Source organism: Malus domestica, chromosome 06 (assembly GCF_042453785.1).
Source record: "Malus domestica chromosome 06, GDT2T_hap1".
NCBI lineage: Eukaryota > Viridiplantae > Streptophyta > Magnoliopsida > Rosales > Rosaceae > Malus > Malus domestica.
The window spans coordinates 9,622,133-9,683,080 of NC_091666.1; the positions used below are offsets into that span (position 1 = coordinate 9,622,133).

A 60,948-nucleotide genomic window follows, 5' to 3' on the forward strand; every position below is an offset into this window, starting at 1 on the left:
TAAAGATCACACCATCAAAAGTAGCCACATATACTGACACTCGCCAAGAATCCTCGTCAATATGATCGCTCAGCAGTTAAAGTTTGGAGGGGCGAAAAACAGAAAACATGAGTGGGCCAAAACAAAGCTTTTGAAAACACATTTCTATTTCAAACCATATTAACCCCTCACCGTAAAACCCGTATAATTTTCCCCGAAAATAGCAATGCCCACGTATATAGAAATCATGCTCGAGAGTCGAGAGTAGTGAAAAGCAAGTATATGCCATGTCGAGTATCTCAGTAATAAATATGTAAGCCAGGTGAAACAATTCAATGTAAAATGATATGTCAGCCGGAGTCACCCAATGTGACCTGTATAGCTGAACCAATAGCTCAGCACTCTAATCCTGCACACGAGTAGGAACCACCTAAGGTGGTCTATATGACAGGGCTGGGTGCAAATAAGTACGCTCAAATGCAACGATCACGTGAAGGTTGTGCGATCAATTGCAAGTCACCTACTAGTCGAAACCACCTATTGTGGTCTATACGATAGGGCTGTGCACCAAACTTGGATTCAAGGTGAGCGTGCAGTATGGGAGGTGAACATCACGTGAAGGACTGTGCCTTGGCCACGGGCGGGAGCACTAGCACCAGGGCACAGGATAATGAGCTCTAAGTGCATCTCATCACAATCATATACACTACAATCTCTATCATCAACATTTACTCACCTGGAACTTTCCTGAACATCTGCAACGTCAAATACTAACATACATAACTACTACTGCATATTCTAAAATAAAAAACAATTGACATGGCATTTAAAATGCAAAATCATTTAAATCAATTTTCTGGGAAAAACGTAAAGCATATATACATATATTGAAAACCAAAAGCCCACTCACCTAGATTCCACGCTACAACTCCCTAGTACACACATCAAGGCATCACGAACAATCAGCGCCTAGAACAATTATCAAATCATGTCTTAGAAATCTTATCAACAGAATATGTAACTTACATAAAACACATCGCTACGTAATTCGATCCGGAAGATCCGCATCATGGATTTCCGATCCCTTATCCCCAATGATCCACATTATGCTTATAGAACAACATCCTAAAGTTTCATTACAATCCAACGATTGGATCTCCGCCAATTACAAATTCAAGTGGGGGTTAACGTTTTATTTTATCAACTTACAAATCCAATTCAAGAAGATCCGTATGTTAGATTCCCAATCTATAAGTTTCTATGGTCCTCAAATATTACATACTATAACATATTAAAGTCTAGTGACGATCCAACGGTCGGATCATTGATTCATATTTTTACCAAATAACGTATCTTAATCAAACTAGGTTCACAATAATCAAATCACAACATACGGATATCAAATCTAAGATCAAGATATTGATTTAACATAAAATAGCATTGGTGGTGCACTGACCACGCGCCACCGCCAGTGGCGGTCGACAACCCCGACTTCCGGAAAATTCGACTATTTCTAAAAATTACCAAATTTTAAAGGGATGGAGATCTCAATTACTAAGGCCAATTTGGCTGGGAAAATCCCCAATTTAGCTCGAATCGTACAAAAACCTAAACTTGGGTGTGTTCGATTCGACCACCAAACTCACTCCAACACCTTAAACATTGCTTGGGCTTTGTTGCTGGGGTTGAGGGTAGTCTAGTGGTGGTGTAATTTGCTGGGTTAACTTCACAATCATCAGATTTTGCCATGAGTTTTGTTCAACTCGAATTCAAGCTCAAACCCAATAAAATTTGGTTGGAAATGGAAGAGGGGAAGATAAGGATTAGTTTTTAGATAGTGGTAAGGTTAGATCGTCGGAAAACTAACGAAAAAGTGTCAGGAAGGCAGCGGTGTGGATGGTGCCTGACGGGTTACACGGGCCAACCCGTGTCTCCCCCCCCTTTCTTCTCTCATTTCCCATCCTTTCTTCTGTTTCTGATTGGTCACCTCATTCCCTCATTGGCCTGTCCGTTCCCCTATCTCTCCTTTTCTCTCCTCAACTCTCTATCTTGGCCACCCACGTGGCAAGTTTCCTACTGCTCCAAAATTGCTGGAGCCTTCTATATGAGGGCCAATTTACAATAATACCCTAACTTTAAACGTTAAAAACTCTCTCGTTATAACTCCAAATCACGTTCTATTTGCGCCCACACGTTTGTACCGACAAGTACTACCCAAATACGTCAAGAAAATAGATCTTACATGACACGACAAGACGATTAATAAAAATCAACGTATTTACCTAAAAATGGCATTTTCCTAAATTCACTTAGTAAAGTTATAAAAATCAGAATTTTTAGGGACGGGCTGTTACAATCTACCCCCGTTTAAGAAAATTTCGTCCTTGAAATTTAAAATAACTGGCTAAATGTAAAATACTCGAAAATAGGGAGAAAATATGTATGCAAATACATACACAAGGAAGAAATCGAGTTAGAGCGGCTGCATAAAAGAGAATGCCATTCCGTCGCAATCAGATTCCAATTATTCCTTTTTCATGCCTCCAAGCTCATACTTTCTTCTTCCTTCAGTATAATACTTCAATATAAAATTCTTTACAAAAACTCAAGCCAAAAATAGATATGTAAAAACATAATGTCAATTTACGTATCTATAAATAATAACATGAAATTAAAGTAATTATACTGAAATCAAAAACCAAACATAGAAAAATTTCACCTATACTTTCGTAAACATACCTAGATACTCACTTGCTTAACAAACCCAACAATAAGTTATTGATATTATAGTTTGTAGCCTGCAATACCAATAACTCACTGTCGTCTCGACAAACAAGTAAGGAATTCCCGAGGGTGCAATATTACCATCTTGCCCCTTATTGGGAAATACACATACATCGCCTAAACAAAGCCTCAATTGTGCTCACGTACTACCTTCTCAAGCAACATCGCCAATATCATAAAAATTTTCATGTCACAATCTCGATCATTCAAATACCTATTCGCAATACTCTTCTGTAAATCACATACTGCGCATAAATATTTATACCATTTCTCAAATGAAGCTATGCTCATAACCAGGAATGTAACTGTAGTTACACATAACTCTAACAAGGGTAAGTGTCTACTAATTATGTAATGTGTATGAAATCTCTGTATATCAGCTCCAATGGCATCACATCTAAGCTAAAATTGTATACATAGTTACAAGCAACTAAAATAAAGATAACGGTATGTCGCAACCAAGCTAATGGCGGAACGAACAAAATGCAACTTGTCCATTAAGGTCTGACTAACTTGTTTCAGTCTAATCATTAGTCTAGGGGTGGAAATGTGATACTAAACAACATCTAATACTCATAACCTTCATAAAGACTTCCAAAGGCTTAGAAGTGAAACACGTAGCACAATGAGATATAAATACGCCAAGATGATAATCTTGTTAGTTTCTGTTTGCCTGAACTCATATAGAAGTCTAGAAGCAGCTCTCTCATAATGTTATCATCCTTCAAAAGCAAACAGAGAAGAAACTGTGGTTATCCAGGAAGTTTAGACTTTATTTCCTCAAACATCATTCCTACTCTAACCAAAGGCAAGGCACCCCTAGACTGAGAATTCTCTTCAAACACCTCAAGTCGAGCCTCAATTTTAATTTCTTTCCTATATACACATTTGATCATATCACGAACGAGGACTTTTAGATCACGTCATGCGGAGAAGTTAACAACATCCCACTTCTATCTTAGTTATCTTCACAATGTTGGAAATGTTGCCCTAAAACCAATCATATGATGATACTTTACGGACATTTCACATTTTAAACTAATATAGTTTAATTTAAAGGGCATAGATTATTGTTTGAAGCCGTCTCATATAAATGTTATACGCTTAAACGATAAGTCCAAGGAATATGTAATTGGGAGAATGCGATCTAAAGAAGTTAGATTTATGAGACCATTCTCTTTCGTATACATATCCTAAACATTCTTGATCATAGGATTGCCAATTGGGCATTGACAGTTCGTTAAGATCAGTATACATATCCTAAACGCTCTCCAAATTGTTTGATGTATATAACACAATTGAAACAGTTGGTTCTTCTACTTGAATGCTTGATTCCATATTACTAACTATGTTTTACAATCGTTGTAAAAGTGTGGCTAATAAGAAGTAGAAGATCAATGAGAGAAGAGAAAGTACTTCACATTCAGAACTTGAATCAAATGTAGATCTCTGCGAAAGCAGGTAGTACTTACTTCCTCATATGAACTACCAAAGAAAATGGAAAAACAAAGATTGTCTTTACATTCCAATTGAATAAAGGAACTTAATTCCGTATGAGAAATGGAAATTATGTTTTGTTTGACAAAACATTGTTCTTTATTAATGAATGATTAGATTATTGTAATCTAATTGATTATCTCTATAGTAGAGATGATATAGTAGTGTTAACTGTTTAGAATATAACGATGCTTAAAACCCAAAAGGTTGCAAGGTAGTGACTAATCCCAATTGAGGTGTGATACCTCTAAAACATAAATTACGAGTTAGTCATAGATGGATGCTTTGGATCGTTAGCTCCGGATCCAATGCCTTCTTGTTAAAATTGTATAGAGGCAAAATGTTTGAATCTTTATTCCTTCGGAAAGGAAGAAAGAATCACAAAGTTGTTGAGGTTAATTCACTTAGATATTAGTGGCACTTGTCCACAACATAATACTACTCATGTTGTATGACATTCACCGAAATTGCTCTCGGTTGGACTATCGTTTATTTTGAATAAACACAAGTCCGAATACTTTGCAAAAGGTTTCAAAGAATTCAAGAATGTAAGTTGATGAGTAAGACGTCTAAAGTATTTACCTCCTTAGATTTGATCCAAGGAAAGGTAACACTTTAGAATAGTTTCCTTGAAAGATATCAAGGAAAGAAGCATCATAAGATAATGGATTTCTCCATTAGGAGAAGAACAAACTTGAATAAGATTTAGTTTGTTGGATGTTATCAATTACCCATATATAGGATATATACTTCTAAGACAATATGATTGTCAATTACAAGATCTTCCAAAATTTTCATGACTCCATAGGATGTAGTTGGAAAGAAAGATAAGTCTTAATCGTGTTAAGATTTGGGGTTGTGTGCTAATAAGCAATATTTGTTTGAGAATTATCTTGTGGATATCCTTAAATTAACCTTTGGATATCACTTCTATAAACAAACCAACAAATGTTGTTTTGTTAGGTAGTTCATTGTAATCCTACAATATGATTTGCCTAACACAAATGAACGAGAGATGGAACTCAAAGAATGGGTTCTTTGAGAGACAAGATAATTAACAAATATAACAACCTAGTTCCTACACCACAGGCTCCAAGGTAGTCTAGAAGGATTTATAAATCGTCTCAGTTGAATGGTTTGAACTTTATGACTATGTCATAGAGTTACACCTCTTAATTCGAAAGAAATAAGAATGAAAATCCTTATGACTACATTGAGTGTACATATGACATATACTCAAGAAAATGGTAAAGTACCATTTGACCCGAAATAATGAAACCTTTATAGCTAATTGGTAGCTTAAGTGACTACAACCAAAGAGAATGGTTGACTTTGAAGAAACCATCTTTGACATAGTCTTGGTTTCAATTAATTCAAAGATTGCTAGCTACAACTAAATGGTGATTCAATGTTTGGACATAATATGGGTTTCGGAAACCATTATTAAGACAGTCTTGATAATATATGTCTGAAACTATAAATCACAAGACATGTAAGTTGTAGAGATCCATCCATCATGAATCTTAGCAAGCTAGTGGGAGCTATAAGCGTCTTATGAGAGAAAGATCAAATCGTTTGATTTCTCATAAAGATGTAAATGAATCTTTTGTTTACTAGGTTTACAAAAGATTAGTGGGACTTAATCATGTTCCTAAATTTGAATATATATATATATGTATACATATATATATATACATATATATATATACACATATAAATATATATATACATATATGATATATTAATTCTGGAAATGAAAAGAATACTTCTTCGTTAAAGTTATGACTTTAAACATTCTATAACGATAGAATGTATATGGTAGACATAGTCTATAAACATGGGATGGAAATCTATAATGATAGATTTCAGGATATAATTGGATTATATCAAGCCCTAATGATAGACAAAAGATGCTAGGAAGTTTCTCATATGATAATAAACTTCAATCAGAATGACAACTCTTGTGAGACTAGGAAGTTGCTCTTCTAAAAGGGAACGTACCTTTTGACTCCTAAAGAAACATAATGCATAAATAGAATCCTTTATGCATACGTAGAAAGGTGATTTACGTATTTCATATTATATGAAAAATATTGATATGAGTTGTACCTAGAACGGTACAAGACGATATTAGTGCAAGCCCAGGATCAGAACCATGGCAACTGTCAAGTGAGTTCTTAAGTATTTAAGAAATACTAAAGGATATACTCCTCAAAGAATGAGGAAGAATTAGAGTAACGTAATGGAAGCGTAAATGTATTAGATTATGAATTTAATACATCATTGGATGTTTCTTCATTATGAATGAAGAGATAATCAGATATCTTTTTATTATGACAAAAGAGATATTTGGATGGAAACATTAAAAGTAATGACTTTAGTGTGTTCCATTGTGAATGCAAAATATATTGCCATATAGAAGCTTACAACAATGTTGTTTAGATGGGAAAGTTCATTTATGAACTCTCTATTCGGTTCCAACCAGAAAGTGTCTCCAGTGTACCGACACTATGACACTAATGGGGCGATAGCTCAAGCCAGGGAATCAAGGTCTCATCAAGATCCGAACTCAAATGAGAGACTAAACCACATGATTAAGAATCATGTATAATGGTGACATCGTTATTCTCAAGGTTGCTTCTATGGATAACATATAGATATCCATTGTCTAGGCCTACTACTCAACCATTTTTTGAAATGACTACAGAAGATGTATCATCATTGATGACCAAGCTAATTGGCTCTAGTGCAAGTGGGCGATTGTTAGAAATGTGCCCTAAAACCAATCATATGATGATACTTTACAGACATTTCACATGTTAAACTAATATAGTTTAATTTAAAGGGCAAAGATTATTGTTTGAAGCCGTCTCATATAAATGTTATACACTTAAACGATAAGTCCAAGGAATATGTAATTAGGAGAATGCGATCTAAAGAAGTTAGATTCATGAGACCATTCTCTTTCGTATACATATCCTAAACGTTCTTGATTATAGGATTGCCAATTGGGCATTGACAGTCCGTTAAGATCAATACGTGCTATGTCTCCTCTTAGGGAGAGTGACTGGTCTCGAGTCATTGGTGTGACTGACACCAAGACAAATACGTAGGTGCTCAATAGAGAATGAGTTCACTGAACGCGATCAACAAGGAGTTCTCATACTCATGTCACATGAGAACTCATGGTTGGGATAATGCAAAGTAGTCCTTTGACCTGAGGCATCATAGTTGTCTTGTGGTTAGGTCCTTGATCTTTGACTATGTCAAAGTCACTCCATCCGAGGGTGTCCACGACATAGTTGGGGTTAAGCCACTTAGCCATGGAGGCAAGTGAATGCGCAACAAAGGATCTCTAACCTTCAAACTGTTTGAGGGAGAATACTCTATGATATGATTAAGAATCTCTGGCCAGAGTATGAATGAGATTTAGGAAGTCGTTCCAAATTACATTCAAGGTAATCATATAAGTAAATGAATCACATTGGATAGTAGACATGATTAAACTATCAAACCAAACAATGTGGTCAAGAGTATTGTATTAGAGAAAGACCGTACTGCATTGTAATCCTAAACTGAATAGGTTATCCACCTCTTATGAATAGCTTGGGTAACCATGACATACTGCTAGGTGTCACTCATGTTTTGTGGAAGCCCTAAATGTGTATAATCACTAAAGGGATAATTGAAAGTAAGTTTCAATTCACAATCGATTTGAAAGAGTTCTAATCGCCCACTGCCACGCTAAAAGGAACCTAATGGATCGCACACCGTGTAAGGTAATGCTTGAAGGATTTGAGGGAGATGAGTAAGGACAATTAAATGGTTTAATTGTTTATGGCAAGAATTAATTAATATGTTAATTTATCAAACGAATAAGTTCGTTTTAAACCTTGAGTTAGTTTTGGGCCTTAAAGCCCAAATTGGGCTTCGAATCGTCAAGCCCATTAGCTTAAGTTGTATGACAACTTAACAAACAAAATTCAAGAAGTCCAAAATAGCCCAAAGGCTTGGGAAAACCGGTCATCAAGAGAGGAAGGGCCTTTTGGTCCAAAATGCATACAAAAGTTGAAAGCATAGAAGGGGTATCTTTGCTCCATCCTCATTAGGGTTTTCTAAGGATGAAAAGTGAGAAAAACTCTCTCTCTTTTTCTCTCTAGAATAGCCGGCCACCATGGGAGAGTTTACTAGCATCTAACTCTTCTATGGCCACTCATCTTCTTCCTCAACCATCCTTGGTGTTGGAACTTAAAGGTCTCCAACTTTGGGGACTTTTGGAGAAACCAATTCTTCCATCCATATCTAAGAAGGCATGGAGCCAAGAAGCAAAGTTCCTCCATCCACATCCATGGAGCCAATGAGTAAGGTGACAAAGGAAAGAAGGCCCTGACATGGGTGATTAACCTTTGCTAAGTAAAGAGGTGCTTCAAAGGTATAAAATTTCTCAACTCACTTTGTTCTTGAGTTGAGTCTTGGTTCACATAACTACTAGGCTTTGAATTTCATGGGTAATGTTTTGTTTTTGAGTACATACAAGCATGATTCCGCCTTTAATTGTTAATTGCATGCCATAGATGTTTCTCAAATGAACATGTTTTTCACAAAATTTCCTTCACACAATGATGCGAAATATATAAGCACACAAATTAAACCCTCTTTTTATCAATTGTAGTAAAGTATGTAAGTAGGGATCGTTCTAGGCCGGGGATTAAGAGGGATTGCTAAATCACTTGGAAACTGACTTGAAAACGTAAAAACAAAGTTTAAAACACTAACTAGACTCAAAGAATGCAAAACTATACTTTAAAACACTAAAACAAACCAAAAGACTCAAAATAGCCCCTAAACACTCAAAACTACCTTAAACACACAATCTGGGCAGTTTTGGGACTCTAACACAAACTTGGACGAATTTTGGTTTTCTAATGAACTAAAACACTTAAAAACATAATCTAAGACAAGTTCTAATTAATATGACTCAAAGAAATAAGATGGGGTTGATTTTGGACGAAAATAATTAAATTAAGACAAGAACAAAGTAAACAAATTCTTAGACAAATTTAAGTGAATCAAAACAGATTGTAAAATGAATTTGAATGAAACTTATGGATGGAAGGCTAACTAGGAGGTTATTCTCCACACATGTCACACTTGCATACAAAACGATTTCCAGTTGCTTTTTGATAAGCTATGAATACTCAACGCCCCAAATTAACCGTGAATTGCACTAATTAACCCTCCGTTTTTCCACAAGTTATTGGATTGAATGATTGCATACGACAACCCAAAACATTCCCTACAAGTTCCCTACATGAATTGCATAATAGAGATACAAGCAAGAATCATTAAGTTCTATGAAAAACATAAGCATTGACGAGGTACTCGTTACTATGATTTGCATGAAACTTATGCCAAGAATTTACTTAACGTGATTGTGACTAGCAACCTTCACTACTTGTGAATATAAGTTCATAACGATTAGGTGAAACTCCCTTATATTCTAGCGTTAAATTCATGCATGAAAATTAAGCGTGCACTCTCAACCAACATACACAAATCATTTTTTATACGATCGGATAAGTAAATTGAATTCACAACTTATGAATCACAACTGGATGTAATCAAATCATATTGCAAGTATGAACATGGTTTCGAATCACCCCCTAACTAAGAGGGGTTTAGTTCCTCATACTCACAAAGCAAAGATACATAAAATTAGACATTAAAATCAAAGGAAAGAAAACACCTAAAATGCTCCAACTTGGGTGGCAAGTGCATCCAAGAATTCTCCTTTGCTTGCTTACGGCAGATTGCTTTGTGGACGGATTTTTGGGTAGTTTTATGATGTAGAATGGATGGGGAATGGTATGGAAAGGTTTAGGGTAAGTGTGGAGGAGTGTTTGAGGGTTGGAGGGTGGTGGAGAACTAGGCAAAGAGGGTGGAAGAAGGTGGAGTGGCTGTTATGTTTTCTAGGCACTAGAATGGTGTTTTTGGGGTGTTTTGATACCTAGGGTGAGTATGGACGAATTTCTGTGATGAATGGTAAATATGAGAGTGTGAACCCTTTGCCAAGGGGTGTAAACATGTATATATAGGCCCCAAAAACCTTAGAGAATCAGGTTAGGCTAGGGAGAATGCACGGCAAAGAGTGTATGTGGTGTGCAATGGTCCAAGGGTGAAAATGAAGTGATGATGCAAAGTGTGAAGGGTAAAATGGAGTGGTCTTGTAGCTAGGGAGCATGAATGATTGTGTACATTGCATAGAGATGGAAAGGGAGGTGAAAATGTGTCAATAAATGGGTCAAAGGTGCAGCAACATGTGGTACACAAGGCATGGGATTCCAAATGTGAATGATGGAGCATGAATTGGTGCATGTTATGGTTGTGAAAGTTGTATAAAATTTTGTGGGTGAAGGGAACAAGAGGTATCAAGCAATTAAGTGTAATAATTAAATGAATTGAAGCATGAAATCAGAAATTATGTAGGGGACAAGAGTGATCAAGCATGGCATGGGAATCCAAAGGGAATTCTATGTTGTTTTGCATGGCAATGAAGGCAAGTTGGGGTGACAAATTTTTGGGCTGAGTTCTTCATCTTTTGGACCATAAATCTTCACAATCTTGGCCTCTTTAGTTCTCAAATTCGTCCATCCACTTTGGCCGAAATATGTGACATGCATTCCAAGCTCCATTTTGCTCCAAAATGCTCCAAAATGCATCTTCTTGCCTACTTTGTCCATAAAATCTGAAAACACACGAAAATGACTTTAAACATTAAAATAACTCAGGAAACACGACATAAATGCACAAGAACAAGCCAACTAAGTCGCATAAATATGCTCCTATCACACAAGTGTCTTGTTGTTGAAATTTCAATGCCCATTTTAAGGAAAGAAATCATCGCCAATACTTTAAGCTTTGAGGCTGGAAGAATACAGCTTTCCACTTAAGTAAAGCTACCACCAATTGAAACACCACATAAGCATAGCTTTGGTTCAGCATCATGATTATTGATTTTCACATTCTCTACACGTACAAAATACATCGTACTGAGTGTGTATAATGATACTTCCCAACTCCATTCATACAATAAAAGTGATTATAACCATTTGAACTATTTCTTGATGGGTTAAAAGTAACGCCATATCTATACTCGAATTTTCCAACTGAAGTAGAACAGGATAAGCTGAAAGTGTTCAAGGATAGATATGTCCTTTTTATACAACCGGACTGATACATGATGATCCACTCGTAAATGTTGATTTAGTCCTTTTACTGCCGCTATCAGAAACTTAGCTCATTCCAAGAGTAAATGTACTTAAGAAATTCTAATGTTGATAAGGATTTTGGACACGTTCTTCACAGAGAAATGTTATTTGATTTTTCAAGCAAAGATGGTAAATGTTCACTCCAAGTCATAGATAAGATGGCTCATTCCAAACAATTCTACACATTGGAAATATAAGTGATAATCCGTCATGCTGCCTCTGCACAGCTGAAACATCCAAAGAACATGTCATCATGGATTTCAGAATGATTAATGGCATGGGAGACGTAGAACAAAGATGAGGTGAGACAACACTTCGGTTGTCAGAAATTTTATTCATTTCTAACATTACAACTAAACTAACTTTCCTCGGTTGTGATTGAGGAAAAACATTATAATAAAAAAATCTCTAACCAATTGTCGATAAAATCGACAAGACCAAGGATATCTCGAATTTTACTAGGAAAAATAAAAGAAACTAAGATCACGTCTCCCAATAAGAGTATCAATTTACTCAAAGTTTTTAGTCGAAGAATCTGGTAATAAGTTGACTAACAGAGCTTTGAGAATTTGGTCTCACTATCGAGGTAGATAAGAAGATCATTGAGAAGACCTTTATGAATTCGTCAGACCATGGAAGCAAACTCAGATTACAAAGGTTGGTTGGCTAAACCATCAGTTCAAAGTAGGGTTTAAACCGATCGAGTTGTTAAAATCTAGGTAAAAACCTAGGGTTTAGTCTTTCACCCTCGCGAATAGGTTTGAAGTTCCCTAGATAAAATGTTTGATTGGGTAATTCCCTAATCGGTAAGCTTTAGTGACTAAGTTCTCTGAATGAAGTAGGACTCGATCGAAAAGTCAAAAGGAAAACTGATATAGGAGTTGTTCGATAAGAAATAGGGAGAGTAAATGTGGTGTTAACAAGGTGAATCATTGGTGTATTCTAATTCTCGCATTCGATGGCATCCCAAGTAGAATTTCAAGAAAAGATGTCAAATGCATACCTCCTCGAAACGTGCTAAGCTACTAACTCTACGACATGAACTAAAAGGTCTTCACAGTTTTCTCGACATGCAAAACATTCTAGTAGTGAATGTCATTTCATAGTTCGATTCCACAGTTTTTTTTTCAGCTCAAATAATCACTATTAATCAGTCCACCAGTCGCGCCACTAATTGACACATATACAATATTTTGATATTGTTTATTATCCTGAAACTGTAAATCGGTGTGTTGGCATAAAGGTATCATTCCCAAATACTAGCCTGTGTCCAGTATCAGAAGTTATACCACCGAAATACTGGTTGACGGTCCCTGGATATCGGACTGTATCATCAATTAATAGCGCCACCATAGGTTGATTACAGGTTAGAGCCCGCTCAGGGGAATGGTTTTGAATGATTGGCAAGGAATTGATCCTGTGAGGTGATTCATTAATTCTGTTTATACCATATTTAGGGTTTCGTATTTAGATCTCGTACAAATACTCGAGGGACTTAAATGTAATTATATGATAAAGGAAGGGGCAAATATGTAATAAGTGAGGAGTCCTTATTCTATAAAGGAGGCCATTTCTGAGGCCAATTCCTAAGACTCCTCACCCTCTCAAAGCTCTCATTGTTATTCAAAGCTCTCTCTCCCTCAGATAAATACATAATCAGTGTGGACGTAGCCCAAACCTTGGGGTGAACCACGATACATCTTGTGTTATTCACATTTCATGCAGATTCACGATCGGATTTACATTGTTCCAAGACCTCTGGTTTTGTGCATCAACAAATTCTAGGGAAAAAAATACTTTCTACTTCTAGATTTCTACTAACTGTAGGTGTAACAACTCACACACATGTGCCTATACTCATCAAAATAATGAGTACAACACTAAAAGAAAATTTGAAAACTAGCATTGGTTAGGACGTCCTAAGGCGAGAGGAAGAATCTTCTAACAATTTACTTTAGGACGGACTTAAACGGAAGTCGATCTTCCTCTTAAAGATCCAAGATGATCACTAGTGCATTTGGAAAGATAAGTGTTATCAGGGACCAAAACTGATTGTACCAAGATGTTCTTCCATCAAGTGCTACCCTTGTAGTATCGTATTGTCACTAGAGACATTTCTGGGGTCTTGACGATAGTAGACTTCATAAGAATATGGGTGGTAATCTAACGGACATTGCCAAGGAACCTAAACTATTTCTGATTTCCCAACCTCAAAAGGTTTAATAATGATGGCTAAATAATAGTGATGGGATTGATCTATAAATCCTTGACAACAGACCCATATTGATACCTTAACCCTGCGTTAGGGCCAATCAACTAGTCTCAAATCTACATCTTTCCTTGGTAGGAAAATTTTTCACTTTAAGTCTAAAAGCGTTCACTAAACTAATCTTCTAAAATGTCGACAAGTCGCCAAAACTACCTAAAACTTAGGAAAAACTAACACATTTTTCGTAGTCGACGAGGTGGCAAGTTTCAAAAATTAGGCTCAAGAACCTAGAATGCTTTCATCACGCGTGAAAGCAATACTACCGAACTTATGCTATGATACCAAACTGACACACCTAGACCCAGAATGTCCACTAAGACACCGAATCAGGTTGTGTTGGCTGTCACCTGGAGAGTGACGAAGCCATAAAATGTAGTGATGTGGAAAATGTGAATAAATTTAAAACCTAAATGTGCCTAAATACAGAGTGCACTAGTGAGCGGACATGAACCCATCTCACACGTGACGTCAGAGCATCAGTATAGTACAATAGAGTGGGTAAAGATCATACCCTTAGAAGTAGCCACATATACTGAGACTCGCAGGATCCTCGTCAATACGATCGCTTAGCAATTAAAGCCTGGAGGGGCGAAAAATAGAAAACGTGAGTGGGCAAAAATAAAGCTTTTGAAAACACATTTCTCTTTCAAAACATAATAACCCCTCACCGTAAAACTCGTATAATTTTCCCAAAAAAATAGCAATATGTACGTATATAGAAATCATACTCGAGAGTAGTGAAAACCAAGTATATGCCATGTCGAGTATCTCAGCAATAAATATCTAAGCCAGGTGAAACAATTCAATGTGACATGATATGCCAGTCGGAGTCACCTAATGTGACTTGTATAGCTGAACCTGTAACTTAGCACTCTAATCCTGCACACGAGTTGGAACCACCTAAGGTGGTCTATATGACAGGGCTAGGTGCAAATAAGTACACTCAAGTGCTACAATCACGTGAAGGCTGTGCGATAAATTGCGGTTCACCTACGAGTCGGAACCACCTATTGTGGTATATACGATAGGGCTGTGCACCAAACTTGGATCCAAGGTGAACGTGTGGTACGGGAGGTGAATATTACGTGAAGGACTATGCCCTGGCCACAGGCGGGAGCACTAGCATTGGGGTGCAGGATAATGAGCTCTAAATGCATCTCATCACAATCATATACATGAAGGAAATATTGTGAAAAACATGTTCATTTCAGCAACATCTATAGCATGCAATTAACAATTAAAAGGCGGAATCATGCTTGCATGCACTCAAAAACAAAACATTAATCATGAAATTCAAAGCCTAGTAGATTGGTGAACCTTGACTCAACTTAAAACAACATTTGTTAGTTGAGAAATTATACCTTTGTAGATTCCTCTTTGCATAAGCAAAGGCTAATCACCCAAAGAGAGGGCCTTCATTCCTTGCATCTTAGATCTATGGATTTGGATGGATGAAATGGTTCTCCAAGTTCCCAAAATTGAGAACCTCTAAGTCTCTTCACCAAGGTTAGATTGGAGAAGAAATGAGTGACCTTGGAGTAGTAGGATTGCTAGCTAAACCCTCCAAGGAGGCCGTCCACTTTAGAGAGAAAGGAGAGCTTATGTTCTCATCCTATCCCCAAAAGAAAACCCTAAATGAATTTTGGCTATAAAGTCATATTTATACCTTTATTCATTGGAGTGGCAAACTTGTAATTAAGTCCAAAACCCACTCCTTTAACTAAATGGCCGGCCAAAGGGTTTCATTGGGCTTTTAAGACCTTTGTGAATTATTTGTCATTAAGTTGTCATACAACTTAGGTCAATGGGCTTGACGTTCGAAGCCCATTGGGCTTTGAGGCTCAAAACTAACCCGTGGTCTTTTAACGAACTTTATTCGTTTGATTAATTAACATATTAATTAATCCTTGCCATAAATAATTAAACCCTTACTCATCTCCATTGTTTCTTCAATCTCCACCTTACACGGTGTACGATCCATTAGGTTCATTTTAGCGAGGCAGTGGTTGGGCGATTAAAACCATTTCAAATCGATTGTGAATTGAAACTTACTTTCAATTCTCCCTTTAGTGATTATACACGTTTAGGGCTTCCACAAACCATGAGTGACACCTAGCAGTATGTCATGGTTACCCAAGCTAATCATAAGAGGTGGATAACCTATTCAGTTTAGGATTACAATGCAATACGGTATTTCTCTAATACAATACTCTTGACCACATTGTTTGGTTTGATAGTTTATTCATGTCTACTATCCAATGTGATTCGTGTGCTTATATGATTACCTTGAATGTGATTTGGAACGACTTCCTAAATCTCATTCATACTCTGGCCTGAGATTCTTAATCGTATCATAGAGTATTCACCCCCAAAAAGGTTTGAAAGTTAGAGATCCCTTGTTACGCATTCACTTGCCTCCATGGCTAAGTGGCTTAACCCCGACGATGCCGTGGACACTCGCGGATGGGGTGACTTTGACATAATCAAAGATCAAGTACCTAACCACAAGACAACTATAATGCCTCAGGTCAAAAGACTACTTTGCATTATCCCAACCATGAATTCTCATGTGACATGAATATGAGAACTCTTTGTTGATCGTGTTCAGTGAACTCATTCTCTATTGAGCACTTACGTACTTGTCTTGATGTCACTCACATCAATGACTTGAGACTAGTCACTCTCCTTGAGAGAAGACACAGCACGTAATAATCTTAACAGACTGTCAATGCCCAATTGGCAATCCTATGATCAGGAACGTCTAGGATGTGTCTACGAAAGAATGGTCTCATGAATCTAACTTCTTTAGATCGCATTCTCCCAAGGATGATTTTGTGAAAACATGTTCATTTGAATAACATCTATAGCATGCATTTAACAATTAACAGGCGGAATTATGCTTGCATGCATTCAAAAACAAAACATTGACCATGAAATTCAAAGCCTAGTAGATTGGTGAACCAAGACTCAACTCAAATCAAAGTGAGTTGAAATTTATACCTTTGTAGATTCCTCTTTGCATAAGCAAAGGCTAATCACCCAAAGAGAGGGCCTTCATTCCTTGCTTCTTAGATCCATGGATTTGGATGGAAGAATATGGTTCTCCAAGTTCCCAAAATTGAGAACCTCTAAGTGTCTACACCAAAGTTAGATTGGAGAAGAAATGAGTGACCTTGGAGGAGTGGGATTGCTAGCTAATCCCTCCAAGGGGGGCCGGCCTCTTTAGAGAGAAAGGAGAGCTTTGTGTTCTCTCCAATTTCCTAAAAGAAACCCCTTAATGAATTTTAGGCTATAAAGTTCTTTATATAGTCACTTCTTTAAATGACCTAAAGAACCAAAAACCCTAATTCAACACACATGGCCGGCCACATAAGGGATTTGGGCTTTTGGGCCTTTGTGAATCTTTATTCATTAAATTGTCATACAACTTAAGTCAATGGGCTTAACGTTCGAAGCCCATTGGGCCTTAAGGTCCAAAACTATCCCGAGGTCTTTAACGAACTTATTTGTTTGATTAATTAACATATTAATTAATCCTTGCCATAAATAATTAAACCATTTAATTATTCTTACTCATCTCCATTGTTTCTTCAATCTCCACCTTACACGGTGTACGATCCATTAGGTTCCTTTTAACGAGGCAGTGGGCGATTAAAACTCTTTCAAATCGATTGTGAATTGAAACGTACTTTCAATTCTCCCTTTAGTGTTTATACACGTTTAGGGCTTCCACAAACCAAGAGTGACACATAGCAGCATATCATGGTTACCCAAGCTAATCAGAAGAGGTAGAGAACCTATTCAGTTTAAGATTACAAATGCAATACGGTCTTTCTCTAATACAATACTCTTGACCACATTGTTTGGTTTGATAGTTTATTCATGTCTACTATCCAATGTGATTCGTGTGCTTATATGATTACCTTGAATGTGATTTGGAACGACTTTCCTAAATCTCATTCATACTCTGGCCAGAGATTCTTAATCATATCATAGAGTATTCTCCCTCAAACGGTTTGAAGGTTAGAGATCCCTTGTTACACATTCACTTGCCTCCATAGCTAAGTGGCTTAACCCCAACTAGGTCGTGGACACCCTCCTGATGGAGTGACTTTGACATAATCAAAGATCAAGGACTTAACCACAAGACAACTATGATGCCTAAGGTCAAAGGACTACTTTGCATTATCCCAACCATGAGTTCTCATGTGACATGAATATGAGAACTCTTCGTTGATCGTGTTCAGTGAACTCGTTCTTTATTGAGCACCTACGTACTTGTCTTGATGTCACACACACCAATGACTCGAGACTAGTCACTCTCCCTGAGAGAAGACACAGCACGTACTGATCTTAACGGACTGTCAATGCCCAATTGGCAATCCTATGATCAGGAACGTTTAGGATGTGTCTACGAAAGAATGGTCTCATGAATCTAACTTCTTTAGATCGCATTCTCCCAATCACATATTCCTTGGACTTATCGTTTAAGCATATAACATTTATATGAGACGGCTCAAACAATAATCTTTGCCCTTGATATTAAACTAGATTAGTTTAACATGTGAAATGTCCGTAAAGTATCATCATATGATTGGTTTTAGGGCACATTTCCAACAATCTCCCACTTGCACTAGAACCAATCAGCTTGGTCATCAGTGACGATACCTCTTCTGTAGTCATTTCATAAATGGCTGAATAGTAGGCCTAGACAATGGATATCTATATGTTATCCATAGAAGCAACCTTGAGAATAACGACGTCACCATTATACATGATTCTCAATCATGTGGTTCAGTCTCTCATTTGAGTTCGGATCTTGATGAGACCTTGATTCCCTGGCTTGAGCTATCGCCCCATTAGTGTCATAGTGTCAGTACACTAGATACACTTTCTGGTTGGAACTGGATAGAGAGTTCATAAATGAACTTTCCCATCCAAACAACATTGTTGTAAGCTTCTCTATATGGCAATATATTTTGCATTCATAATGGAACACACTAAAGTCATTACTTTTAATGTTTCCATCCAAATATCTCTTTAGTCATAATGAAGAGATATCTGATTATCTCTTCTTTCATAATGAAGAAACATCCAATGATGGATTAGATTCATAATCTAATACATTTACGCTTCCTTTACGTTACTCTAATTCTTCCTCATTCTTTGAGGAATCTATCCTTTAGTATTTCATAAATACTTAAGGACTTACTTGACAGTTGCCATGGTTCTGATCCTGGGCTTGCACTGATATCGTCTTGTACCATTCTAGGTACAACTCATATCAATGTTTTTCATACAATATGATATACATAAATCACCTTTATGCTTATGCATAAAGGATTCTATTTACGCATTATTTCTTTGGGAGTCAAAGAGTACGTTCTCTTTGAGAAGAGCAACTTCTTAGTCTCACTAGAGTTGTCCTTCTAATTGAAGTTTATCATCATATGAGAAACTTCCTTGCATGTATTGTCTATTATTATGGATTGATATAATCCAATTATATCATGAAATATATCATTATAGATTTCCATCGCATGTATATAGACTATATCTCCCATATACATTCTATCTTCATATAATGTTTTAAAGTCATAACTTTAACGAAGAAGTATTCTTTTCATTTCCAAAATTAATATATCATATATATTTAAATTTTAGGAACATGATTAACTCCCATATACATTCTATCTTCATATAATGTTTTAAAGTTATAACTTTAATGAAGAAGTATTCTTTTCATTTCCAAAATTAATATATCATATATATTTAAATTTTAGGAACATGATTAACTCCCACTAACCTTTTGTAAACCTAGTAAACAAAAGATTCATTTACATCTTTATGAGAAATCAAATGATTTGATCCTTTTCTCATAAGATGCTTATAGCTCCCACTAGCTTGCTAAGATTCATGATGGTTGGATCTCTACAACTTATATGTCTTGTGATTTATAGTTTTAGACATATATTATCAAGACTATCTTAATAATGGTTTCGGAAACCCATATTATGTCCAAACATTGAATCACCATTTAGTTGTAGCTAGCAATCTTCAAATTAATTGAAACCAAGACTATCTCAAAGATGGTTTCTTCAAAGTCAACCATTCTCTTTGATTGTAGTCACCTTAAGCTACCAATTAGCTTATGAAGGTTTCATTATTTCGTGTCAAATGGTACTTTACCATTTCCTTGAGTATATATCATATATACACTCAATGTAGTCATAAGGATTTTCATTCTTATTTCTTTCGAATTAAGAGGTGTAACTCTATGACATAGTCATAAAGTTCAAACCATTCAACTGAGACGGTTTATAAATCCTTCTCGACTACCTTGGAGCTTGTGGTATAGGAACTAGGTTGTTATATTTGTTGATCACTATCTTGTTTCTTAAAGAACCATTCTTTGAGTTCTATCCCTCGTTCATTTGCTCTTAGGCAAATCACATTGTAGGATTACAATGAACTACCCAACAAAACAACATTTGTTAATTGGTTTATAGAAGCGATATCCAAAAGTTAATTTAAGGATATCCCACAAGATTGTTATCAAACAAATATTGCTTATTAGCACACAACCCCAAATCTTAACACGATTTAAGTTTTGTCTTTCTTTCCAACTACATCTTATGGAGTCATGAAAATTTTTGGAAGATCTTCTAATTGACAATCATATTGTCTTAGAAGTATATATCCTATATATGGGTAATAGATAACTTCTAACGAACTAAATCTTATTCGAGTTCATTCTTCTCCTTAATGGAGAAATTTGTTATCTTATGATGCTTTTGTCCTTGATATCTTTCAAGGAGACTCATCTAAAGTGTTTCTTTTCCTTGGATCAAATCTAAGGAGGTAAATACTTTAGACGTCTTACTCATCAACTTACATTTCTTGAATTCTTTGAAACCTTTTGCAAAGTATTCGGATTTGTGTTTATTCAAAATAAACTATAGTCCAACCGAGAGTGATCTTCGGTGAATGTCATACAACATGAGTAGTATTATGTTTGTGGACAAGTGCCACTAACATCTAAGTGAATTAACCTCAACAACTTTGTGATTCTTTCTTCTTTCAAAAAGAATAAAGATTCGAACATTTCGCCTCTATACAATTTTAAAAGGAAGGTATTGGATCCGGATCTAACGATCCAAAGCATCCATCTTTCACCAAACTCGTAATTTATGTTTTAGAGGTATCACAACTTTAGTTGGGATTAGTCACTACTTTGCAACCTTTTGGGTTTTAAGCATCGTTATATTCTAAACAGTTAACACTACCATATCATCTCTACTATAGAGACAATCAATTAGATTACTATAATCCAATCATTGATTAATAAAGAACAATGTTTTGTCAAACAAAACATTCATCCATCTCTACTATAGTGACGGAATTAAGTTCCTTAAAATTGGAATGTAAAGACAATCTTTGGTTTTTACAATTTCTTTGGTAGTTCATATGAGGAAGTAAGTACTATCTGCTTTCGCAGAGATCTATATTTTATTCAGGTTCCGAATGTGAAGCACCTTTTCTTCTCTCATATATCTTTTACTTCTTATTAGTCACACTTTTACAACGATTGTAAAACATAGTTACTAATACGGAATCAAGCATTCAAGTAGAAGAACCAACTGTTTTGAACTATTCAAGAACAATTTACAACACCTTCGAAAGGTGTGTTCTTGACACTTGCAAGACATTTCTTGCAAATACCCCTTCCAATGTCCATCATTTCATAAAGAAAGTTTGTTCCCTTGGAGTTATTTTTATCTTCTTTATTTGACTTTCACCTTTGACTACATTAGTCATGGTCCATAAACTCCCACTATCTCTCTTGAAACTTATTTCAATTGTGTTATACACATCAAACGATTTTGGAGAGTATGTGTTTATTGTTCACTATATAGTTTACAATAAACTTAGTGAACCATTAGGATAGGGACATAAAAGTGAAGTCCTTGCCTAGTTTCCGTCTCGTTAAGTGGTTTATCACTTCAACACTCAATGATTCAAAATCATCATAAGTCCATATTGATGGACTATTTTTGTCAACCAACCATTATGTTCTAAACATAATTACAAACTTTCAAGAGTTGTTCAAGGCAACTCTCATTTCTTCATACAACAATTTGTAAGTGAAGAATCATGGCACATTAAGTGTCCATGCCTTTGTGCTTTCTTCTAAAGTTCCTTGTTCATGTAACAAAGAAACAAGCACTAATGTTTGCATTGATTAAGGGTTGTTCAAAGCAACTCTTATTTCTTCATACAACAAATTGTAATTGAAGAATTATGACATTAAAAGTGTTGTCCTCTTTATGATAGACTTTATCTAACATGTTCTTCCAATGATACATTATCAATAGGAAGATTGTGAGGATGAGACTACTTAGGTACTTCTACAATCCATTTAAGACAATCTTTGGGATTGTTGTACCAAGTCCTGAAACTAAAGCATTCAGCTTTTCTTTGTCAAGTTTTGGATAACGTTTGCAAATATATTGGTAAACAAATACATAACGAATATAAATTGATTGATTTTAAGCCATTTGATTCGGGTCTTTAAATCAAATAGCACCACCCACTATTTTTGGCAAATTCCATATCCCTCATTGGAATTCGAGAGTTTTGGAGGAAACTCTTAGTAGGGTATGGGAGACTCACTACTACCAAGCCCACCTCACAATGATATGATGTTGGCTAGCATTAATAATAATGAGAGAGTACGCTTACTCATTTGCATCTCTTGCAAGTACCCATCTTATTTGGCCTCTAGAGAATGTCACCTCACAATGATATGATGTTGGCTCCATTGCACTTAGTTAAGTCATTCCCACCATGCAAGTTCGGGTAGGGGTTCAAGAACAACCTCACAATGATATGATGTTGGTTATTCTCGTTGCCTACCTTTCACAACATCAAGTATGCATATAGATTCCTCCTGAGTGTAAGCACGCACTTTGTACTCCCCCATGATAGGGTGAAGCCGGTGTACGAGTCACAAACGATCGGAGCCTACCACGGTGGAAGGCCACGAAAGAGTGTTCAAAGCACTCTCACGCTTATCAACTTAATAATGGTTTGGTTGAGGGTTTTAGGTCTCATCACATATAAATATTCATTTTAATCTTTATTAAAACAATTTTGGTCCTATTACAACTATTGGTCCATTTGATTGTTTTAGTTGTATATAATACTCCCACTATGCTTATAAAACGGTTTTTAAAGCAAGAGTATATGATACTACTAATATAAGGTTTGCATTCATTTGATGGACTATATAGTTGCCTTAGGGCCTTAGGATGACTATGAACCTTTGTTTAGATTCAACACGAGCCTAGTGATGAATCCCGGTCTAGGGATGGTGATTGATTTTAGTTACGCGTTTAATCACATTAAGGCGTGTTGTCTTAGGGGCGTTGGACCCAACTACTTCATTTTCATGCATATCAAATAAAGCAAGAAAGAAGTACTTCAAAGTAAAGATGAGCTTATGCTCTTTACAACATTTGCATAAATCAAATTACTTTAAAGTAAAGAAGAGCTTATGCTCTTTTACAACATTTGATCAAATCAAATTACAACCAAAATCTAATCTACACATTCCCATGGTTCAAACAATTTTGAAACGGCCTTTCACATAGCTCAATTATCGTAGGCTTAGGTTCCTAATCACCCTTTAATTAATTAACACTTTAACTAATTAAATTGAATGCAACATTTTCATTTGGTTTTTGTATCCATAAAATTGATTTAAATGGAGCTAAATGAAATGAAAAACAAATTCTCATTTAAAGAGACAAAACAATTTAGTTTTCTACCCAATTTGGGCCAATATGCAATTACCACAACCTTTGGGCTATATTGCAAAAACATAAACTTTTGGGGTCACTTTGTAAAAACACAAAAGTCCACTACTTCATGTAATTACAACTAGAACCCAAAATTTAAACAATGCAAAAACTTCATTAAAGGAGCAAAACAATTTGTCCTTTAGCATTTTTGGACCTAAACGTAACAACGTAAACTTTTGGGCCAAAGTGCAAATACACAAAAGTATCAAAACTTTATGTAATTGCATAAAAGCCCCAAAAGTACTCCCACTTGAGGGAGGGCCGGTTTTGGAGAAGGATTAGAGTGATGTGTGTGTTGATTTGTGAGTTTTGACATAAAGCATGCAAGTGGTGCAAGTGGTGTAAGTGGTGTGTGTGAAAGGGAATTAATCCTTTCACACCCACCATTATCTCTACCACCATTTAAACAAATATCTAACACATTAAATCATTTGAAAAACATAAAACATAAACTTTATGAAATGAATCAAAACACAAAACCTTTTTGTTCTTGGCAAAAATGTCAAGAACAATGAAGAACATTCATGAAAAACCCAAAAAATTTCCATGAACATTTTTACTCCAAAAACATCCCAAAACCATTCAAACTTTAGGGAAATAACATATAACCAAACTAGGGTACATAGGGGTTCCAAAAGTTACTTGAAAACACTTTTAACAAGTCAAACAAGAACCCAAAAATCCACCATTTGGATTTGGCCGAAAATTCCCAAAAACATGGCACCAAATTTTAGCTCCAATATTCATGCTCATAAGAACTACATCTACAACATTTGAGATGGCAAATTTTCTAACAAAATTTACATTCAAAGAAACAAGAATAAAGCTTGTAACATATTACAACTTTTAAATCACAAACTATGAACCACAAAACCCAAAAGGATTCACCAACTACTAGACCTAGGCTCTGATACCACTTGAAGGCTAATTTTGTGAAAACATGTTCAATTGAATAACATCTATAGCATGCATTTAACAATTAAAAGGCGGAATCATGCTTGCATGCATTCAAAAACAAAACATTAACCATGAAATTCAAAGCCTAGTAGATTGGTGAACCAAGACTCAACTCAAATCAAAGTGAGTTGAAATTTATACCTTTGTAGATTCCTCTTTGCATAAGCAAAGGCTAATCACCCAAAGAGAGGGCCTTCATTCCTTGCTTCTTAGATCCATGGATTTGGATGGAAGAATATGGTTCTCCAAGTTCCCAAAATTGAGAACCTCTAAGTGTCTACACCAAGGTTAGATTGGAGAAGAAATGAGTGACCTTGGAGGAGTGGGATTGCTAGCTAATCCCTCCAAGGGGGGCCGCCCTCTTTAGAGAGAAAGGAGAGCTTTGTGTTCTCTCCAATTTCCTAAAAGAAACCCCTTAATGAATTTTAGGCTATAAAGTTCTTTATATAGTCACTTCTTTAAATGACCTAAAGAACCAAAAACCCTAATTCAACACACATGGCCGGCCATATAAGGGATTTGGGCTTTTGGGCCCTTGTGAATCTTTATTCATTAAATTGTCATACAACTTAAGTCAATGGGCTTGACGTTCGAAGCCCATTGGGCCTTAAGGTCCAAAACTATCCTGAGGTCTTTAACGAACTTATTCGTTTGATTAATTAACATATTAATTAATCCTTGCCATAAATAATTAAACCATTTAATTATTCTTACTCATCTCCATTGTTTCTTCAATCTCCACCTTACACGGTGTACGATCCATTAGGTTCCTTTTAGCGAGGCAGTGGGCGATTAAAACTCTTTCAAATCGATTGTGAATTGAAACTTACTTTCAATTCTCCCTTTAGTGTTTATACACGTGTAGGGCTTCCACAAACCAAGAGTGACACCTAGCAGCATATCATGGTTACCCAAGCTAATCAGAAGAGGTAGAGAACCTATTCATTTTAGGATTACAAATGCAATACGGTCTTTCTCTAATACAATACTCTTGACCACATTGTTTGGTTTGATAGTTTATTCATGTCTACTATCCAATGTGATTCGTGTGCTTATATGATTACCTTGAATGTGATTTGGAACGACTTTCCTAAATCTCATTCATACTCTGGCCAGAGATTCTTAATCATATCATAGAGTATTCTCCCTCAAACGGTTTGAAGGTTAGAGATCCCTTGTTGCGCATTCACTTGCCTCCATAGCTAAGTGGCTTAACCCCAACTATGTCGTGGACACCCTCCTGATGGAGTGACTTTGACATAATCAAAGATCAAGGACTTAACCACAAGACAACTATGATGCCTCAGGTCAAATGACTACTTTGCATTATCCCAACCATGAGTTCTCATGTGACATGAATATCAGAACTCTTCGTTGATCGTGTTCAGTGAACTCATCCTCTATTGAGCAACTACGTACTTGTCTTGATGTCACACACACCAATGACTCGAGACTAGTCACTCTCCCTGAGAGAAGACACAGCACGTACTGATCTTAACGGACTGTCAATGCCCAATTGGCAATCCTATGATCAGGAACGTTTAGGATGTGTCTACGAAAGAATGGTCTCATGAATCTAACTTCTTTAGATCGCATTCTCCCAATCACATATTCCTTGGACTTATCGTTTAAGCATATAACATTTATATGAGACGGCTCAAACAATAATCTTTGCCCTTGATATTAAACTAGATTAGTTTAACATGTGAAATGTCCGTAAAGTATCATCATATGATTGGTTTTAGGGCACATTTCCAACAATCTCCCACTTGCACTAGAACCAATCAGCTTGGTTATCAGTGATGATACCTCTTCTGTAGTCATTTCATAAATGGCTGAATAGTAGGCTTAGACAATGGATATCTATATGTTATCCATAGAAGCAACCTTGAGAATAACGACGTCACCATTATACATGATTCTCAATCATGTGGTTCAGTCTCTCATTTGAGTTCGGATCTTGATGAGACCTTGATTCCCTGGCTTGAGCTATCGCCCCATTAGTGTCATAGTGTCAGTACACTAGATACACTTTCTGGTTGGAACCGGATAGAGAGTTCATAAATGAACTTTCCCATCCAAACAACATTGTTGTAAGCTTCTCTATATGGCAATATATTTTGCATTCATAATGGAACACACTAAAGTCATTACTTTTAATGTTTCCATCCAAATATCTCTTTAGTCATAATGAAGGGATATCTGATTATCTCTTCATTCATAATAAAGAAACATCCAATGATGGATTAGATTCATAATCTAATACATTTACACTTCCATTACGTTACTCTAATTCTTCCTCGATCTTTGAGGAATATATCCTTTAGTATTTCTTAAATACTTAAAGACTCACTTGACAGTTGCCATGGTTCTGATCATGGGCTTGCACTGATATCGTCTTGTACCGTTCTAGGTACAACTCATATCAATGTTTTTCATACAATATGAAATACATAAATCACCTTTATGCGTATGCATAAAGGATTCTATTTACGCATTATTTCTTTGGGATTCAAATAGTACGTTCTCTTTGAGAAGAGCAACTTCTTAGTCTCACTAGAGTTGTCCTTTTTTATTGAAGTTCATCATCATATGAGAAACTTCCTATCATCTTTTGTCTATATTTAGGGCTTGATATAATCCAATTATATCCTAAAATCTATCAATATAGATTTCCATCCCATGTATATAAACTATGTCTCCCATATACAATCTATCTTCATATAATGTTTTAAAGTCATAACTTTAACGAAGAAGTATTCTTTTCATTTCCAAAATTAATATATCATATATATTTAAATTTTAGGAACATGATTAACTCCCACTAACCTTTTGTAAACCTAGTAAACAAAAGATTCATTTACATCTTTATGAGAAATCAAATGATTTGATCCTTTTCTCATAAGATGCTTATAGCTCCCACTAGCTTGCTAAGATCCATGATGGTTGGATCTCTACAACTTACATGTCTTGTGATTCATAATTGTAGACATATATTATCAAGACTATCTTAATAATGGTTTCGGAAACCCATATTATGTCCAAACATTGAATCACCATTTAGTTGTAGCTAGCAATCTTCGAATTAATTGAAACTAAGACTACGTCAAAGATGGTTTCTTCAAAGTCAACCATTCTCTTTGATTGTAGTCACCTTAAGCTACCAATTAGCTATGAAGGTTTCATCATTTCGTGTCAAATGGTACTTTACCATTTCGTTGAGTATATGTCGTATATACACTCAATGTAGTCATAAGGATTTTCATTCTTATTTCTTTCGAATTAAGAAGTGCAACTCTATGACATAGTCATAAAGTTCAAACCATTCAACTGAGACGGTTTATAAATCCTTCTCGACTACCTTGGAGCTTGTGGTATAGGAACTAGGTTGTTATATTTGTTGATTATCATCTTGTCTCTCAAAGAACCCATTCTTTGAGTTCTATCTCTTGTTCATTTGCGCTATCTTAGGCAAATCCTAGTGTAGGATTACAATGAACTACCCAACAAACAACATTTGTTAGTTGGTTTATAGAAATGATATCCAAATGTTAATTTAAGGATACCCACAAGATAATTTTTAAACAAATATTGCTTATTAGCACACAACCCCAAATCTTAACATGATTAAGATTTGTTTTTCTTTCCAACTACATCTTATGGAGTCATGAAAATTTTGGAAGGTCTTCTAATTGACAATCATATTGTCTTAGAAGCATATATCCTATATATGGGTAATTGATAACATCAAATGAACTAAATCTTATTCAAGTTCGTTCTTCTCCTAATGGAGAAATCCATTATCTTTTGATGCTTCTTTCCTTGATATTTTTCAAGGAAACTGTTCTAAAGTGTTATCTTTCCTTGGATCAAATCTAAGGAGGCAAATACTTTAGACGTCTTTACTCATCAACTTACATTTCTTGAATTCTTTGAAACCTTTTGCAAAGTATTCGGACTTGTGTTTATTCAAAATAAACTATAGTCCAACCGAGAGCGATCTTCGGTGAATGTCATACAACATGAGTAGTATTATGTTGTGGACAAGTGCCACTAACATCTAAGTGAATTAACCTCAACAACTTTGTGATTCTTTCTTCTTTCCAAAAGAATAAAGATTCGAACATTTCGCCTCTATACAATTTTAATAAGAAGGTATTGGATCCGGATCTAACGATCCAAAGCATCCATCTATGACCAACTCATAATTTATGTTTTAGAGGTATCACAACTCAGTTGGGATTAGTCACCACCTTGCAACCTTTTGGGTTTTAAGCATCGTTATATTCTAAACAGTTACACTACCACATCATCTCTACTATGGAGACAATAAATTAGATTACAATAATCCAATCATTCATTAATAAAGAACAATGTTTTGTCAAACAAAACATTCATCCATCTCTTATAGTGACGGAATTAAGTTCCTTAAAATTGGAATGTAAAGACAATCTTTGGTTTTTCCAATTTCTTTGGTAGTTCATATGAGGAAGTAAGTACCATCTGCTTTCGCAGTGATCTACATTTGATTCACGTTCCGAAAGTGAAGTACTTTCTCTTCTCTCATTAATCTTCTACTTTTTATTAGCCACACTTTTACAACGATTGTAAAACATAGTTACTAATACGGAATCAAGCATTCAAGTAGAAGAACCATCTGTTTTGAACTTTTCAAGAACAATTTACAACACCTTCGAAAGGTGTGTTCTTGACACTTGCAAGTCATTTCTTGCAAATACCCCTTCCAATGTCCATCCTTTCATAAAGAAAGTTTGTTCCCTTGGAGTTTATTTCGCTTTCTTCATTTGACTTCTCCTTTTGACTACAATAGTCATGGTCCCTAAACTCCCACTATCTCTCTTGAAACTTATTTCAATTGTGTTATACACATCAAACGATTTGGAGAGTGTGTGGTTATTGTTCACTATATAGTTTACAATAAACTTAGTGAACCATTTGGATAGGGACACAAAGGTGAAGTCCTTGCCTAGTTTCCGTTTCTAGAAGTGGTTTAACACTTCAACACTCAATGATTCAAAATCATCATAAGTCCATGTTGATGGACTATTTTTGTCAACCAACCATTATGTTCTAAACATAATTACAAACTTTCAAGAGTTGTTCAAGGCAACTCTCATTTCTTCATACAACAATTTGTAAGTGAAGAATCATGGCACATAAAGTGTCCATGCCCTTGTGCTTTCTTCTCAAGTTCTTTGTTCATTTAACAAAGAAACAAGCACTGGTGTTTGCATTAGCTAAGGGTTGTTCAAAGCAACTCTTATTTCTTCATACAACGATTTGTAAGTGAAGAACTATGACATTAAAAGTGTTGTCCTCTTTATGATAGACTTATCTAACATGTTCTTCCAATGATACATTATCAATAGGAAGATTGTGAGGATTAGACTACTTAGGTACATATACAATCCATTTAACACAATCTTTGGGATTGTGGTACCAAATCCGGAAACTAAAGCATTCGGCTTTTCTTAGTCAAGTTTTGGATAGCGTTTGCAAATATATTGGTAAACAAATAAATAACGAATATAAATTGATTGATTTTAAGCCATTTGATCCAGGTCTTTAAATCAAATAGCACCACCCACTATTTTTGGCACATTCCACATCCCTCATTGGAATTCGAGAGTTTTGGATGAAACTCTTAGTAGGGTATGGGAGACTCACCATTACCAAGCCCACCTCAGAAGAATATCATATTGGCTAGCAACAATAATGATGAGAGGATAACGCTTTAGCCATTTACAACTTTGGTAATTACCCATCTAATTTGGCCTCTAGAAAATGATGCCTCAGAAGAATATCATATTGGCACCATTGCACTTAGTTAAGTCATTCCCACCATGCTAGTTCAAGTAGGGGTTCAAGAATGGCCTCAGAAGAATATCATATTGACCATACTCGTTGCCTACCTTCACTTCATCATATGTTTATAGGCTTCTCCTGAATGTAAACACATACTTTGCAAACCCCAGAACTGGACGAATACGGTGTATGAGTCACAAACGATTGAAGCCCACCATGGTGGAAGGCCTACGAAGAGATGTTCAAAGCATCTCTTGCTTATCAACTTAATAATGGTTTGGTTAAGGATTTTAGGTCTCATCACATATAAACATACATTTTAATCTCATTAAAACAATTTTGGTCCTATTACAACTATTGGTCCATGTGATTGATTTAGTAGTATATAATACTCCTATTAAGCTTGTAAAACGGTTTTTAAAGCAAGAGTATATGGTACTACTAATATAAGGTTTGCATTCATTGATGGACTATATAGTTGCCTTAGGGCCTTAGGATGACTATGAACCTTTGATTCGATCCAACACGAGCCTAGTGTTGAATCTCGGTCTAGGGATGGTGATTGATTTTAGTTACGCGTTTAATCACATTAAGGCGTGTTGTCTTAGGGGCGTTGGACCCTCTACTCCATTTTCATGCATATCAAATAATACAAGAAAGGAGTACTTCAAAGTAAAGATGAGCTTATGCTCTTTACAACATTTGAATAATACAAATTACTTTAAAGTAAAGAAGAGCTTATGCTCTTTTACAACATTTGATCAAATCAAATTACAACCAAAATCTAATCTACACATTCCCATGGTTCAAACAAATTTGAAACGGCATTTCACATAGCTCAATTATCGTAGGCTTAGGTTCATAATCACCCTTTAATTAATCAACACTTTAACTAATTAAATTGAATGCAACATTTTCATTTGGTTTTTGTATCCATAAAATTGATTTAAATGTAGCTAAATGAAATGAAAATCCAATTCTCATTTAAAGAGACAAAACAATTTTGTTCTCAACTTAATTTGGGCCAAAATGCAATAACCTCAACTTTTGGGCTATATTGCAAAAACATAAACTTTTGGGGTCATTTTGTAAAAACACAAAAGTCCACTACTTCATGTAATTACAACTAGAACCCAAAAATTTCAACAAATGCAAAAACTTCATTAAAGGAGCAAAACAATTTGTCCTTTAGCGTTTTTGGACCTAAACGTGAAAACGTAAACTTTTGGGCCAAAGTGCAAATACACAAAAGTATCAAAACTTTATGTAATTGCATAAAAGCCCCAAAAGTACTCCCATTGAGGGAGTGGCCGGTTTAGGAGAGGTGAAAGGAGTGATGTGTGTGTTGATTGGTAAGTTTGACATAAAGCATGCAAGTGGTGCAAGTGGTGCAAGTGGTGCAAGTGGTGTGTGTGAAAGGGAATTAATCCTTACACACCCACCAATAATTCCATCACCTTTCTAAACAAATATCTAATACATTTAAACATATGAAAAACATAAAACATAAACTTTATGAAATAAATCAAAACTTTGAATCAAAACACCAAACTTTTTGCTCTTGGCAAAAATGTCAAGAACAATGAAGAACACTCATGAAAAAGTCAAAAATTTCCATGAACATTTTTCACACAAAAACATCCCAAAACCATTCAAACTTAAGGGAAATAACATATAACCAAACTAGGGTACATAGGGGTTCCAAAAGTCACTTGAAAACACTTTTAACAAGTCAAACATGAACCCAAAAATCCACCCTTTGGATTTGGCCGAATTTTCCCAAAAACATGGCACTAAATGTTAGCTCCAATATTCATGCTCATATGAACTACATCTACAACATTTGAGATGGCAAATTTTCTAACAAAATTTACATTCAAAGAAACAAGAATAAAGCTTGTAACATATTACAACTTTTAAATCAAAGACTATGAACTACAAAACCCAAAAGGATTCACCAACTACTAGACCTAGGCTCTGATACCACTTGAAGGAAATATTGTGAAAAACATGTTCATTTGAGCAACATCTATAGCATGCAATTAACAATTAAAAGGCGGAATCATGCTTGCATGCACTCAAAAACAAAACATTAACCATGAAATTCAAAGCCTAGTAGATTGGTGAACCTTGACTCAACTTAAAACAACATTTGTTAGTTGAAAAATTATACCTTTGTAGATTCCTCTTTGCATAAGCAAAGGCTAATCACCCAAAGAGAGGGCCTTCATTCCTTGCATCTTAGATCTATGGATTTGGATGGATGAAATGGTTCTCCAAGTTCCCAAAATTGAGAACCTCTAAGTCTCTTCACCAAGGTTAGATTGGAGAAGAAATGAGTGACCTTGGAGTAGTAGGATTGCTAGCTAAACCCTCCAAGGAGGCCGGCCATTTTAGAGAGAAAGGAGAGCTTATGTTCTCATCCTTTCCCCAAAAGAAAACTCTAAATGAATTTTGGCTATAAAGTCATATTTATACCTTTATTCATTGGAGTGGCAAACTTGTAATTAAGTCCAAAACCCACTCCTTTAACTAAATGGCCGGCCATAGGGTTTCATTGGGCTTTTAAGGCCTTTGTGAATTATTTGTCATTAAGTTGTCATACAACTTAGGTCAATGGGCTTGACGTTCGAAGCCCATTGGGCCTTGAGGCTCAAAACTAACCCATGGTCTTTTAACGAACTTTATTCGTTTGATTAATTAACATATTAATTAATCCTTGCCATAAATAATTAAACCATTTAATTATCCTTACTCATCTCCATTATTTCTTCAATCTCCACCTTACACGGTGTACGATCCATTAGGTTCCTTTTAGCGAGGCAGTGGGCGATTAAAACCATTTCAAATCGATTGTGAATTGAAACTTACTTTCAATTTTCCCTTTAGTGATTATACACATTTAGGGCTTCCACAAACCATGAGTGACACCTAGCAGTATGTCATGGTTACCTAAGCTAATCAGAAGAGGTGGAGAACCTATTCAGTTTAGGATTACAATGCAATATGGTCTTTCTCTAATACAATACTCTTGACCACATTGTTTGGTTTGATAGTTTATTCATGTCTATTATCCAATGTGATTCGTGTGCTTATATGATTACCTTGAATGTGATTTGGAATGACTTCCTAAATCTCATTCATGCTCTGGCCAGAGATTCTTAATCATATCATAGAGTATTCTCCCTCAAACGGTTTGAAGGTTAGAGATCCCTTGTTGCGCATTCACTTGCCTCCATGGCTAAGTGGCTTAACCCCGACGATGCCATGGACACCCGCGGATGGGGTGACTTTTACATAATCAAAGATCAAGTACCTAACCACAAGACAACTATGATGCCTCAGGTCAAAGGACTACTTTGCATTATCTCAACCATGAGTTCTCATGTGACATGAATATGAGAACTTTTTGTTGATCGTGTTCAGTGAACTCATTCTTTATTGAGCACCTACGTACTTGTCTTGATGTCACACACACCAATGACTCAAGACTAGTCACTCTCCCTGAGAGAAGACACGGCACGTACTGATCTTAACGGACTACCAATGCCCAATTGGCAATCCTATGATCAGGAACGTTTAGGATGCGTCTACGAAAGAATGGTCTCATGAATCTAACTTCTTTATATCGCATTCTCCCAATCACATATTCCTTGGACTTATCGTTTAAGCGTATAACATTTACATGAGACGGCTCAAACAATAATCTTTGCCCTTGATATTAAACTAGATTAGTTTAACATGTGAAATGTCCGTAAAGTATCATCATATGATTGGTTTTAGGGCACATTTCCAACAATACACTGCAATCTCTATCATCAACATTTACTCATCTGGAACTTACCTAAGCGTCCGCAACGTCAAATACTAACATACATAACTACTACTACATATTCTAAAATATAAAACAGTTGACATGGCATTTAAAATGCAAAATCATTTAAATCATTTTTCTGGGAAAAACGTAGAGCATATATACATATATTGAAAACCAAAAGCCCACTCACCTTGGATTCTGCGCTACAACTCCCTAGTACACACATCAAGGCATCACGAACAATCGGCGCCTAGAACAATTATCAAATCATGTCTCAGAAATCTTATCGACAAAATATGTAACTTACATAAAACACACCCTACATAATTCGATCTGGAAGATCCGCATCACAGACTTCTGATCCCTTACTTCCAAAGATCCACATTATGCTTATAGAACAACATCCTAAAGTTTCATTACAATCCAACGGTTGGATCTCCGCCAATTACAAATTCAAGTGGGGGTTAATGTTTTATTATATCAACTTACAAATCCAATTCAGGAAGATCTGTATGTTGGATTTCCAATCCGTAAGTTTCTATGGTCCTCAAATATTACATACTATAACATATTACAGTCTGGTGACAATCTAACGGTCGGATCGTCGATTCATATTTTTACCAAGTAACGTATCTTAATCAAACTAGGTTCACAATAATCAAATCACAACATACGGATATCAAATCTAAAATCAAGATATAGATTTAACGTAAAATAGCATTGGCGGTCCACTGACCACGCGCCGCCACACACGCCACCGCCGGTGGCCGTCAGCCGCCCCGACTCGCCGAAAAATTCAACTATTTCTAAAAATTACCAAATTTTACAGGGATGGAGATCTCAATGAGTGGAGCAACTTTCATACATGTGACTAAGGACAATTTGGCTGGGAAAAGCCCCAATTTAGCTCGAATCGTACGGAACCCTAAACTTAGGTGTGTTCAATTCGACCTCTAAACTCACTCCAACGCCTTAAACATTGCTTAGGCTTTGTTCCTGGGGTTGAGGGGAGTCTAGTGGTGGTGGTAATTTACTGGGTAACTTCACAATCGTCGAATTTCGCCATGGCACCCACGGAACCCACGGGTTTCATTCTACTCGAATTCAAGCTCAAACCCAATAAAAATTGGTTGGAAATGGAAGAGGGGAAGATAAGGATTAGTTTTTGGTGGTGGTGAGGGTTGGATCGCCGGAAAAACGACGAAAAAGTGTCAGGAAGGCGCCGGTGTGGATGGTGCCCAACGGGTTATACGGGCCAACTCGTGTCTCCCCCCTTTTCTTCTCTCCTTTCCCCTCCTTTCTTCTGTTTCTGATTGGTCACCTCATTCCCTCCTTGGCTCATCCGTTCCCTCATCTCTCCTTTTCTCTCCTCAACTCTCTATCTTGGCCACCCACGTGGCAAGTTTCTTACTACTCCAAAATTGCTGGAGCCTTCTAGATGAGGGCCAATTTACAATAATACCCCTAACTTTAAACGTTAATAATTCTCTCGTTATAACTTCAAATCACGTTCTGTTTGCACCCATGTGTTCGTAGTGACAAGTACTACCCAAATAAGTCAAGAAAACAAATCTTACATGACAGGACAAGACGGTTAATAAAAATCAACGTATTTGCCAAAAAAATGGCATTTTCGTAAATTCACGTATTAAAGTTATAAAAATCAAAATTTTTAGGGACATGTTGTTACAGATGTCGCATAGAGAAGAAGGAAAAATAGGGCCGGCCCAACTTATTTAAACTGCTATAATTCAATTCTCCTAGAAAGAGGTCTTTCAATCAGACTAGGAAACCAAATAAATCAAAATAAATTAGGAAACATAATCATAAATTAAATAGTAAAATTCGCCCAAAATCTGCACAGCCGCGTTTTTTTATCCATATATGCTCCAAAACTAGCCCAAGATAGTTGGATTTAAACCTTGGAATATTTTGAACACTTCTAAAGAAGGCCACGAACCCATCAGATGTCAACTTGGGCTCCAAATTAAGCCCAAAAACATCACTTTCTAGCAACGCACACAACTTCATTATTCCATCACTAAAAAATAACTGTTTGGTAGAAAAAGCCGAAATTTTGACACGAACACGCCAAGAGACACACAAAAGTCCTCCAATTTGATCACCCCAAAATTCGTACATTTGATCAAGTTTTTCTCTAGAGGAAATCGAATGTCCTATATTGAAAATATAAAGCAAAGTATCAAAATTCTACCAAAACATACAAAGAATAGGATATATACATATATATATATATATGTATATATATATTCATCAATGAAAACAATTCAAATTTAACGTAGTCAAGATATTAAGGTTGACAAAAAAGAACTGATATTAAGGTTATATAAAGTGGACCGGCAACATTTCGATCATAAAACATTCAGCAGCACACAATCATAACACAAAAGCTCTACCCTCTAGCCCAGAAAACATCACACAAGATCTTCAGAAGCTGAGAAAGAAGATGGACGGCTGCAACGTCGACGGGAATCTGAACCAGGACAAGTTCAGTGCTCCTATGCCTTGGATTGGCATTATATTGCAGCAGCATCCTTAGCCTGCCTAATTGCAATGGCTGCCGACGTTATCCATGGCTTTAGACATTGGAAACTCTGGTTCCCTTGCAAGTTTTTCTCCATCAATGCAACTTCTTTGACCATGATCGGTGTTGCAATTAAACTGTCAGTGGATCTCAATACTCCAATGCCTGGCCACCAGGATCAGCTCGCAAAGCTCAGCAGTTCTGTCTTGATTTGCACAGTAATGGGTAACACTATGCCTTCTCTTGGAGTCATGAAAAATACAGAAATCATGATGAATGCAATTGCTTTTAAAATTCTGGTTATTACCGTTATCGTGAATATTTGCATTCAATTAGCTACTGGTGCAATCTTTGTTTTCTGCATGGAGCATGCTTTCATCATGCTTGTTTTATTTATCATGATGAATTTCTCTGCTTTAACCATTCCCGTATGTAAACGATATTTAGAACACAAGTACAATAAAAGGTACCAATTAGCTCTAAAAGATAGCAGAAATGAAACAGGCAAAACAGCGGTTACCAAAGTTAAAAGAATGTCTGATGAAACATTGGATGATGGCTCATACCTCTAGTCCCCAGTTTGTGGTCGGGCGTTCAGCGACATGCACAACTTCTGGAGCATTTTGTCTTTTGAGTGCCATGATTTCACCAGAAGCCATGGTTCGGACTTACTGGATGCCCTGGACATTTACATTTTGCAGCGGCAAGTCTGACTACAAGTGGTCAACCACTTTGGTTCTTACTGTGCAGACAATTGGTCCTGCATCAAGATGGTTCATTGCCATAAATTTCAGATGCGCAAAAAGAGGAAACAAAAGCTACAATGGAGAATTTAAAGTAGAAAGGTACGGGACCCAGGGACTGATAGAGTTGAAAGAAAGTCCATTAACATTGAGAATCAGAAATAGGCACTGCAGGAAACTTGTTCACGGCACAAGAAACAAACTTTTAGACTTGTGTATTGCAATGCATACGGGCAATCAGTGGCGGAGCCAGGAATCTTACCACAAGGGGTCGTAGTGTAAAAGTCCAGAAAAAAAATTTAGGATGGAAATGTTAAAGTTAATGCTTTACTTAAACTGATTCTGTGTAAAAGGGCTGACTGTTGCCTTTATCAGTCGACCTATTCTATTTATCAGTCGACCCATTCTATTTATCAGTCGACCAATTCTATTTATCAGTCGACCCATTTTATTTATCAGTCGACCCAATTACTTCAGTCGGCTTATGTATTGAACTGATTCTGTGTAAAAGGGCTGACTGTTGCCTTTATCATTCGACCCATTCTATTTATCAGTCGACCCATTTTATTTATCAGTCGACCCAATTACTTCAGTTGGCTTATGTATTGAGCCATATATATCAGAAATATCTGAATGAAAAGATAAGATCTCTGTTTTAAGAAAAAGCATCAGCCCTCTGTTTCCAAAGCTCTCTGCACTCTGTTTCTTTGATTTTCAATCTTTATCATTTTATTCAAGTTTTATTAATGATGAAAGATTGTCTAAATACCAACAAGAAAAACATGTTGAAAATGAAATCATAGTACTTTCATTCATAATTCATAACGGAAACAATATTACAAGCTATAATTGTCCACGACGAGGTTTCATATTTTGAAAACGAAGCATTATAGCTTCAGTTTCAATACAAGAAAAAATATCTCTCTCAATATAAACAAGCAAGCTATCACTCAACCATTGATCTCCCATTTTGTTCCTAAGTGGACCCTTAACAATATTCATGACAGAAAATGCTCTCTCCACTGAAGCAGTTGCAACTGGTAAAACTAAAGACAATGTAATGAGCAAATATACATAATTGAATACTTGATGCATCCTTGTCTCCACCATTTTTTTTGCAAGATCACCAATCCCTTCCAATTGAGAGAAATCACTACTGGAACGCACATAATGAATATAAATCTCAAGTTGATCTTCAAGTGCCAAATGATCTTCATCCGAAAAGTCTTGAGGATAAAATTGAGCAAGACGAAGTAACTTTGGTTTATCAAAAGCTACAAATGAATCTTTCGGACTCAAACATGCCAAACAAATAAGCAACTTGGTATTTACCTCATTAAAGCGATCCTCTAACTCCGTAATTTGCTCATCAATGACATAAATAAAGAGCTCCACACGATAATGATGACGATTTGTCTTTATTGGAGAATTACGCCTTGACCTCCCTGGAAGTATAAATGCCTCTTCCATGTTAGGAACATCAATATAATGTTTTTCACAAAAAGAAGATACTTCATCAACCAATGCATCGAACCCATTATTCCTTATCCAATGTAGCTTTTCCTTGCATGATTTCACTAAAGCCATTGCATTCACAATTTCTTGATCTTTCCTTTGCAATGCTTGTGACAAATCATTTGTGAGTCCCAATATGACTTTCATCAAGAAAAGGTGAAACACAAACTCAAAAGTACGTATATCTCTCATTAACTTATTTGCTTCACCCGCACTTTCATTGGGATTATCATCAATAACCATTTGAAGTACATGAACCACGGATGAAAACATGGAAATGATGCTAATCAAGGTACCATAGTGTGAGTTCCATCGTGTGTCACCGGCACGTTTGAGACTTGTTTCTTGATTTAAGCCTCGCCCCGTTATAAGACAATCATTTTCAAAAGCTATCACAAGCTCTTCTTGAAGTTGCTCTCTAAGTAAATCACGCCGCTTACAAGATGCTCCAACATGATTAACCACACTATTAGCCGTTGCAAAAAAAGAGGCAATGTCTATATTCTTTTTTGCTACGGCAACAAGAGCTAGTTGAAGTTGATGAGCAAAGCAATGAACATAATATGCACAAGGTTGTTCTCTCAATATCTTTGTTTTAAGGCCATTCAACTCACCTCTCATATTGCTAGCACCATCATAACCTTGTCCTCGTAGCTTGGAAATGCTCAAACCGTAGCGAGAAAATAATGTGTCAATAGCATTCTTTAGTGAACTTGAAGTAGTGTTGGTAACATGTTGGATACCCACAAATCTTTCAATTACATGCCCGTTGTCATCCACATAACGCAACACCATAGCCATTTGCTCTTTCACCGACACATCACGTGCTTCATCCACCAATATTGAAAAAAATCTATCTTTTAGACCATCCATGATAGCATCAAGTGTTTCAAGGGCACATGAATTCACAATTTCTTTTTGAATGCTAGGAGCTACTAATCTGAGATTTCCCGGAGCATTTTCCATCACAACTTCTCTAACTTTATCATTATTATCTGCAAGGAATTGCAATAGCTCCAAGTAATTTCCCCTATTGCTTGAAGTGGCACTTTCATCATGGCCACGAAAAGGAAGACCTTGTCGCAATAAAAACTTAGTGCACTTGATTGATGCATTCAAGCATGTGCGATAAGCCTTACGAGCTTGGTCAGAGTGTTTGCTCACTGCCGTTTCAATATGTGTAGCTTGATTCATCAAATTTGTAGCAGCTTCTCTAGCCTTATTATGAACACTCCCAACCGGTCCAACATGCATCTTAAATCTTTCTCTCCCTTTCTTCCAAGTCTTAAATCCATCTCCAGTGAAAGCTTCACTACCCACTTGTGCAAAATTGGTTTTAAAGAGATAGCAATAGAGACAAAATGCCGCATCTTTAGATATACTATACTCCAACCAATCAAACTCATCAAACCATTGGGGAATGAAGCGTCGATTAATTCCCGACATATTAGTTATTGGGAAATTATGACCTCTAGGTTGACAAGGTCCTTTTTGTAGATATGATCTTCGGACCTCATCTCTCATATTAGCATCATAATCTATCGAGTTCTCAATCCAAGATCCGCTTCAAGATTACCCAAAACATCATCTAACTGACTTTGCCTTGAACTTGGAGTTCTTGAACTATCAACATTATTCGAACTACCCGAACCCGGTGATGACTTTCTCTTAAAAAACCGTTCCATAATAATTCTACATATACAAAATAATGAAAATAAATACTCACAATATAAACAAACCATCAATATAATCAAAATAAATATGAATTGAATTTCAATTAAATTAAATATATTCTACATATACAAAATATTCAAAATAAATACTCACAATATAAACAAACCATCAACATAATCAAAATAAGTATGAATTGGATTTCAATTAAATTAAATATCTCATCTTGCATTCTACATATACAAAATAATGAAAATAAAAACTTACTTGAATTGTGAAATTTCACAATAACAATGAGCAAATACAAAGAGCAAAGCTGGTGGAGCAAGGGAGGAGATGGAGTTGGAGGCACCTTAATGGCGGCAGCAAGGAAGGAGATGGAGTTGAGGGTTTGGGGGGGGATTGAGTTTGGAACTTAGGGTTGGAGGAGGAGAAACAAAAGCAATTTGGGGGTTTTGGAATGAAAGGCTTCGAATCTGTGTGAAATAAGGCTGAAAAGGACACGGTCGGTATTTTTTTTTTGTTCAGACCTGCCCAGGACACGTTGGGTATTTTTTTTTGTTCAGATCATTTAAAAAAAATTCCTGGGTCAAACCGACGTTGTTTTGCCCAGGTTTTAAAAAAAAAAACAGGCGCGCGCCTGCGCCTTCGTCTTCGTCTTGCTCGGCCGAGAGTTCTTTCGGACCTTTCATCGAACACTTGGTGTGCAGCCAAGGGGTCACACCAGCAGCTCCAAGGGGTCGCACCAGCAGCTCCAAGGGGTCTCTAAGGTTGTTTCCATGGCTTCCAAGGGGTCGTGTGACCCCATTGACCCCACTGTGGATCCAGCACTGCATGCAGTTTACATTCTTGGCAAAACTGAAAACATTCAGAATATTCTAGACCATAGAATTCCCCCAAGTATGGACCCTGGCCAAATTTCTTGCATTGATGAATGGTGTTTGTTGCACAAGGAGGGTCCCTTGGCCTTCCCTTCTTCATCTCCATCAGAGGGTGACGGAGCCTCTTTTCTTTTAAGTGACTTTTACCTGGTGATGGACTAAAATTTACTAGCCCAGAGTTTGCAACAGTGGCGGATCTTCATTCACATGTTAGTACAAAAGGAGTTGAAACCACTTTCAGATTTTTCTATACATTTATTTTTGTGGGTATTCGAAATTAATGTAAATATGTAATAGATATTATTGATAGCAGCAAACAAAACTATAAAGCATGATCTTATCTTTTCTGAATGGAACCCCCTTCCCGTGATGAAATACTTTTGTAACTCAAAGAAAAAAGATACACTTGCTTGTTCGTCTATTTCAGTTTCTTGGTTATTCCTGCTATCGGGGCATGAAGCTTAGTATGCAAATGTTCTGGTCAGGTGTCGCTTAGAGAGGCACGGGATCAGAGGATCCAAATGCAATTGTAGTAGTATGTGTTGCGGCCGTGTCTTCGAGGTCGAGCTCGATTTTCTCTTGTTGCGCTAGCTTCATAATGAGTTCTTTGAGGATGAAGCACTTGCCAATAGGATGGCTCACGATACGATAGTACTTGCAGTACCTAGGATCGTTCATGCGATTGATTTCTTCAGGGTACTTGCATTCTGGTAACTCAATCACCTTTTTTTCCAGCAAGTCATTTAACATTGCATCCATGTTTGAGTTAGGAAAAGGGTATGCCTTCTGCTCCAATTTCCTCAAGGTGCTTTTGTACCTGTCTTGGGTGTGAGGAGGCTTACCTCTCTTTGTCTCCTTTTCTTTGGTTTTGGAAGAGAGCTTGATAGGCGCGGATGAGATCTTGACGGGCACAGCGTTGACAGTAAAAGCTTCCTTGGGGTAAACACCTTGTCCTTCTTGAAGTTGATGATTGACTTCTTTTTTCATGGTGAGCAATGCTTAGCTCTATGTCGTGGGCTGAAGGAAATATTTGTAAAAACATGTTCTTTTAAGCAACATCTATAGAATGCTATTAACAATTAAAAGGCGGAATCATGCTTGCATGCAATTAAAACAAAACATTAACCATGAAATTCAAAGCCTAGTAGATTGGTGAACCAGGACTCAACTCAAATCAAAGTGAGTTGAGAAATTATACCTTTGTAGATTCCTCTTTGCATAAGCAAAGGCTAATCACCCAAAGAGAGGGTCTTCATTCCTTGCATCTTAGATCTATGGATTTGGATGGATGAAATAGGTTTCTCCAAGTTCCCAAAATTAAGAACCTCTAAGTCTCCACACCAAGGATGGATTGATGAAGAAATGAGTGACCTAGAGGAAGCAAGATTGCTAGTTAATTTCCTCTAGGGTGGCCGGCCTCTTTAGAGAGAAAAGAGAGCTTTGTCTTCTCATCCTTTCTCCAAAAGAAACCCTAAATGAATTTTGGCTATAAAGTCATATTTATACATTAATTCATTGGAGTGGCAAACTTATAAATAAGTCCAAAACCCACTCCATGTCTAAATGGCCGGCCATAGGGATTCATTGGACTATTTGGGCCTTTGTGAATCATTATTCATTAAGTTGTCATACAACTTAAGTCAATGGACTTGACGTTCGAAGCCCATTGGGCCTAAAGGTCCAAAACTATCCCGAGGTCTTTAACGAACTTATTCGTTTAATTAATTAACATATTAATTAATCATTGCCATAAATAATTAAACCATTTAATTATTCTTACTCATCTCCGTTGTTTCTTCAATCTTTACCTTACACGGTGTACGATCCATTAGGTTCCTTTTAGCGAGGCAGTGGGCGATTAGACCTCTTTCAAACCGATTGTGAATTGAAACTTACTTTCAATTCTCCCTTTAGTGATTATACACGTTTAGGGCTTCCACAAACCATGAGTGACACCTAGCAGCATATCATGGTTACCCAAGCTAATCAGAAGAGGTGGAGAACCTATTCAGTTTAGGATTACAAATGCAATACGGTCTTTCTCAAATACAATACTCTTGACCACATTGCTTGGTTTGATAGTTTATTCATGTCTACTATCCAATGTGATTCGTGTGCTTATATGATTACCTTGAATGTGATTTGGAACGACTTCCTAAATCTCATTCATACCCTGATCAGAGATTCTTAATCATCTCATAGAGTATTCTCCCTCAAACGGTTTGAAGGTTAGAGATCCCTTGTTGCGCATTCACTTGCCTCCATAGCTAAGTGGCTTAACCGCAACTATGCCGTGAACACCCTCCTGATGGAGTGACTTTGATATAATCAAAGATCAAGGACTTAACCACAAGACAACTATGATGCCTCAGGTCAAAGGACTACTTTGCATTATCCCAACCATAAGTTCTCATGTGACATGAATATGAGAACTCTTCATTGATCGTGTTCAGTGAACTCATTCTCTGTTGAGCACCTACGTACTTGTCTTGATGTCACACACACCAATGACTCGAGACTAGTCACTCTCCCTGAGAGAAGACACAGCACGTACTGATCTTAACGGACTGTCAATGCCCAATTGGCAATCCTATGATCAGGAACGTTTAGGATGTGTTTACGAAAGAATGGTCTCATGAATCTAGCTTCTTTAGATTGCATTCTCCCAATCACATATTCCTTGGACTTATCGTTTAAGCATATAACATTTATATGAGACGGCTCAAACACTAATCTTTGCCCTTTATATTTAAACTACATTAGTTTAACTTTGTGAAATGTCCGTAAAGTATCATCATATGATTGGTTTTAGGGCACATTTCCAACAATCTCCCACTTGCACTAGAGCCAATCAGCTTGGTCATCAGTGATGATACCTCTTCTATAGTCATTTCATAAATGGCTGAGTAGTAGGCCTAGACAATGGATATCTATATGTTATCCATAGAAGCAACCTTGAGAATAACGACGTCACCATTATACATAATTCTCAATCATGTGGTTCAGTCTCTCATATGAGTTCGGATCTTGATGAGACCTTGATTCCCTGGTTTGAGCTATCGCCCCATTAGTGTCATAGTGTGATACACTAGATACACTTTCTGGTTGGAACCGAATAGAGAGTTCATAAATGAACTTTCCCATCCAAACAACATTGTTGTAAGCTTTTATATGGCAATATATTTTGCATTCATAATGGAACACACTAAAGTCATTACTTTAATGTTTCCATCCAAATATCTCTTTAGTCATAATAAAGAGATATCTGTTTATCTCTTCATTCATAATGAAGAAACATCCAATGATGGATTAGATTCATAATCTAATACATTTACGCTTCCATTACGTTACTCTAATTCTTCCTCAATTATTGAGGAATCTATCCTTTAGTATTTCTTAAATACTTAAGGACTCACTTGACAGTTGCCATGGTTCTAATCCTGGGCTTGTACTGATATCGTCTTGTACCTTTCTAGGTACAACTCATATCAATGTTTTTCATACAATATGAAATACATAAATCACCTTTCTGCTTACGCATAAAGGATTCTATTTACGCATTATTTCTTTGGGAGTCAAAGATTACGTTCTCTTTGAGAAGAGCAACTTCTTAGTCTCACTAGAGTTGTCCTTTTGATTGAAGTTCATCATCATATGAGAAACTTCCTATCATCTTTTGTCTATATTTAGGGCTTGATATAATCCAATTATATCCTAAAATCTATCAATATAGATTTCCATCCCATGTATATAGATTATGTCTCCCATATACATTCTATCTTCATATAATGTTTTAAAGTCATAACTTTAACGAAGAAGTATTCTTTTCATTTCCAAAATTAATATATCATATATATGTTAAATTTTAGGAATATGATTAACTCCCACTAATCTTTTGTAAACCTAGTAAACAAAAGATTCATTTACATCTTTATGAGAAATCAAACGATTTGATCCTTTTCTCATAAAATGCTTATAGCTCCCACTCGCTTGCTAAGATTCATGATGGATGGATCTCTACAACTTACATGTCTTGTGATTTATAGTTTTAGACATATATTATCAAGACTATCTTAATAATGGTTTCGGAAACTCATATTATGTCCAAACATTGAATCACCATTTAGTTGTAGCTAGCAATCTTCGAATTAATTGAAACCAAGACTATCTCAAAAACGGTTTCTTCAAAGTCACCCATTCTCTTTGATTGTAGTCACCTTAAGCTACCAATTAGCTTATGAAGGTTTCATTATTTCGGGTCAAATGGTACTTTACCATTTCCTTGAGTATATATCATATATACACTCAATGAAGTCATAAGGATTTTCATTCTTATTTCTTTCGAATTAAGAGGTGCAACTCTATGACATAGTCATAAAGTTCAAACCATTCAACTGAGACGGTTTATAAATCCTTCTCGACTATCTTGGAGCTTTTGGTATAGGAACTAGGTTGTTATATTTGTTGATTATTATCTTGTCTCTCAAAGAACCCATTCTTTGAGTTCTATCTCTCATTCATTTGCTCTTAGGCAAATCATATTGTAAGACTACAATGAACTACCCAACAAAACAACATTTGTTAGTTGGTTTATAGAGGCGATATCCAAAAGTTAATTTAAGGATATCCCACAAGATTTTTATCAAACAAATATTGCTTATTAGCACACAACCCCAAATCTTAACATGCTTCAGATTTGTCTTTCTTTCCAACTACATCTTATGGAGTTATGAACATTTTGGAAGATCTTCTAATTGACAATCATATTGTCTTAGAAGTATATATCCTATATATGGGTAATTGATAATATCCAATGAACTAAATCTTATTCAAGTTCGTTCTTCTCCTTATGGAGAAAATCATTATCTTATGATGCTATTCTCCTTGATATCTTTCAAGGAAACTCATCTAAAATGTTACTTTTCCTTGGATCAAATCTAAGGAGGTAAATACTTTAGACGTCTTACTCATCAACTTACATTTCTTGAATTCTTTGAAACATTTTGCAAAGTATTCGGACTTGTGTTTATTCATAATAAACTATAGTCCAACCGAGAGTGATCATCGGTGAATGTCATCTTGCATGAGTAGTATTATGTTGCGGACAAGTGCCACTAACATCTAAGTTAATTAACCTCAACAACTTTGTGATTCTTTCTTCTTTCCAAAAGAATAAAGATTCGAACATTTCGCCTCTATACAATTTTAACAAGAAGGTATTGGATCCGGATCTAACGATCCAAAGCATCCATCTATGACCAACTCGTAATTTATGTTTTAGAGGTATCACAACTCAGTTGGGATTAGTCACTACCTTGCAATCTTTTGGGTTTTAAGCATCATTATTTTCTAGATAGTTAACACTACCATATCATCTCTACTATAGAGACAATCAATTAGATTACTATAATCCAATCATTGACTAATAAAGAACAATATTTTGTCAAACAAAACATTCATCCATCTCTACTATAGTGACGAAATTAAGTTCCTTAAAATTGGAATGCAAAGACAATCTTTGGTTTTTCCAATTTCTTTGGTAGTTCATATGAGGAAGTAAGTACTATCTGCTTTCGCAGAGATCTATATTTTATTCACGTTCCGAATGTGAAGCACATTTTTCTTCTCTCATATATCTTCTACTTCTTATTAGTCACACTTTTACAACGATTGTAAAACATAGTTACTAATACGGAATCAAGCATTCAAGTAGAAGAACCAACTATTTTGAACTATTCAAGAACAATTTACAACACCTTCGAAAGGTGTGTTCTTGACACTTGCAAGACATTTCTTGCAAATACCCCTTCCAATGTCCATCCTTGCATAAAGAAAGTTTGTTCCCTTGGAGTTAATTTTATCTTCTTCATTTGACTTCTCCTTTGACTACAATAGTCATGGTCCCTAAACTCCCACTATCTCTCTTGAAACTTATTTCAATTGTGTTATACACATCAAACATTTTGGAGAGTATGTGTTTATTGTTCACTACATAGTTTACAATAAACTTAGTGAACCATTAGGATTGGGACATAAAGGTGAAGTCCTAGCCTAGTTTCCGTCTCGTTAAGTGGTTTATCACTTCAACATTCAATGATTCAAAATCATCATAAGTCCATGTTGATGGACTATTTTTGTCACCCAACCATTATGTTCTAAACATAATTACAAACTTTCAAGAGTTGTTCAAGGCAATTCTCATTTCTTCATACAACAATTTGTAAGTGAAGAATCATGGCACATAAAGTGTCCATGCCATTGTGCTTTCTTCTCAAGTTCTTTGTTCATTTAACAAAGAAACAAGCACTAGTGTTTGCATTGACTAAGGGTTGTTCAAAGCAACTCTTATTTCTTCATACAACGATTTGTAAGTGAAGAATTATGACATTAAAGGTGTTGTCCTCCTTATGATAGACTTATCTAACATTTTCTTCCAATGATACATTATCAATTGGAAGATTGTGAGGATGAGACTACTTAGGTACATATACAATCCATTTAAGACAATCTTTGGGATTGTTGTACCAAGTCCGGAAGCTAAAGCATTCGGCTTTTCTTTGTCAAGTTTTGGATAGCGTTTGCAAATATATTGGTAAACAAATACATAACGAATATAAATTGATTGATTTTAAGCCATTTGATCCGGGTCTTTAAATCAAATAGCACCACCCACTATTTTTGGCAAATTCCATATCCCTAATTGGAATTCGAGAGTTTTGGATGAAACTCTTAGTAGGGTATGGGAGACTCACCATTACCAAGCCCACCTCAGAAGAAAATCATATTGGCTAGCGTTAATAATAATGAGAGAGTACGCTTACTCATTTGCATCTCTTGCAAGTACCCATCTCATTTGGCCTCTAGAGAATGATGCCTCAGAAGAATATCATATTGGCACATTGCACTTAGTTAAGTCGTTCCCACCATGCTAGTTAAAGTAGGGGTTCAAGAATGGCCTTAGAAGAAAATCATATTGACCATACTCGTTGCCTACCTGTACTTCATCATATGTTTATAGGCTTCTCCTGAATGTAAGCACATACTTTGCAACCCCAGAACTGGACGAATACGGTGTATGAGTCACAAACGATTGAAGCCTACCACGGTGGAAGGCCACGAAAGAGTGTTCAAAGCACTCTCACGCTTATCAACTTAATAATGGTTTGGTTGAGGGTTTTTAGGTCTCATCACATATAATCTTTCATTTTAATCTTATTAAAACAATTTTGGTCCTATTACAACTATTGGTCCATTTGATTGTTTTTAGTTGTATATAATACTCTCACTATGCTTATAAAACGGTTTTTAAAGCAAGAGCATATGATACTACTAACATAAACTTTGCATTCATTTGATGGACTATATAGTTGCCTTAGGGCCTTAGGATGACTATGAACCTTTGTTTAGATTCAACACGAGCCTAGTGTTGAATCTTGGTCTAGGGATGGTGATTGATTTTAGTTACGCGTTTAATCACATTAAGGCGTGTTGTCTTAGGGGCGTTGGACCCAACTACTTCATTTTCATGCATATCAAATAAAGCAAGAAAGAAGTACTTCAAAGTAAAGGTGAGCTTATGCTCATTACAACATTTGAACAATTCAAATTACTTTAAAGTAAAGAAGAGCTTAAGCTCTTTTACAACATTTGATCAAATCAAATTACAACCAAAATCTAATCTACACATTCCCATGGTTCAAACAAATTTGAAACGGCCTTTCACATAGCTCAATTATCGTAGGCTTTGGTTCATAATCACCCTTTAATTAATTAACACTTTAACTAATTAAATTTGAATGCAACATTTTCATTTGGTTTTTGTATCCATAGAATTGATTTAAATGGAGCTAAATGAAATGAAAATCCAATTCTCATTTAAAGAGACAAAACCATTTTGTTCTCAACCTAATTTGGGCCAAAATGCAATTACCATAACTTTTGGGCTATATTGCAAAAACACAAACTTTTGGGGTCACTTTGTAAAAACACAAAAGTCCACTACTTCATGTAATTACAACTAGAACCTAAAAATTTCAATAAATTCAAAACTTCATTAAAGGAGCAAAACAATTTTTCCTTTAGCGTTTTTAGGCCTTAACGTCAAAACGGAAACTTTCGGGTCAAAATACAAATACACAAAAGTATCAAAACTTTATGTAATTGCATAAAAACCCTAAAAATACCCTATTTTAATAGGGTGGCCGGTTTTAGGGAGAAAAAGGAGTGGAGATAAGTCCACAAAAATTTGGAAATTTTTCAACTAAGTCATAAAGCCATGCAAGTGGTGTGTGTGTAAGAGAAGTCCTTCTTACACACCCATTGTCACAGCCCGTCCCAGAATTACTTAATACCGAGGACGTGAAATTACAGAAACGCCCTTAAACGGGATTAAGGTGCGTAATTTTGACATTTGTTTTACTTTAAGATCCTAAACTAGGGTTAGAATTATATATTTGTATGTGTTAATAATATATGGGTTAAGGTAGGGCCTTATACCCTAAATCCCTCCCCAAAACCCGTTTTGTTGTCTCTCTCTCATCTCCTTAGTCACACTCTCTCTCTTTCTTCATCTCAGAAACACTCTCTCACTCTCTCTCTCTTACTCTCATTCTCTCTCAAACTCTCGGACAAACACCCAAGACCTTGAAAACTTCACAAGTTAAGGTTGAGGAAGGTAGCATTGTGTTCGTAAGGACCATACGAACACATTGATATTGTTTTCAGGTAAGATTTCCCACGATTCCATGTAGAAAACTTAAGCTCCGAGATTGCTACTGTTCATGAACTTAAATTTGGTTGTGTTTTAGGTTAAACAAAGATCACCACGAGTCTTAGGAAGTCCCAAGGAGGCTCGGAGTGCCTCGTTTGAACAAAATGGACGTCGAGATCGTCGGGTTCGAGTTTGGCCGAAATTGAGGAATTTTGGAAGGTATGATCTCGTAGTTTTTAGGCCTTAAAACCCTTCCAACGTGATAGTACATGTTAAATGCTTCATTTTGGTGTAAAATTCGAAGAAATTGGACGAAAAACGAAGGAGAAAAGTCAATTTGAAATTTTTCCAGAAACCGGCGAACAGTCGCCGGCGACCGGCGACTCGCCGGAGAAGACAGGGAATCTTCCGTCAAGTTTGACGGAATATTCCGACGCCGTTAGTTAACTTTAACGTAAACCGTTAGTTTTTAACGGAATATTCCGGGAATATTCCTAACGCCGTTCACTGTAGCCGTCAGTGTGCCTGGCACGTGACTGCGCGTGGGCCGCGCGTAGGTCCGTACCACGTCAAGCGCGTGGGGGCGCGTGGAGCATCCAAAAATTATTTTAAAAATATGGGGATGATCCTGAGGTTGTGTAGGTCACTGTGGTATATTCATATACCCAATTTGAGCATCGTATGAAGAATTTATTACCTAGTTGGTTTAGGTGCGTTAAATGTGCGTTAAATGATTGTTTTAAGTTATTTCACTTCTAGGTGGAACTTTTAACGAGGACGAGCACATCCAGGGGCGTCAAGGGGGTTACGACCCGGCGACATACCAGTGAGTGGGCATTGCTTTCTATATATATACCTATATACTCGATTTCCCCAGAAATCAATTTTAAATGAAAAATATATTGAAATGAAATGAAATATGATGTGATTGCCATGCATAGAATGTTATGGATATTATGAACTGTCGTATGATGCATATATGTATGATGGTGCTGTGGACGCACAGGTAAGTATTTAATTACTGTTATGTTGAGGATGATGATATATTGAGCTCATATCCTGCACCATGGTTTAGTGCTTATAGTATTCACCGCATCGCACGCTCGCCTTGGATCCAAGTAGATGCTGGTCGTACAGTCCACGCGGAGTGGGTACGACGGGCCAGTCGTAGAGTGTTAGTGAGATTATGACTGGTGGGTGACCTTAGGTTATTGTATACAGATGATTGATGAGAGAAGCACTAGAGCGAATATTACCATGAGTCGTTCAGACTACATTAGGTGGTTCCGACTTATGTGCAGAAGGCCGGACAGGTCACGCGGAGTGACTCCGGCAAAGAGTGAGATTGATAGATGTTGAGCTCTAGGTTCAATCGTTCAGGGCTATTAGAGGGCCTCCGATTGATTATTTCTTTTACCTGATTTATATTATGTCAATGCATTCATACTAAACTGCTGAATTTGGCATGGTACATTCTTTATTGAATCTGTTATAAGATTGTTGATCGAGACAGTTGAGATATATATGCTATATACTATTTTTCTGGGAAAGTATACAGGTTTTCCAAAAAGGGGTTATAAATGTGGATTTATGAAATGTTTTGGAAAAGCTTTATTTTCGCCCACTCACGTTTTCTGTTTTTCGCCCCTCCAGGTTCTAGTTGATAGTTGAGGCGTTGGTGGCCTACGAGGACTGCTTCGGCGTTCTGACAGACTAAATAAATGTAGGATTCACCCGAGGGTGTTGTAAAATAGTTATGGTCCTACTTGACTGCACCTAGACGCTTATGCTCTGTTTATGTGTGTTTAGTACACTCTTATGCACATAGAATGCTAGGTTGTAAATAACTGCAATTAGTGGTTTTCGTTGACTCGTATTTTTTTTTTAAATCGTTTCCGCTTGCGTTATGGTTACGTCACACTCACGTGACGGCCAGCACGTCCTAGTCTTCGGGTTAGGGTGTGTCAGTTTGGTATCAGAGCATAGGTTGCAGTCCTGTATAACTAGTGATTTTACTTATTAATTTTTGGATGTTTTCTGTCAGAATTATGCCGCCTCGTAGAGATCCTCGCCGTGCTGCTGAGCCTAATTTCCCCGATATAACTCAGTTAGGGGCAGCAATGGCTCAAGCTTTTCAGGCTAATATCCGTCCTCCTCAGAGAACGCCCGTAGAGACGATGTATAATCTGAAACTGGAAACTTTTGAGGGAAATGAAGGTTATGAAGGGGCAGAAAAGTGGTTGGATCGGATTGAGCAGACCTTTCAAGTGATGCAAAGTCAAGGAAACCTGCCAGCTAATAGATGGGTGGAGACCACCACCTGGTTTTTGGGCCGTGAGCCAGCGGCGTGGTGGATAAATCAGTCGAGGCACATGGCACCTGAAAGGGCAGCCGAATGGGAGGTATTTAAGGAAAATTTTATGAAGAGATTTGTTCCTCCGGAATATATAGATCGCAAGAAACAGGAATTCACCAGTCTGAAGCAGAGAAATATGTCCGCACATGAGTACTACAGGAAGTTTACTGATTTATCCCGTTATGATTCTGATTTAGCGGGTAATCAAGCAGAAATGCTTCGTCGTTTCAAGCTAGGATCTAAGAAGAAGTACAGAACGTTTGCCAATGCACTTCCCTGTGCCGATTATCATGAGTATTTTGAGATTCTGGTCAGGATGGAAGACTCTGATAATCTTCCGGACAGTGAGGATGAAGAGGATAAGGGTAATGGTCAGAAGAAAAATGAGAAAGGTAAAGGTGTTTCCATTCCAGGACCTCGTCGGACGCAGAATTTCAAGAAAAGTGGAATGAGTTCGAGTTCTTCCAGTGGTGGATTTAGTGCCACAGGTCCGAGGAGAGGAGGTGGTAGGTTTGGTAATGGACCTAGATTTTCTGGTCAGAGAGGTTTTGGTGGTACTGGTAGTTCGGGTTCTCCGTTATGTCGCCGTTGTAATTTCCGACATCATGGGGAATGTAGGAGAATCAGTGGTGCATGCTTTACATGTGGTCAGACAGGACATAGAGCTATGAATTGTCCCCAGAATCAGCAGAGGCCCCAGCAGCCTGTTAGGCCAACACCAGCACCGACTCAACAGAACTTTAATTCAGGCAGTTATGGCTAGGGTGGTCGTGGTGGTGCTTATCACTATCAGGGTGATGCTGCTCCTTATGCTCCGGGACAGTATCACTATTCCCAGGATCCTTATTTTCAGAGTGGATATTCTCAGGATCAAGGAGGTTATACTTCATATCCATCTATGCCAGCTAGCGGATCTCAGTGGTATCTGGGGGGTCAGCCCCAACAGAGCGGAGTTGCTGCTAGTAGTGCAGGGTCGTTTAGGCCGCCTGCCCAGGCAGGTCAAGGACGTACTCATCAGGGACGAGGTAACCAGAGTGGCAGAGGTCGTGGAGGACGACAGTCAGCTCAGGGACGTGTTAACCACATATCGCTACAAGATGCTCAGAACCATCCAGACTTGATTATGGGTACGTTGAATGTTCTTGGTCATTTTGCTAGAGTTTTGATTGATTGTGGTGCTACACACTCTGTGATTTCTCATACATTTGCTCAAATAACGCAACCTCATCCTTCACCTCTAGGGTTTGATTTAGAGTTTGCTATGCCTAGAGGGGATAAATGTTATGTTGATAGTTTTTACTCTGGGTGTCCAGTGATGGTAGATAATGTCATTATGCCTGCTAATCTTATCCCGTTAGACATCGTGGATTTTGATGTGATTTTAGGGGCGGATTGGTTGCATTATAATCGCGCCCATATAGATTTTTACGGGAAATCAGTTACTTTTCTTCGTCCTGGACTACCCGAGGTTACATTTGTGGGTGAAAGAAATGGGGTGAGGCATGGTGTTATTTCAGCCATAAGGGCAAAGAAGTTGTTATCCAAGGGTTGTCAGGGATACTTGGCACATGTGGTGTTAAATGATGTTGATTCCGGTAGTGTGGAGGAAGTCGGAGTAGTCAGACACTATCCTGATGTATTTCCAGATGATTTACCTGGGTTGCCTCCAGATAGAGATGTGGAATTTTCGATTGATTTACTTCCAGGTACGAACCCTATCTCTTTGACTCCTTATAGAATGGCACCATCGGAATTAAGAGAGTTAAAAATTCAATTGCAAGAGTTAATTGATAAAGGTTTCATTCAGCCTAGTTCTTCACCTTGGGGAGCTCCAGTGTTGTTTGTAAGAAAGAAAGATGGAACTTTGAGATTGTGCATTGATTACAGGCAACTGAATCGGGTGACGATTAAAAACCGTTATCCCTTGCCTCATATAGATGATTTGTTTGATCAGCTCAAGGGTGCCTGTGTGTTTTCTAAGATCGATTTGAGGTCTGGGTATTATCAATTAAAGATTAAAGATGAGGATGTTCATAAAACAGCTTTCAGGACTCGTTATGGGCATTATGAGTTTTTGGTGATGCCATTTGGATTAACGAACGCTCCTGCAGCTTTCATGAGATTGATGAATGAAGTATTCCAGGAATATCTTGACAAGTTTGTTATTGTTTTTATTGATGACATCCTGGTATATTCTAAGTCGAAATCAGACCATATTCGACATCTTAACTTGGTGTTAAGGAAATTGAGGGAACATCGATTATATGCCAAATTTAGTAAATGTAAATTTTGGCTGGATCAAGTGGCATTTTTGGGACATGTGGTATCAGCTCAGGGAATTCAAGTGGATCCTCAAAAGATAGCAGCAGTGGAAAATTGGGAACAACCTCGAACGGTCACTGAGGTGCGGAGTTTTCTTGGTTTGGCAGGTTATTATAGACGGTTTGTTCAAGACTTTTCTATGATTGCCTTGCCATTAACGAAGTTAACCAGGAAGGATGTTAAGTTTGAGTGGGATGAAAGTTGTGAGCAAAGTTTCCAGCAGTTGAAGTATTGCCTTACTCATGCACCTGTGTTAGTACTTCCTAATGATAATGGTAACTTCGAGATCTATAGTGATGCTTCTTTGAATGGTTTGGGTTGTGTTTTGATGCAGCAGAGTAGAGTGATTGCCTATGCTTCTAGGCAGTTGAAGACTCATGAAAGAAACTATCCGACTCACGATCTTGAGTTAGCAGCTATTGTGTTTGCTTTGAAGATCTGGAGACATTATCTCTATGGCGAGAAATGTAAGATCTTTACAGATCATAAAAGCCTTAAGTACCTTTTCACTCAGCATGATCTTAATCTTCGTCAGAGAAGATGGTTGGAATTGTTAAGTGATTATGATTGCACGATTGAGTACCATCCGGGTCGTGCAAATGTGGTAGCTGATGCTCTGAGTAGAAAACCTCAAGGGCGACTTAATGCTTCATACCATTCGACCATTCTACTATTGGCCGGGTATGAAGAGGGAGATTGCGGAGTATGTTAGTAGGTGTATTGTCTGCCAGCAGGTTAAGGCTGAAAGAAAGAAGCCGTTTGGGAGATTGCAACCACTTCCCGTTCCCCAGTGGAAATGGGAGAATATAACGATGGATTTTGTGTATAAGCTGCCACGTACACAAAATGGTTTTGATGGCATTTGGGTGGTTATAGATCGACTTACCAAATCAGCACATTTTATTCCAGTAAGGGAGAAGTACTCTTTAAATAAGTTGGCTCAGTTATTCATATCGAAGGTTGTAAAGTATCATGGTGTCCCAGTGAATATTATTTCTGATCGAGATCCAAGATTTACTTCTAAGTTTTGGATAGCTTTTCAAGAAGCTTTGGGTACTAGATTGCTTTACAGTACAGCTTATCATCCACAGACAGATGGTCAGTCGGAGAGAACTATTCAGACACTCGAGGATATGTTGAGATCCTCTGTGATGCAATTTGGTGATTCTTGGCATGATCGTTTGGATTTGATGGAGTTTGCCTATAATAATAGTTTTCATTCGAGTATTGGAATGTCTCCATTTGAAGCACTTTATGGTAAAGCTTGCCGTACGCCATTATGTTGGTCAGAGGTTGGTGAAAGAATACTTGAAGGGCCAGAGATTGTGGATGAGACTACTCAGAATATTCAGGTAATTAAATCTAACCTGAAAGTGGCCCAGGATAGACAAAAGAGCCTAGCGGATCGACATACCACGGACAGAATGTATAATGTGGGCGACTATGTTTTTCTGAAATTATCGCCTTGGAGAGGTGTGGTTCGCCTTGGAAAGAAAGGAAAGCTAAGCCCCAGGTACATTGGACCTTATGAGATCACTGAGAGGATTGGTGAAGTTGCTTACAGGTTGGAGCTACCTCCAGAGTTGTCTAAGGTACATAATGTGTTCCATGTCTCGATGCTTCGGCATTATGTGTCAGATCCTTCACATGTGATTCCTCCTCAACCATTGGAAATTAATCCGGACTTGACGTACGATGAGGAACCAGTGACTATACTGGATTGGAAAGATAAGACTTTGAGGAATAAGACTGTGAACTTGGTAAAAGTATTGTGGAGAAACCATTCAGCGGAAGAAGCTACATGGGAGACAGAAGAACGGATGAGAGATATGTATCCGAGGCTATTTTATGAGTATTGAGGGTTTGGTTGGTGACTGGAATTTCGGGGACGAAATTCTATAAGGAGGGGAGATTGTCACAGAACGTCCCAGAATTACTTAATACCGAGGACGTGAAATTACAGAAACGACCTTAAACGGGATTAAGGTGCGTAATTTTGACATTTGTTTTACTTTAAGATCCTAAACTAGGGTTAGAATTATATATTTGTATGTGTTAATAATATATGGGTTAAGGTAGGGCCTTATACCCTAAATCCCTCCCCAAAACCCGTTTTGTTGTCTCTCTCTCATCTCCTTAGTCACACTCTCTCTCTTTCTTCATCTCAGAAACACTCTCTCACTCTCTCTCTCTTACTCTCATTCTCTCTCAAACTCTCGGACAAACACCCAAGACCTTGAAAACTTCACAAGTTAAGGTTGAGGAAGGTAGCATCGTGTTCGTAAGGACCATACGAACACATTGATATTGTTTTCAGGTAAGATTTCCCACGATTCCATGTAGAAAACTTAAGCTCCGAGATTGCTACTGTTCATGAACTTAAATTTGGTTGTGTTTTAGGTTAAACAAAGATCACCACGAGTCTTAGGAAGTCCCAAGGAGGCTCGGAGTGCCTCGTTTGAACAAAATGGACGTCGAGATCGTCGGGTTCGAGTTTGGCCGAAATTGAGGAATTTTGGAAGGTATGATCTCGTAGTTTTTAGGCCTTAAAACCCTTCCAACGTGATAGTACATGTTAAATGCTTCATTTTGGTGTAAAATTCGAAGAAATTGGACGAAAAACGAAGGAGAAAAGTCAATTTGAAATTTTTCCAGAAACCGGCGAACAGTCGCCGGCGACCGGCGACTCGCCGGAGAAGACAGGGAATCTTCCGTCAAGTTTGACGGAATATTCCGACGCCGTTAGTTAACTTTAACGTAAACCGTTAGTTTTTAACGGAATATTCTGGGAATATTCCTAACGCCGTTCACTGTAGCCGTCAGTGTGCCTGGCACGTGACTGCGCGTGGGCCGCGCGTAGGTCCGTGCCACGTCAAGCGCGTGGGGGCGCGTGGAGCATCCAAAAATTATTTTAAAAATATGGGGATGATCCTGAGGTTGTGTAGGTCACTGTGGTATATTCATATACCCAATTTGAGCATCGTATGAAGAATTTATTACCTAGTTGGTTTAGGTGCGTTAAATGTGCGTTAAATGATTGTTTTAAGTTATTTCACTTCTAGGTGGAACTTTTAACGAGGACGAGCACATCCAGGGGCGTCAAGGGGGTTACGACCCGGCGACATACCAGTGAGTGGGCATTGCTTTCTATATATATACCTATATACTCGATTTCCCCAGAAATCAATTTTAAATGAAAAATATATTGAAATGAAATGAAATATGATGTGATTGCCATGCATAGAATGTTATGGATATTATGAACTGTCGTATGATGCATATATGTATGATGGTGCTGTGGACGCACAGGTAAGTATTTAATTACTGTTATGTTGAGGATGATGATATATTGAGCTCATATCCTGCACCATGGTTTAGTGCTTATAGTATTCACCGCATCGCACGCTCGCCTTGGATCCAAGTAGATGCTGGTCGTACAGTCCACGCGGAGTGGGTACGACGGGCCAGTCGTAGAGTGTTAGTGAGATTATGACTGGTGGGTGACCTTAGGTTATTGTATACAGATGATTGATGAGAGAAGCACTAGAGCGAATATTACCATGAGTCGTTCAGACTACATTAGGTGGTTCCGACTTATGTGCAGAAGGCCGGACAGGTCACGCGGAGTGACTCCGGCAAAGAGTGAGATTGATAGATGTTGAGCTCTAGGTTCAATCGTTCAGGGCTATTAGAGGGCCTCCGATTGATTATTTCTTTTACCTGATTTATATTATGTCAATGCATTCATACTAAACTGCTGAATTTGGCATGGTACATTCTTTATTGAATCTGTTATAAGATTGTTGATCGAGACAGTTGAGATATATATGCTATATACTATTTTTCTGGGAAAGTATACAGGTTTTCCAAAAAGGGGTTATAAATGTGGATTTATGAAATGTTTTGGAAAAGCTTTATTTTCGCCCACTCACGTTTTCTGTTTTTCGCCCCTCCAGGTTCTAGTTGATAGTTGAGGCGTTGGTGGCCTACGAGGACTGCTTCGGCGTTCTGACAGACTAAATAAATGTAGGATTCACCCGAGGGTGTTGTAAAATAGTTATGGTCCTACTTGACTGCACCTAGACGCTTATGCTCTGTTTATGTGTGTTTAGTACACTCTTATGCACATAGAATGCTAGGTTGTAAATAACTGCAATTAGTGGTTTTCGTTGACTCGTATTTTTTTTTTAAATCGTTTCCGCTTGCGTTATGGTTACGTCACACTCACGTGACGGCCAGCACGTCCTAGTCTTCGGGTTAGGGTGTGTCACCCATCACCATTTCTATCACCTTTCAAAAATAATAAATGTTTTCATGATAGATAAGTCACACCCACCAACACAAAACAAAGACTTTATGAAATAAATCAAAACTTTGAATCAAAACATCAAACCTTTTGGTTCTTGGCAAGAACATCAAGAACAATGAAGAACATCCATGAAAACCCATAAGAGCTCCATGAATGTTTTCAAGCAATAAAACTCAAATTTTGACCATTCAAAATGGGGCTAACATCCTAGGGTACTTAGGGGTTCCAAAAGTCACTTTAAAACACTTTTAACAAGTTAAACATGAACCCAAAAAATCACCCTTTGGATTTGGCCGAAAATCCCCAAAAACATGGCACCAAATTTTAGCTCCAATATTCATGCTCATATGAACTACATCTACAACATTTAAGATGGCAAATTTTCTAACAAAATTTACATTCAAAGAAGCAAGAATAAAGCTTGTAACATATTACAACATTTAAATCAAAGACTATGAACTACAAAACCCAAAAGGATTCACCAACTACTAGACCTAGGCTCTGATACCACTTTAAGGAAATATTTGTAAAAACATGTTCTTTTAAGCAACATCTATAGCATACTATTAACAATTAAAAGGCGGAATCATGCTTGCATGCACTTAAAACAAAACATTAACCATGAAATTCAAAGCCTAGTAGATTGGTGAACCAAGACTCAACTCAAATCAAAGTGAGTTGAGAAATTATACCTTTGTAGATTCCTCTTTGCATAAGCAAAGGGTAATCACCCAAAGAGAGGGCCTTCATTCCTTGCATCTTAGATCTATGGATTTGGATGGATGAAATAGGTTTCTCCAAGTTCCCAAAATTGAGAACCTCTAAGTCTCCACACCAAGGATGGATTGATGAAGAAATGAGTGACCTAGAGGAAGCAAGATTGCTAGTTAATTTCCTCTAGGGTGGCCGGCCTCTTTAGAGAGAAAAGAGAGCTTTGTGTTCTCATCCTTTCTCCAAAAGAAACCTTAAATGAATTTTGGCTATAAAGTCATATTTATACCTTAATTCATTGGAGTGGCAAACTTGTAAATAAGTCCAAAACCCACTCCATCTCTAAATGGCCGGCCATAGGGATTCATTGGACTATTTGGGCCTTTGTGAATCATTATTCATTAAGTTGTCATACAACTTAAGTCAATGGACTTGACGTTCGAAGCCCATTGGGCCTTAAGGTCCAAAACTATCCCGAGGTCTTTAACGAACTTATTCGTTTAATTAATTAACATATTAATTAATCCTTGCCATAAATAATTAAACCATTTAATTATCCTTACTCATCTCCGTTGTTTCTTCAATCTTTACCTTACACGGTGTACGATCCATTAGGTTCCTTTTAGCGAGGCAGTGGGCGATTAGAACTCTTTCAAACCGTTTGTGAATTGAAACTTACTTTCAATTCTCCCTTTAGTGATTTTACACGTTTAGGGCTTCCACAAACCATGAGTGACACCTAGCAGCATATCATGGTTACCCAAGCTAATCAGAAGAGGTGGAGAACCTATTCAGTTTAGGATTACAAATGCAATACGGTCTTTCTCTAATACAATACTCTTGACCACATTGTTTGGTTTGATAGTTTATTCATGTCTACTATCCAATGTTATTCGTGTGCTTATATGATTACCTTGAATGTGAT

General features: G+C 37.0%; 1 protein-coding gene, 1 long non-coding RNA gene and 1 pseudogene across 2 annotated transcripts; 2 read left to right on the top strand and 1 right to left on the bottom strand.

The window, feature by feature from the left end:
- Positions 1–36,727: 36,727 nt before the first annotated feature.
- On the top strand, positions 36,728–37,825 carry LOC139196788 (uncharacterized; annotated as a pseudogene).
- Positions 37,826–38,291: 466 nt separating this feature from the next.
- LOC139196789 (uncharacterized) lies at positions 38,292–40,509 on the bottom strand. Its single transcript, XM_070823130.1, has 2 exons — positions 38,881–40,509; positions 38,292–38,309 (listed from the first exon to the last, which is right to left on the bottom strand). The coding sequence occupies exons 1-2, from the start codon at positions 40,507–40,509 to the stop codon at positions 38,292–38,294; spliced, it is 1,647 nt and encodes a 548-aa protein (XP_070679231.1).
- Positions 40,510–50,959: 10,450 nt separating this feature from the next.
- LOC139197262 (uncharacterized) lies at positions 50,960–52,208 on the top strand. Its single transcript, XR_011582499.1, has 2 exons — positions 50,960–51,151; positions 51,979–52,208. It is a non-coding gene; the product is annotated as an uncharacterized lncRNA (long non-coding RNA).
- Positions 52,209–60,948: the final 8,740 nt, after the last annotated feature.

Coding starts and splice junctions, on each gene's coding strand:
- LOC139196789 (XM_070823130.1), bottom strand. CDS start 40,509: ATGTCGGGAATTAATCGACGCTTCATTCCCCAATGGTTTGATGAGTTT.